Here is a 72089-nt window from a genome sequence, read left to right on the forward strand (position 1 = left end):
ATTTAGTTTTAAAAATACTAAATAAATTTATAAAAATATGCAAAAATCATCTTAATTATATTTTGGTGTAAATATGAGAATGGAAATAAATTATTTGCTAAGATGATAATTTTGGGAATAATTATTGGATTTTGCACTGCTAAAATAGGCAATAAATTGATTTTAAAAATCCTTAAAATTAGGAAAAAATACCAAAACTCTTAGGCATGCTTATATATGCATACACATTCTATTTTGAAAGTATTTTGAGCATAAAAATACATAGGGAAAAATTGGGTATCAACAGCTGCCCCTCTTTACCTAGGAAGGATGAAAGAATCGTTGGGTAAAGATATGATGTCCAATTTTGATCGAATGAAGCGATTTGAAGAATTTTGACCGAGCTCTGGTTCCTGAGCTGCCTACATATCCCTAGTCTTACAGGAATCAGGACATATGTAGTTCAGGATCCATTGACGGAATATGCCTCTGGAGATTTCGAAAGACGGATGCGATGTTCAGGTTGGGAAGGATGGTCAGAGTCTGATAGGCTGCGGGATCTGGAGCGAGATCGATCCTGATGAGATGGCCGTTGCTAGCCGGTTTACCTGCAAATGAGCATATATTGTGCATAAATTTAAACGTGATGCAAGTTCCTATTGGACCATGAAAGCTGTCTTTGGACGGTTAGGATGACGTCCTCGGACCATGATGCCCTGGGCCATGAAGCATATAATAAAGGATTCACAGGCTATGAAATGATGTTCTCGGGCTATGAGAGTGATGCCTCCGAACTATGATGCCTTTGAATAATGATATGCAAGAGATAAAATGGGGTCATCAGGCCATGTTATGGCATTCTCGGGCTATGCAAATGGTTCCTCCGAACAATGACGCCTTTGGACAATTCGGCGATCTTTCAGCCCATGAAATGCAGAAGGTGGCGATATTTTAGCCGATGCAAGACGTAAATAAAAGGTGGCAATATTTCAGCCATGCAAGAGTGATAAAGTGGCAATATTTCAGCCATGCATGATGGGACAGAGCTTAGTCTCGGAAGACAGAATTGTAGCCTTATGCAATGCAAAGAAATGTAGGATGGAGACAGAGCTTAGTCTTGGAAGGCAGAAAGGTAGCCTTATGCAATGCAGGAATGCAGATGGAGACAGAGCTTAGTCTCGGAAGGCAGAAAGGTAGCCTTATGCAATGCAGGAATGCAGATGGAGATATAGCTTAGTCTCGGAAGGCAGAAAGGTAAATGCAGATGGAGACAGAGCTTAGTCTTGGAAGGTAGAAAGGTAGCCTTATGCAATGCAGGAATGTAGATGGAGACAAAGCTTAGTCTCGGAAGGCAGAAAGGTAGCATTATGCAATGCAAGAATGCAGATGGAGACAGAGCTTAGTCTCGGAAGGCAAAAAGGTAGCCTTATGCAATGCAGGAAATGCAGATAGACATAGAGCTTAGTCTCGGAAGGCAGAAAGGTAGCCTTATGCAAGCAGTAAAAGGGCAAAATAATGATAGAATTTTCTTAGCTGATAGCGGATCGAGATATTGCGACTGTTGGGGATACTATGTTTGCTGGGAGCACTGCGTGCGGATAGCAGATGTGAGTAAGTGCAACAGTTCTGAGAGTTGTATTTCTGAGCAATGTGAGTCTCGTGAGTGTATAGTATATTTGATGATTTTGCAACTCAAGTGCCTGCATTCAAAGAAAAATCATGAGTTTTGTAAATAGGGGAGTTTAGTTCGTATTCCCGCTTGCTCTACTTGACCTGCTCGGCTCCGTTCCGATGATATTAGGCGTATCAGTGGGGTAGCGTTTCTACACGAAGCAACTTTGGTAACAGACATGCATGATTTAGTAAAGAAATGTGACAATAAATACATAATTAAGCATAGTTTTCTTTAGATGAACTGACGACTGCGATGTGGTCCAAGATACTGCAACTTCTCTCGCTCCGAAATTTTGAGGGTCCTCCTCAAAATTCTGCCCCAGTTTACTGGGCTACTGCTTCCGCTAGCTGCTTGCGTCGAATGGCTGAAATCACTTCGGAATTTTGAGGGTCCTCCTCAAAATTCTGCCCCAGTTTCCAATAGCGGGGGGAAATGAAAATTTTATTGAATTATGACCGAAACCATAGGGCTGCCTACGTATCCCCTCTTAAACGGGAATCAAGTCAGGCGTAGCTCAAATTGCATCATACAGGAAATCATAAGAGTTACATATAGTATTGCTTCACTGCATCTGAATTGATCGGCTTTGGCCAAACTTCACCGTCCATTTCTGCAAGTATGAGGGCTCCTCCGGTGAGGACCCGGTGAACCATGTATGGACCCTGCCAGTTGGGAGAGAACTTCCCTTTGGCTTCCTCTTGATGTGGGAAAATCTTCTTTAACACTAGATGCCCCGGTGTAAACTGTCTCGGCTTGACTCTTTTGTTGAAGGCTCTGGACATTCTATTCTGATAGAGCTGACCATGGCAAACTGCATTCATTCTCTTTCTGTCTATAAGAACTAGCTGCTCGTAGCGACTCTCTACCTATTCTACATCGTCAAGTTCTGCTTCTTGTATGATTCTTAAGGAGGGAATTTCTACCTCGGCGGGAATGACTGCTTCTGTACCATAAACTGACATATAGGGAGTTGCCCCGGTTGATGTGCGGATTGTGGTGCGGTATCCCAACAAGGCAAATGATAACTTCTCATGCCACTGTTTATGCTTTTCTATTATCTTCCTTAGTATCTTCTTGATATTCTTATTGGCGGCTTCTACAACTCCGTTCATCTGAGGTCTGTAAGCTATAGAATTCTTGTGTTTGATCTTGAAGGTTTCACACATGGCTTTCATCAGGTTGCTGTTGATATTGGAACCATTATCAGTGATGATTGACTCCGAAATTCCGAACCGACGAATAATACGATCGCGGACAAAATCTGCTACCACTTTCTTAGTCACTGCTTTGTACGATGTTGCTTCAACCCGTTTGGTGAAATAATCAATTGCCACTAGAATGAACCTGTGCCCATTTGATGTGGCAGGCTCGATAGGTCCGATAACATCCATCCCCCAAGCGGCGAACGGCCATGGCGAGCTTATTGCAGTAAGCTCGTTTGGAGGCACCTTTATCATGTCTGCATGTATCTGATAGCGATGGCATTTTTGGACATACTAGATGCAGTCCGTTTCCATAGTCATCCAAAAATAACCAGCTCAGAGTATTTTCTTGGCTAAGACAAAGCCGTTCATATGCGGAGCGCAGGTCCCTGCATGAATTTCCTCCAATAGCCTGGATGCTTCCTTTGCGTTGACACACCTTAGTAACCCCAAATCAGGAGTCCTCCTATACAGGATTCCTTTGCTATGAAAGAAGTTGTTAGATAATCTCCGAAATGTGCATTTCTGAGTAGGATTTGCGAGTTCTGGATATTCTCCTTTCTTCAAATATTCCTTGATATCATGAAACCAAGGTTTTCCGTCCGCTTCTTCTTCTACATGAATGCAGTAAGCTGCCTGATCATAGATCTTTACCGGAATAGGATCAATGAAGTTCTTGTCTGGGTGCTGTATCATGGAAGATAGGGTAGCCAATGCATCGACAAACTCATTCTGAACTCTAGGAACATGTTGGAACTCTGTCTTTGTGAACCTCTTCCTCAATTCCTGTACATGATGCAGATAAGGGAGTATCTTGGAGTTCTTGGTTGCCCATTCTTCTCGAACCTGATGTATAAGTAGGTCTGAATCTCCGATCACTAGCAATTCCTGAATGTTCATGTCAATGGCCATCTTGATCCCTAAGATGCAGGCTTCGTACTCAGCCATATTGTTGGTGCATGAGAACCTGAGCTTGGCAGACATCGGATAATGCTGGCCAGTTTCTGATACTAGGACCGCTCCTATGCCAATTCATTTGAAGTTTGCTGGTCCATCGAAAAACATTCTCCAACCATCATAGGATTCTGCAATATCTTCCCCTATGAAAGATACCTCTTCATCAGGAAAATACGTCTTTAGAGGCTCGTATTCTCCATCCATGGGATTTTCAGCAAGATGATCTGCCAGTGCTTGTCCTTTGATTGCCTTCTGAGTCACGTAAACAATGTCGAATTCACTCAGTAGGATTTGCCACTTGGCTAGCTTGCCAGTGGGCATGGGCTTCTAAAAGATGTACTTCAAAGGATCCATTCTTGATATGAGGTAAGCGGTATAGACACATAAATAGTGTCTCAACTTCTGAGCTACCCAAGTCAGAGCACAATAGGTGCGTTCCAATAGAGAATATTGGGCCTCGTACGGGGTGAACTTCTTGCTGAGATAATAGATGGTCTACTCCTTTATTCCCATTTCATCATGCTTCCCCAGAACATAACCGAAAGCTCCATCTAATACTGCGAGGTAGAGTAATAGAGGTCTACCCGGCTCGGGCGGGACCAAAATTGGCAGCGTCGACAGGTATTCCTTGATTCTGTCGAAGGCTTTCTGACAATTATCAGTCCATTTGGTAGCGGAATCCTTCTTCAACATCTTAAAGACTGGCTCACAAATGACAGTGGATTGAGCTATGAACCGGCTGATGTAGTTAAGTCTTCCCAAGAAACTCATAACTTTCTTATTCTTCGGTGGTGGCAATTCTTGGATGGCTTTGACCTTTGACGGATCCAGTTCTATTCCTCGGCGACTCATAATGAACCCAAGTAGTTTTCCGGAAGGAACCCTAAATGCACATTTGGCGGGATTCAGCTTCAAGTTGTACCTTCTTAGTCTGTTGAAGAACTTCCTCAGATCTTCCATGTGGTCATTGGCTCTCTTGGATTTGATGATGACGTCGTCTACATATACTTCGATCTCTTTGTGTATCATGTCATGGAAAATAGCAGTCATGGCCCTCTTGTAGGTGGCCCCAGCATTCTTTAACTCGAACGACATCATCTTGTAACAATACATCCCCCACGGCGTAATGAAAGCCTTTTTCTCCGCGTCTTCCTCATCCATCCATATCTGATGATACCTAGCAAAACAATCAACGAATGACTGCAGTTCATGCTTGGCACAGTTGTCAATTAGAATGTGTATGTTCGACAAGGGGAAGTCGTCTTTCGGACTGGCCCGATTGAGATCTCGGTAGTCGACATAGACTCTAACCTTCCCGTCCTTCTTCGGCACTGACACAATATTGGCTAACCATGTTGGATACTCTACTACCCTGAGAACCTTGGCTTTGACTTGCTTGGTGACTTCGTCCTTGATTTTCAAACTCATGTCAGGTTTGAACTTCCTGAGCTTCTGTTTTACTGGTGGGCATGTCGAATCAGTTGGCAGTTTGTGAGCTACAATAGATGTACTGAGACCAGTCATGTCATCATAATACCAGGCCAATATGTCCTCATATTCCCTTAGAAATTTTGTGTACTCTTTCTTTTCTGATGGTGACAGATGAACACTGATGCGCATTTCTTTGACATTTTCTGCATCTCCCAGGTTGATGATCCCAGTTTCATCCAGGTTAGACTTAGGTCTGTTCTTAAAATCCTCAGCCTCTTTAACAACCTCTTCTGGTATACCATCTTCTTCTGAGTCTATATCCGCTCGTTGCGTTGCCTCGTTGCATGTCATAATCATCGGTTCATCAAGATAAGTAATAGTAATGCTGTGTAAATAAAGTAAATGATAAAAAGTAATAAGATCAAGATTTATAAGAAACTGAAATGCTTTGATAAATTTCATAATTTTTTTGAACATTGGAGCTCTTTTTTCAATATTAAAAATGCGGAAAGAAAGTCAACTAGCGAAAAATAAAGATAATGCATGGTGCTTTGTTTAGCCTTGCTACCCCGAAGTTTTTCGGGCCCTGGTGGTTCTGATGGACCAATTGTTGAGGCGTGCTCCTCAGCTCACAGCTTGTATAGAAGGGCCTTCCTCCCCCTCCTCCTAGAAAATGACACAATAGTCCATATTATCATCTTCCAAAAACAAATTCCTCATCGCTGCTAGTGCTTCCTCTTCTCCCGACCCATAGATGACATTGGCTGGCTGGAAAGTATGCTCCAAGCGAGGTATCGGATGCTCCAGTGGGTAGTAGGGACTGCGCCATGGTGGCGACCAGTGGTTGAATACCTCCCAAGTGTATTCATATCCCAAACCGAAAGTGGTACTGTGTTTCTTCAACTTGATAGGCTTAGCGATTCCTTGGAGATTCTTGCCAAGTCCCTTGCCAGGTTCGTATCCACACCAATTTAGTATACTTTCAATTTTGTTATCCCACCATTTATCCTTGTCCACGGCATTGACTCGCTCAATGTGGTGGTAGGTTTCTCCGCCTATCTTCCTTCTTCCTCTGATTGCTGGGATGGTCTGGCGACCGTATATGGGATTGCTACCATTGCCGTGAATAATTACCTCTTATTGATTCCACTCAAATTTCACTGCTTGATATAGGGTCATGGATCCAGGGTCATCCCAATAGCAAGTTGTAAGATGCTGGGACATCTATCACTTGAAAATCAACGTCGAACCAAGTCGGTCCCATTTGCAGACACAAACTGATTTCCCCAATAGTGGACCTTTGGGATCCATCGAAAGCTTTGACATTGATGGCTCCATCCTTGATCTCATGCAGGATTTTTCCCAATGTTCTGAGAGTCACCAATGAACAAATATTGAGGCTGGACCCTCCGTCAATCAGGATTCTGGTGATGAAATAATATTCGCACTACACAGTGATGTGCAATGTCTTGTTGTGACTTAGCCCTTCAGGTGGCAGCTCATCTTCGTGGAAAGTGATTTTGTGACTCTCCAATACTTGACCTACCATGTTTGCCATTTCTCCTCCAGTTATGTTGCTGGGTACATATGCCTCGCTCAGCACCTTCAATAAGGCGTTACTATGTGCGTCAGAACTTTGTAGCAGAGCTAAGATAGAGATCTGGGCCAACGTTTTGTTCAACTGATCAATGACTGAATACTCTTTGGCTTGTATCTTCCTCCAGAGATCATCAAGCCCAGTTTCAGTGATGGTTGGTCGTCCAGAGGCCTGCTTACTGGACTCGGCTAGATGTTCTGGGGTATAAACCCTGCCGGTTCTTGTCATACCCTGTGTTGCAATTGCTTCTCCAGATTTAGTTTTCCCTTTCCTTCTCGCCTCGGTGGTGTAATCCCATGGTATGGCCTTTGTATGGAACGGTGTTACAGCTGTCATGGCCACCAGAATGGTACATGTGTCTTTGGAGACCCAAACTCGACCTCAATAGGTCCTTGCGTCTTTGCAGAAGAAGGTGCTTCGAACTCAAGTGGTATGGACATATTTACTTCAGCGTTTTCAGAAGGCTGGATCTGGACCATAATCGGATTAAGTGTGACCGTTGGCTCCTTTGGCTTGTCACCTTCAGCGATCAATCCGATCGACCTTTTGGGGTCCCAATCGTCCTCCATCTCAATCATGTAAACACCTCCACCCTTGTGGTCAGGCAAAGGGTTGTTGCGGACATTCGAAACTGGCTCCTTTGCTATGATGATCTTGTTGTCAATCAAAGCTTGGATTTTATCCCTCAGAGAGCGGCACTCATCAATGGTATGCCCCTTCATGCCGGAATGGTATGTAGAGGTTTTGTTTGGGTTGACCCATTGGGAGGGGTTTTCGAGGTTTACGCAGGGATAAGGGTGATGTAACCAGCAACTTTGAGCCTTTCATACAGCTAGTCGATAGGTTCGGCAATGGCGGTATACTGTTTAGGGGGGTCTACGGTCAAAGTTTGGTCGGGGTCTAGGAAAGTTGTGGCAGGTGGGAGGTGATTGATAGTGAGAGGGTTGAGTATTGTAGGTTTTGTAGACATGTGCGGGTTGGGAATATCTGGGTGAAGTAGGCTGATATGTGGGAGGTGGAGGTGATTGGTAAGTAGGTGGTGGAGTTTGGTAAGAGGGCGAGGGTGCTTGGTAATTTGGGGAGGTTGATATGTGAGTGGAGGTATTGGGTAGGTTTGGTATTTGATTAGGGATTTTGTTCTTTGTGCAACCATCACGGTGCTCACGTCCCTTTTCTTAGACGTGCCACCAGACTGTAGAGCCTTGTTGGTGGCCTGCAAAGCTTCAAAGTTAGTGACCATACCACTTTGGATACCTTCCTCGATCCTTTCCCCTAGCTTGATGATGTAAGAAAATTTCTGGCTTTCAATCAGCATTAACCTTTCATAGTACTGTGGGTCTTGAGCTCGGATGAAAAACCTGTTTATTTGTTTTTCTTCTAAAGCCGATTTGACCTTAGCAGCTTTTGATCTCCAACGAGTAGCATACTTGCTGAATGTCTCCATGGGTTTCTTCTTTAAGTTCTGGATGTAGAACATATCTGGTGCATTTTCCGTGTAGAACCTGAAATTGTCCATGAAATCGGATGCCATACTTACCCAATTTGACCACTTCTTAGGGTCTTGGTTGATGTACCAAGACAAAGCATCTACCTTCAGACTCCTCATGAAGAGTTTCATGCGAATCTTTTCGTCCCTCCCTACTCCGACCAACTTGTCGCAGTATGTCCTCAAATGAACTCTCAGATCCCCGGTACCGTCAAACATTTCAAACATAGGAGGTTTGTACCCCTCGGGCAGTTCGACATCGGGTTGAATGCAAAGGTCTTTGTAATTTAGTCCTTCAATCCCCTTACTTCCCTCGACGCCCTGAATTTTGCTAGTCAGCTTCTTGAGTTCTTCTGCCAGATTCCTGATAATCGAGTCCTTATTATTGGACTCGGGTGTGCTTAAAATAAGTTGAGTATAGTGTGTCATGGTTTCCACATAGATGGGGGCATTGTGGGGATGATCATTTAGTGGTTCAGGGATGAGCAGTAGGGTGTTGTCTGAAGTGTGGCATGTGTTGCAATGGTGATAGGGAGCATTTGTTTTTGTGGTTTCGGGATTTTTTGTGGGGGTGCGGGGTTTTGAGTGTTTAGAAAACTGACATCTGGGATAGTGAGGGAAAACGACAAATTTGCCAAGTTCCGAACTTGGTCTAGTTACTACTCCTGAAATTTCAATAACTTTCGTTCGAGCTGAGAGGCACTTTCCTTGGAAACCTAAATACCCTGAGGATTCTCTACTATTTCAACTGAGTTCTCCTTTCTGATGTTGCTCAAATCTTCCATTTTCCCTTGTTCTTGTTCCTGATAGGACTCGGAGGAGGAGGAGGTGGAGGGCCCTTAGATCTTGTGGAGTATGATGACGATGTTAGAGTGCACGAACTAACCTTTGGGGAGGGGAATAAACAAAAGGTAAAAACAAAAAGGTAGCAAGTTAGTGCGGATTATGAGAAGAAAATGTTGCAATTTTTAAACACATAGTGCAAGAATATAAATCGTGTCCTAATTTGGGAGCCTAGTTGTGCCCGAGGTAGGCCTAGAGACATGTTGATTTGGAGAACTTATAATGCTAAATGCCTTATTTTATTGATAAAAATAAGACGAATCCCAAAACGACACTAATAGCAGAAAATAAAATATCACTAATGGCTGTTAGCCTTATTACATTCTTAAAGCAAAAGAAAAGACTCCTAGCTACTTGGTCCCAGAAGGACCTTCTTCAGGTTGAATGTTTTTGTTAATCAGATCCTCCAGCTCGCGCAGATTTTCTAGTAAAAATGCCTTCGCCAGGCGTTCTCCTTTGCCTTCCTCAGCATTCTGACAGTCGGTGACTCTTTTCCTCACTTTCCCTTCCAACTCCAACAGACTATATTCCAGATATTCCAGCTTCTCACTAGCCCTGGTGACTCTCTCTTTCCATTCGTTGATTTGGTTACTTGATGAGAGGTTCCTCCACCAGATCAACAAGAGTGAGGTTATGTTGATCATACCAAAGTCGGGAACTTTGTCATTCATTTCTGCAAAACAAAAGGGTGAGGCCATACTTCTGACAAACTCGGCTATTAATATCAACAATTAGCATGAACAGCATTTAGTTCTCCAAATAAATGCACAGACATGGTAGTATCCGTTTGGGTTTCAAGGAAACCCGGTGGACTTTGGACAAGGCTATCTTAAAGAGTCATTATGCGGACAACATAACTGACTCGACTAGGTTTGACAGTGATGCATGCACAATAGAATAGAGTAAGGTTTCTATAGGGTATTAGACTGGTACCCTTGAGCGGTCAACTCAAGAGGGAAAGGCACGGAACCGTCGACTACACCGTTGATCGACTGGTTTTACCGCAAATACGCCTTTGCCAAATTTAGGGGGGTAATGATATCGGAAGGGCGCAACCACTCATTATAAGCATTGCTATGGTATTTTGTTTGGCACGAGTGGAATGTGATGTTGAATATGCAGTTACAAGTTGTCATGTATTTGCACGTTCATAAAGTAATGATTACAATAATTGCTCATAATTACAACAGTATTGAAGGAAAGCAGTAAAGGAAAGCAAGAAAAGAAACAAGGAGCCAAGTCAGTTTCGTAACAGAAGAGAGATAAAGACATTAAATAAAGGCAATAAAGAAGCAGTAAAGTCACAAATAACATGAAATGGTAAAAGCCTAAAAGAAATTTCCCCAGTAGAGTCGCCACGCTGTCGCGCCCCCTTTTTCTAAAAAAAAGCGAAATCGGGCTTGTGACATTTGGGAGGACAACTCGTTCCCTTTTAGGAATTGGGTTTTTGAATTTGAAGAGTCGCTACCTATTGATTAAGTGCATTAGGACACTAAGAGGGGTTTGAGTTTGAAGAACCAGAGTTTGGGTAAGGGTTAGAAATTATCTCGAGGGGAAGGTGTTAGGCACACCTCAAGATCCACTAGTGTGGTTCCCGGCCATGTTACAATTGTGACTTCACATAATCAAATAAGCAATTAAGGGCTCAAGTAAGAAAAGGTTCACATACAATATTGCAAGTAAGTCAAAACTTGAGAAAGGGTAAAAAGGGGCAGGAATTTGTGAAAGATTTAAACAATTCTACAAGGAATAGATGAGAACAAATAGAAGGGAAGGGGGGGGGGGTCCTAGGTTTATGATTACTATGGATCACATTAATGCAATACCCGGTTATCACTCCTCAAAAGAGGGGCTATACGTGGTATTAACGCACCGGTCATCATATCCATAACCACACTTCCTATCCCGTTAAGGTATTAAAGTGCAACATGATGTCGTTACTTATTGCATGCTATTACCGGTCCTAATCCTATCAGTACCGGAGGCATTTGAGACTACTAATCCTAAAGGGGATGGAGTTGGGATTTTTCAGAGTTTCAAAAGGATAAAAATCTAGGCGACAAGCAAAACAAACAGCAGTTAAAGGGTGAACAAATAGCAATTACAGCTCAAGTAGGCCTCCTCATTTAAAACAACAAGTTATTTAGCATGACTTACAAGTACTGGTTCGGTCTTTAATAAATTAAGGCGTAGGGCAGGCTGATTTATCACATATTTTTTCAGACAGTTACGTAAATGTATGAGTCCTATAAGCATGGTGTCTAGGATCCAATTGATTATTTTAACCTATAGACTGTTTGCCTAATGTGTTTATGGAGAAGTGCAGAAGCCTATAGTCATGATTTCTATATGCAGAAGTATAGGAACTTATAGACACATTTTCTGATGCTGAAATGAAACAATCTTATAGGTAGGATTTCTAAATGCATAATGAAACAATCTTATAGGTAGAATTTCTAAATGCAGATATATATAAACGAAAAATGTTGTGATTGCAGAAATAGAACCTAAATCATGATATCTACCCCATATGCATAACATGAGAAACCCTCCTCCATTTTTACTATACACCCCATAGTTATCACAAATTATTACCACTTGAATGAATCTAGAAAAAGTATATTACATGAGAAATTCCAACTACATCTGAACAACCTAATTCAGACTCAAAGTTCAATAATATGAGATAAACCAACTTCCAGGATTAGATTCTAGTGAGGAATGGCCAGCCCTCCAATGTCCAAGTTCAGAGGGAACTCTAGGTTCCCAAGGCAAGGCTCATAGGAGGGGGAAGAACTTAGAGTCTAAGAGTAAGTGTAAGTGAAATAGAAGGGGAATTAGATAGGAGCCATGACAAACTAGCGGTCATGCTCAGCAATTGGGATGTTGGCACACCCCTGACCAGCCTGTCAGCTTAAACTGGGAGTTAGGACTTATTGAAGGTCAGGTTCAGACCTGGGCAGTAATTTAGATACTGCTAGGCCAAAACCATTAACTCAGATACATAGAGGGGAATAAAGGGATAGGGATTCATAATAGAAGCAAGATACAAGGAAAGAAACACACATTATTTAACTACTGAACATGAACAACAAAGTGGGAAAGAGTACTAAACCTATAAAATAAACACATAGGTGGTGATGCAAGAAATTAAATTAGACATACCAGTTTCAGGAAAGACAGGTAAGTAAAACAACAGTCTTGAAAATCCAAATTGCAAAGCAGTACAAAAGTCTCAGCAGAGAGTAGAAGGTATTGAAAAAGTATTGTGATTGAAAGTGTATATGAGAGAGTAAGGTTTTTATCAAAGCTTAAAGCTTAAAGCTCCCTTTTTGAATGCAGAAGGGGCGAGCCCTTTTTATAGTGTAGCAAGTAAGCAAGAAAAGGTAAGGAAATATCATTCTGATCAGTCTCCCTTTAATTAAGGGATTCTGATCTCAAACGGGTAAAACAATTATGGAAAGGGATTTTAAAAAATATTTTCCCAGTAATATAATAAAGGGTAAGTACATAGAAGCTATTTAAGACAACAAGCTAATAGTACACAGCTTGTAAAGAAAAAGGAAAGGGAATCAACCAGTAAAATTAAAACATCAGACTTTTACTCGAATGAATCGAGTTAGGAAAAGGGGTAAAGAAAGGTTCAATTAGGAAAAACCAGTAACAATCAAGTGAACACAATTAAAGGAATCCGAAATCAATTAGTAGTTGGCAAAGTCTTATTGAAAGAAGAGTTCTCATATACTCAAACATGTGAATCAAGAAGAGACTGTCAAGTTGTTTAAAAGATAATTTTAATCGAAGAGAAGTTCAGAATCATAAGCAAGGAGATGCAGGTTCAACCTGCAGACTCATAGTGAGTTTGAGAGTCCAGGGCCCCATTGTGGAACCCTGACTCGAACACAAAAATCAAAATCGTCAAAAGGAAACTCGAAATCCTAGGGTTTCAAATGTTGAATCAGACATGGAGGTGGGAAAGCAAATCATTTGTTTTTCAGAGTCTCAACAAAACAGACATGATAGCATGCTTGAACAACAAAGGAAGAAAAATCATGAAAAACATATTCGAGAAACTCAGAACATAAATGAGTTCAGAAGAAAGAGACAGTGCAAACTTGAACACAAGTAGATGAAGCATGTAAGAACATGAACAGAGTCAAAAATCAAATAACTTTAACGGTAGGCACATATAGCAGAAGAGTAGTGAACACATAACAGAAATTAACAGGAGAAAAGAAGAAGGTAAAAGACAATATATGCATAAAATAAAAGAACTCATACGAGCAAGGTATAAACCAACACACATAAAGCAAAGAAGAAAAGAATCAGAAAGATTTTTCAAAAATCCTTGCGGAAACCCTAAAAATCGGTGAGAAATGATTTTGACAAAAACTTTTGGGGAAAACACTCTAGATGTCAAGAAAAGCAGAGACATAGTACAGATCTAAACAAATAACGGTGAAAGAACCTTGAATAGCTTAGGGTTTCAGAGAAACCCTAGAAATGAGAAAGGCTTGGAGACAGGTCTGGTCCTTAGTCGGGAAGGTCAAGAACCGGGCTCTTGAGTCTCGAATGTGCCGGACATGGCCAGAGAAACCATGGAATCAAAGATCGGAGAAGATCAGAGAGGGAATCATCGAGGTCAGGCCTCACAACTTCGAACAACCAAGGTCTAATGGTGGAGGGGAGTGAGTATAGACCATCCATGGCCTGAGAAGCCATGGATTCCAGTGAAAGTACGGTGAAAAGGGGGTCAGAAACGGCTAGGGTTTCGAAGAACCTTCGAAAGAGTTTGAGGGTGGAGAGAATTCAAAGGTGGTTGGCTAAACAGAAATGGGTACTAGGGGTAAGGTTTGGGGGATTAAAAATGGAAAGGGGAGATCGTGACCGTTGATCAGATTGATCAACGGTCTGGATTAAAAGAGCCTTGGGTCGGGTAGTTAAACGGGTCAAAGGGTATGGAATTGGGCTGGCCCGGCTGGGATTCAAATTGGGTCAATTGGGGGGTTAATGTGGCTATAATCGAAATACAAAATGGGCTGCAATTGAAACGAAATGAGGCCAGTTTTTAAATAGCCAGTTTTGTCCCTTTTTATTTCATAAAATTGTAAAAAAGATTTTAAAACCAAATTAAAAGTACTGACCCGACTAATAATGCATAAATATTAATTTAAAAATATTGAAACCAATTTTACAATTATAGAAATGCTATTAATCTTACAATAGGCTATAATTGCAATTATATGCAATTTAGTTTTAAAAATACTAGATAAATTTATAAAAGTATGCAAAAATCATCTTAATTATATTTTGGTGTAAATATGAGAATGGAAATAAATTATTCGATAAGATGATAATATTGGGAATAATTATTGGATTTTGCACTGCTAAAATAGGCAATAAATTGAATTTAAAAATCCTTAAAATTAGGAAAAAAATACCAAAACTCTTGGGCATGCTTATATATGCATACACATGCTATTTTCAAAGTATTTTGAGCATAAAACTACATAGGAAAAAATTGGGTATCAACAGCTACATGTGACTTTGCACCGTTTTAAAGATTGGAACTTGCAGCACATACCCCGCGAGCAGAACAGTGAAGCCGATGCTCTTGCAAATCTGGGGTTATTAGTCAAGGAGGACGAAATCAACTCGGGGACTGTCGTTCAACTATCGAGATCCGTGATCGAAGAAGGTCACGCTGAGATAAATTCCACAAGATTAACTTGGAATTGGAGGAATAAATAATCGAGTACTTGAAAAATGAAAAGCTCCCATCGGACCCTAAAGAATCGATGGCATTACGAACAAAAGCTACTCGATTCACATTGGCTGAAGATGGAATATTGTACAGAAGGACATTCGATGGACCACTAGAAGTATGTTTGGGACCAGGGGACACCGATTATGTTCTACGGGAAATCCATGAAGGTACTTGTGGGAACCACTCCGGTACCGAATCACTAGTTTAGAAAATCATCAGAGCAGGATAATATTAGGATAGTATGGAAACCACTAAGGAGTTTGTTCAAAAATGTGATAAATGCCAAAGGTATGCACCAACGATCCATCAGTCCAGAGAACAACTTCATTTGGTCCTATCCCCATGGATGTTCATGAAATAAGGGATATATATCGTTATCCTTCTGCCATCGGCTCCAGGTAAAGCTAAATTCATTTTATTTATGACTGACTACTTCTCTAAATGGGTGGAAGCACATGCCTGTGAGAAAGTCATAGAAAAATAAGTTATAGACTTCATCTGGGATCACATCATATGCAGATTCGGGATACCTACTAAAATCCTGTGCGACAATGGAAAATAATTTATCGGCAGCAAAGTAACAAAGTTCCTCGAGGATCACAAAATAAAACGAATATTATCGATGCCGTATCATCCTAGTGGGAACGGACAGGACGAATCAATGAACAAGACCATCATTCAAAACCTAAAGAAAAGTCGGAACGATGCTAAGGGGAAATGGAGAGAAATTTTTCCCGAAGTCCTTTGGGCATATCGGACAACAACAAAATCCAGTACGGGGGCAACACCATTCTCCTTAGTATATGGTGCCGAAGCTCTAATCCTGGTCGAAGTTGGGGAACCAAGCATCAGGTTTTGATACACAATGTAAGAATCAAATCACGAAGCTATGAGCACAAGCCTCGAATTGTTAGACGAAAAACAAGAAGCCACTCTCGTCCGAATGGCCGCCCATAAACAGCGAATCGAAAGATATTATAATCAAAGAGCCAATCTTCGACACTTCAAAATAGGGGACTTAGTTTTGAGGAAAGTCACCCTCAATACTCGAGACCCGAACGAAGGGAAGCTAGGCCCAAATTGGAAGGGACCATATAATGTCCTCAATGTCATCGGAAAGGGGTCTTACAAACTTGTCATAATGGAGGGTGAACAATTGCCAAACAATTGGAATATATCACTCCTCAAATGATATTATTGCTAAGGTATGACTTTCTCCCTTTCCATTTGTGTTTGATACTAACTTATTACAGGTGTTCGATCGAAGACGTCGAGAAGCTCTTTAACACAAGGACCTTAGGTTTTTAAGCATGCATTGCACTCTTTTTCCCTTAGATCGGTTTTTATCCCAAATGCGTTTTTTTCCAGCGAGGTTTTTAACGAGGAAATAATTACACGTGCTACCTGGGGATAATTCAACAATATCCGAGGTTTCTCTGCATTCAATCTCGAATATTGGGGGGCATCACCCTTGGATGATTTATTTTTAATGGAAAATACTTCGTGTCAAAAGGGCCTCGATAGGGGAACTTTGTAATGGTCCAAACGGTCAAACAATGTAGATTAATTGAGCCCCAACGGCAAAACATGTACGCATGTATAAATTATTCAAAGAAGCATTTTTCCTTATCAAATATCTTGTGCCTCAAAGAAAAATTTCTACTATACAAGCTCCATGCTTATGATTTTCTTGAAAAACGGCTCAAGGGACAAGTACAACTATACCTCAAACGGTAAATGGCTCAAAGGCCAAGTATAAATACATCTCGAACGGTCAAACCCCCTACTTGGGGACTGCCATCAAAAATCAACATGTTCGAATTATCTAAAGAACTCAAAGAGGCACCCCTCGATTTATAGGCAAAGACTATCATTCTCGGGGACTAACACTTAAAACAATTTGAAGTATTGTTGGGAAAATAATACCAAGAGTCACACCCAAAGGGTACGACTAAACTAACGCGGTTCGGAGACGTCTGAACCCCGCAATAATAAAAGGCCTTCAAATTCTCTAAAAACCGGTTAAAAAAGGCTACCCTCAGCAAAATAATCAAAGGGCTTCGATAAAATCAGCCCTCAAAAAATCTTAAAAGGTATCGAATTATTCAAATACAAACTTTTGCTAAGGCACAAAAAAACAAAGGGGTTTCTATCAACACTAAACCCTCAAAAAAAAACCCAATGTGTACAAATAATAAATGCTAAGGCACAAGAAAATTTTACTAAGTATTTGAGACAAAAGAGGGAAAAAATAGCCATCCTTTAGAGGCCATATCGGCCCAATTCAAAGAGCCTAAGGTCCAACACACTTCGAGTTCGAGAACACGTTATCACTCGATTCGAACCTAAGGGTCCTACTCTCTCGAATTTAAATAAGAACCTACTCGACTACAGATCGAGGTTTGTTATCATTTAGAACAAACCTAAGGGTCCTTTTGTTCCAAATTCAGGTTTCACTCGAACTCGACTATAAAAGCAGTATTATTATGGCTTCGATCAAGTCATTTAAAACCAAAGTCTCGAACATATTATTTAAAGCATGATAGGTTACAAGTACTTTGGTTATAAGTTCTTTACTTTATGTTTTGATGATCTAACAAACTTACTATCCAGAACCAGATAAGGAACCTGTTACACATTTACAAGACCTCAAGATCACAAGGTTCCAGGTTGGGATTCAGCGTAGAATATGATTCAACTCTTCAGAGTGGAAGGAACAGCTGAGGGAACAGGTCCCTACTGGTTCCCGAGGAGACTGTACGAAGTCAACTTTCTAGCTGGAAAGTTGTTGCGTGCACACGCTACAGTGCATGAACAGTGTTGCAGTCAACTTTCCAGGGAAGACTTTTTACCTACCTTGCTTACACCATTGTAAGTGATGTCACACATGTATATATGCATTCAAGGGAGGTAAAACAAAACACTTGAACATTTTGAGAAGCTTACTTACGTGACCACTCAGCTTGCAAGTTTCAAGTGCTTCAAGAACAAAGAATAAAGCAACTACGGACCAGTTCCCACATCGAGTTATTGTATGTCCTTAGTTGAGTTGTGACTTTGTAATAGTTCTTCAAATTGTAATTCCTATCTAGATTACTTAGAAGCATTCTATAGGAACCCCTTTGCAAACCTTAAACCAGTGTGTTTGAGTCTTGGCTAGAGTTAGTCATGTTGTAAAGTCTTTATAATAGAGTTATTACAAAGTGACTTGTAATAGAGTATTACAAGTTAGTGAGGGATTAAGAGTTTAATTCCTAGGTTGCATAGGTTGTAATCTGAAAGTTGCTAAGTAGTGAAGTTGAAATCCTACAAGGGTAGGTCGTGGTTTTTAATCCCATCGAGCTTGGAATTTTCAACGTAAAATTCCTCTTGTCATTTATTTGCTGCTGCTGCTGCTGTGTGTGTACTATTGAACCTGATAGAGAACCTAGTTCTCTATAGAGTTTGATGGACCCTTACATTATATCAATTGGTATCAGAGTAGGATCTTTCTATCAGGTTAACACCTAGAAAGAATCCTCATGGCTGCTCCTCTAAACTTCGAAGAAGGCCAGTCTACTTACAGACCTCCAAGGTTCAACGGTCAATACTATGTGTGGTGGAAGACTAGGATGCAAGACTTCATCATGGCTTAAGATTCTAAGTTATGGGATGTCATACATGACAGACCCTTTGTCCCTACAAAGAACCTTGGCGACCCAGATATAGCCATTCCTAAGATGAGGAAAGAATTCAATGACACTGATAGAAAGGCCATAGAAAAGAATTTTCGTGCAAAGAAAATTCTTGTGTGTGGCATTAGCCCTAATGAATATAACAGGATATCAACTTGTTAATCAGCAAAAGAGATCTGAGAGACTCTTTAGACAACTCACAAGGGAACAACACAGGTGAAGCAATCCAAGATTGATATGCTCATAACAGAATATGAGCTCTTCAGAATGAAAGATGATGAATCCATCCAAGATATGAATACTCGATTCACCTCCATCATCAATGAGTTTCACTCTTTTGGTGAAAGTATTCCAAGAAACAAGCTTGTTAGAATAATCCTTAGTGTACTGCCCAGTTCTTGGGAAAGCAAAGTTAACGCCATTACAGAGGCTAAGGACTTGCATACACTGACCATGGATGAATTGGAAACTTGAAAACCTATGAAATAAAGAAGAAGAAGGACAATGAAAGAAAAGAGCCCAAGATGGAGAAGAACCCGGTCCTCAAAACGGACATCAACGACTTAAGTGGCGAAGACGGGGACATGGCCTACTTGACAAAAAGGTTCCAGAAGATGGTTCATAGGAATGGAGGCATTCCAAAAAGGGGAAGCTCTAACAAGCCATGAAATTATGACCCCTGTCATAAATGTTGCAAGCCAGGACACTTCATCAAGGATTGCCCCCTCCTAAAGCAAGATCAGTATAATAACAAATTTGACAAAGCAGCCAAGAGGAACCAGGTTCCTGACAAATACTTCAAGAGGAAGAATGATGCTGATAATGTTGTAAAGCAAGCTCTTTCTGCATAGGGAGCAAGATGACGTTGGTAGTTCAATGATGGCAATGGAAAATGAAACAACTGAGTTTGATTCAATCTTTGCGTTAATGGCTCAATCTGATGGAGAAGAAGATGACGACAGTGATGAGGTAAACTTTCTAGATGTGCAGAGAAATCTGAAATCTTACTCTCCTAAAAAACTCATGTCATTAGAAAATGTGCTAATTGATGCATACCATAGTGTTATCAATGATAAAGATGCATTAACTATGGAATTAGGGGAAGTTGAACAAACCAAAGATGACCTAGTAGTTGTTGTAGTAGATTTGAAAGAAACAATAGAGAACCTGAAAAAAAGAAAAGAATTCCTTAGAAGAGAAAATTGCTAGTATAAAACATGAAAGAGATGATCTAACGTTTGTTGTGGTGGACTTAAAAGAAACCATTGAGTGTGCAAGTAAAGAAAAGGAAACTTTGACTGAGAGAGTTGCTATCATTGAGTAAGAAGAGATGACCTAATAGTGGTGGTAGTAGACTTGAAAGAAATAATTGAGGAATTTAAAATGGTAAATAAACCTAGAAACTCTGAAAAGGGAACGGAAGTTGTAAGTGAAGCACACATTAAGCTTGAAAATGAGTTTAATTTGGTAAAGACTAGTCTGTGTGCTGAACTTGAGAATAACAAATAGCTTCAGGAAGAACTAGGGAAAATGAAGAGTGATTTTGAAAAATTGCTTAAGTGGACCTAGTCCTCTGATGCTATCACTACCATATAGACCAACTCTGGGGGAAACATGCAGGGGATTGGATTTTAAAGGGAAAAGATTCCCTACAACCCTCATAGCAAGTATGTTACTGTATTTGACAATTGGCTATGTACCCACTGTGGTAACAATGGGCACCTCAAGGAAAACTGCATGGCCAGGGTTCAATCTCATCAAAAAATAGAGTTGTTGCTGAGAGAGTAACTACTGCAATAGGAACTGGTCCATCAAATAGGAAACTATCAAATAGGAAACGTATTTTGCCTGCTTGGACTAAGAGAGCACTCATTCATCCCTTTTCTCCTAACAAGGGACCCAAACTGGTTTGAGCTCCTAAATCTAACCTTGATTTTCATATGCAGGGAGTAGTGAAGGGAAGCAACCAATAATGACATATAAACAGCGGTTGCTCAAATGACAGGACTGGAAATCCAATCAATTTTCCTTCACTAAAAGCCATGCAAAGAGAGAGTGTACCCTATTGAAAATGGCTAAAAGGGGGTATGCTCTAGGAGTTGGGAGATTTGTGTCCAAGGAAATAAGGTGGAATTCTTGTCCAGGATATGCACAATCTCAAATCCTGTGATTGGTGAGGTGATGTTGTATCCAAAAGACACAAGAGTACTTATGTTGCTATGATTGAGCTTTTGAAGAGTGGAGATATAAGTTGGTTGAAAGCTGTTAAAGACAATGCTGAACTATGGGACAAAAGACTGGAGCATTGCAAGTTGTCTATCACTAAACAAACTGGATTTGAAGGAGCTGGTTTGTCGTCTGATCAAGTTGAGTAATAAGTAACATAAAATGTGCAATCCCTGTGCAAAAGGAAAGCATGTCAGATCTTCATTCAACCCCAAAAAGGGGCAGACAACACTTCAGAACCAAGGATGAGATCTTTCAAGTAATTGCGTCTTTTGTCAAGAAGATCCAGGCATAGATAAGAAACAAACGTGGCTTGCATCAGATAAGATCATGGTATATGTTTGGATAATGCCATATTGGATGAACGCTGTATTTAAAGAAGAATTACTCAACCGCTTAGGTCCAAAAACACCATAGCAAATGGAGTTGTTGAAAAAAAGAAAAGGACTCTTGAAGATTGGGCATGATCAATATTATTTGATAGAGGGATTGCAAATATCTTGACCAAAGTTGCTGACTCAATTAAGGATATATGGGTACAATTGTTATGCTCTCAACAATGGGAAGGTTCAGCTTTGAAAACCTGATGGAAGAAGAAATGGAGAAATCTTCCTGATGTACTCATCTCAAAGGAGAAAAGTAATACTGATCAAGGTAGAGAACATTCATTGATTCCAGCAGGGAACTAGGTACCGCATCTACAATAATAGAAGCTGAAAAACGAGTTGTTAGAAAGAGGGTTCTAGCATAAAAGCATCAAAGGTCATCGACACTCTCATTGCAACAGCTATATGCCCAAACGTGGATGAACTTGGTTCTTCTCTAAATCAGACCATGCATAGAGACATCCCTGAATCACTCATGTATTTCAGTGTAAGTAGACCAAACATCGTGCTCAGAGTTGGGTTTTGTGCAAGGTTTCATTAAAATCCAAAGGATTCCCATCAGAAGGCTAGTAAAAGAATTTTGAGATATCTTAGAGAAACATAAGACCTGGTTCTCTACTGTCCTCCAAGTAATGGAAAGGAAAAGCTCGCCTGAAATGGGACATTCTTTGAGTTCCTGTCTTGTCTCATGAGGATCAAGGAAGCAAAGTTTAATGGCACTCTCAACAGCTGAAGCAAAATATGTATCATCAGTATCCTACTGTGGTCAAGTGCTGTGGACCAAGCAACAAATTGTAAGAACTTGAGTCCAACTCAAGAGGGCCAAATACAGTGACTGCTGAAGATCAAGCTACAGACATCTTCACCAATAGCCCTGGGAAGAAAGCATTCTGAGACAAATCACCTTGCACTGGGGGATGATAAAACCCAACTGAGAACCTGGTTCCTCATTATTAGTTATGAAAGTCATAGTAAGGTAAAAGCTAGCTAAAGTGTTTTCTGGATAACTCTAACTCACTTCTATACCGTTATAGGTAGACACGCATGATGACTACAAAAGCAAATGCTGCAGTGCATGATGAATAAGGGTTAAAACTCACTTGCCGAACCTATCAAGGAACCTAGTTTTCTGATGCAGGTTAGTAGCATCTTTGTTGTTTTATACACAATTAAAAATGGACAAAAGCAATGCCACATCATCATCAGCATGACAGTCTCTTTAAAGTCTTGTCTCTTCAGCCAATACATCACAACCCAAATGTCACATCTTTTTCTAAGCGATACATCTCCCAAGAAAAAGGGTGCCACCATTTTAGAACCGGTTTCTCATCATAATTAAATCAACATCACAACCCTTTCTCTTCCAAACTCAAAATTCCTTTTTTGTCTTATCTCTTCTCAAATCCACAGTCCTTCAAGAATAATATTGTCACGGCCCAAACCGATGGGGTGTGATGAGTGCCCGAGTTCTACCTATCGAACACCCCTAAGCATACGTCTAAGATATAAACATAAAATAAGTGTAGGTCATGCATAATGCCTGGCAATAAAATACTGATTCATGTGAATAACATCCGTGGAAAAACATGCCCAAAAGACATATATACATATATATACGAAATACGACAGGGAGAGTCGACAAGGACACATACTATCTAACTACACATGATTGTCTACAGACCTCTAATAAAGTGTACACTGTATAAAGGACGAGGCTGGGCCCTGTCATACCCATATGTATACAAAAGTATCGTACCAAAACTCAATAGTAGCTCCAGATCAAATGGAGCACACCAACTCTCGCTGAGCAAGGATCCTAAGACGGGGGACTGTTAGCCTATCTACCTGCACCTGCGGGCATGAAACGCAGGCCCTCAGGCAATAGGGGCGTCAATACGAATAATGTACCGAGTATGTAAGGCATAAAAATCAGTATATAAAAGACATGAAAGAAACATGGAGTAAAGGACTCAACCTGTAAGTCAAGCTCGAATAGCTCTGTGAATCATGACACATTTATAATGTCATGCATATGTGTATAAATGTCATGTCATGCATAGGTATATGTGTAGATAACATCATCAAGATTTTGAGGGCATCCCATCATATCATCTCAGCCTCTATGGGCGAAATCATAAACGTATACCGGCTGATCAGGTGGTGGTGCATATATAACGCCATAACCTTTCCCCATACCCCATATACATATACTATACGCATATATAATACCATCTGGTCATGGGTCAATATACATGTATAAATGAATGCAATGCATAATGAAGTAAGTTAATAAGATCTCTCGGAATGTCATAAGACCCATGAACAGACAATATGATAGTAGGACATATGGGGAATCCAAAACATAGGCAACCCTAGTACTTCTAAGAATAGAATCATTTGTGAAAGTTGCATGCTTGCTCGTTTCGTTGTATCATATAGATCATACCAAAAGTAAAGGAGGGATAGCCTTAACATACCTTAAGTCGTCAATGCAACTCCATAACAAGATTATGATAACTAGCGCACCAACCCTATAACAAAGAAATACATGTACGACTTAGATGGCGCTAGTGTATTACGTATCTCAAACGATAACTCGATTTTAAAATAAAAAGGGCAGCATTTCCCCTGATTTTACTGCTCCCTCAAGGATACTATAGGTGAGATACAAACACAATACAATCATCAACTCTAAACCAACCTAATTACAATTCAGAACCTTCAATACAACAAAAATCCCAAATATACCATAACACACCCAATCAACAACTTATCAATTAGCCTGAAAATGCAACGACGAGCGACCAACCTACTACCCTACCACATGTGGAGTTTCTCCATGCCTTTTTATCCTTCCAAACTCCATAATATATGCAGAAAAATAGGCTAGCACAAATGAACTACAAAACAGTCCACTAAAAGTGGGAAAAAATCGAACTCACATTTCCAATCACCGTCCCGTGAGTCCTAACTATTAGGAAACCAATTTATCAACCTTACTTGAGATTTAAACACTTAATTAAAGAATTTACACGTTTATTAACTATGAAGTATCGTGCAAAAATCGAACTACAAAGACAAAAGAGAGACTGTATAATGATACTTACGCTGTAGTGATTGTTTTGAAGTTATCGCTTCTCGATTTCGTATCCTGGATGTTAGTATTCTTTGAAACCATTTGGAGAGCTTAAGTATAGGGTTTTATGGTGTTCTATGGTTAGTCTCTATGTAAAAGTGAAGAGAGAGAGACGAGCTAAAACCTATATATAAACTTTTGAAAAGTCAAAGAGGTGCTAGCTTGGCAACCTCACATTGGCCCATTTTCCGACGCTTATATCTTTTTATCCGGATGTTATATGAACGAATAGTTAAGTGCGTTGGAAACTAAATTCCAGTACCTTCAATTTGGTATATAATATGCCCCGAAAAGACTTCATACAGACACAAAATTTATTTCTCAAAAGCTCCCTACAAGGCAAATCCTTAGTCGGTTTTTTTGTAACATAAATCTGATTTTTTCCAAATTTTATATTTTCTATCCAAACATTATATATAGTCATATTATGACTTTAAAATCACTTAAATCATTATTAACAAGTCTCATATTTATTATACGTCAGCTTGGGATGCACAGAGTGTAACAAATCTCATCATGTCCGAAAATCAAGCAACCTTTAGTGTGCCTGACAACACTGTGATTGAGTCCTTACCAGTCAGTATTTCAGCAGCGAACTCCTCTCCCAAAACAATCACTAGTCCAAGCCCTAAAGCATAGTCTCCTCTACACTCCACTCCCTTTCCTACCCACTGCGAGTCTACTCCTTATCTGAGCAAGTTTGAAAATGTTTGTCCTCCTCTAGTCTCACCGGTCAAACAGAGTCAATAGGGTGAACTGGGTAAACAAGGGAACCTCGTTTAGGAACCTTCAACTCTATCCATGGTTGAGCACTTGAGTGAAGATCTGGTGATTAGTCATGAAGAGACTGAGACCACCATAGCAAGTTGTGACTCCGTAGGTATCACTCCTTCGTTGGTTGAAATCACCATGGAACCAAGAGAAAATGAGGGAATAGAGAATACGTTTTCCATTGCATCAAAAGGGGTCATTGTAGAGGAACGTGCAGGAGGGTCTGATCGTTAGAGGGAAGAGACCCATCCATCAAAAGAAAAAGGTGTGCCATTTGAACAACCGGCACAAAATGATGCTACTGGGGTCCCAAATGATCAACCTGATCCCTCCATGGAGGATCCAGGTTAGGAGTCATATCCCTAGGTCAGTATTGATCCTGCTCCCTCTCCTTACTTCTATGTTGAGTCTTTGAATATGGTGGTGCCTGAGACGAATCCTGACAATGAAGAAGACGCAAATGATTTGGTTTATGCTATTTTTATCAGGTCTAGGACTAAGCCAATGGTAACTTCAGAGCCACCTCTTAAGAGACCTACTACACGTTTGCAGCAAAAGGAAGCTCTAGAGTATGCTCTCAAGAAGAGTAAAGGGAGTCGGAGAAGGAGAATATTGGTCAAAGATGGAAAAATTGTACAAGTAAAGGATGTCCTGTAGTTGATGTGGACGAGGAAACCAAAGAGAAACCTAGTTCCCTGACCCGCAAGTCTTCAAGGAAGAAACACTCTCTCTCTCAATCCGAAAGGCACACCTCTAAGGGTGCTGAGAGTTCTTCCAAGAGTGCTATTGCTGGTTCTAGTGAAAAGTTGGTAGGGAATTCTAGTGACAAGATAGTGAAGGAGCGTGGTGACAAGTGTGATGAGGAAGAAGTGGAAACATCTGGTGAACATATACAGAACAAGTCAGTGGGGAAGGAAAAGTCTGTTGGCAAGTTAGTGAAAAGAAAAAGGGATGATGATGATGAGGAACATGGTTCTATCAAGAAAGGAAAAGTGAGTGGGTCTCTGAGGTCTGAGAAAATGAAGTTGGGAATCAGAAAGTACTGTGGGGCCGCACATTTGTCTATGACATTCTAGAGAGTGCTAGGATGAGACAGTTAGTGAACATTTGTGATTCTCAACAATGGACCAATCTGTTTACAAGTGAAGCTCCTATAGTTTATGAGGAGGAGGTACGGAGTTTCTACACAAGCCTCTTCACAGTAGATGGTGATCAAATTGGTGTATTGGTAAATGGGATGGACATAGTGATGGACTCTACCTTATTGGGGTCAATTTTGGGTGTTTCTACCGAAGGACTATCATCTGTTCGGGGTGCCTGCACACCAAACTTCAGAAATGCCACTATCAAGGACAAGTCAGTACATCATGGGGAACATGTGCATAAGAAGGCACTCCTTCCAGTATATCAGTTGCTCTTTGAGATCGTTAACAAAACATTGCTTCCCCGTGCTGAAAGAAGATCTGTTGCATCCAAAGCTGACCAATTCCTTATGGAAGCCTTGGATAATTTTTCCTACATCAATTTTCCTTCCATAATGATTGAACATATGCAGAAGGTAAAAAACCTTAGTGATGGGAATCCTGAACTGCCTTATGGGTTCTTTATCACAAAGGTCTTTAAGTTTTTCAAAGTACCTCTGGGCCATGCCAAAGTGGGAACCAAAAAGCAATCATTTTGAAAAACTACTCTGGAGGAGTGTGAGTGTATTGACAAAGTCAGAGGAGTTGGAAGCACTTCCACAATCTCTCAACTGATAAATTCTCAGAATAGTTCCACAGAGGAGATCCGGATGTTGAAGGTCAGGAATGCGATTCTTGAGAGTCAGCTCAGTCAATTGCAAGAGGCACCTGGTTCTAGTAGTTCTCATAACGTAAAGGTTGCACGACTAACGAAGGAGAATGCTGAACTCCGAAAACAGGTGGAGGACCTGATAGAAAGACTGATCAATAAGCAAATGTGCGCGAATGCTCACATGGATCTTGTCCTCCAAACTCTAGCTTCCTCTTCCATGCCCCTTCCTCCAGTGTCCCTTAAAGGATGTCCCCTTAGTGTCCAGTTTCCACTGTCTATCTTCTTAAGTTATTTTTGGTGATGTTTTGTTGTTTTTCGCAATTGTTTTTTGTTTGTTTTAGACTGTGGATTAAAACAATGATTCTGCTCCCGCTTGTAAAAGTCCAAATCTAGTTAATGAAAGTGTTTTCCTTTTTCCTATCTATTCTGCTGCTCTTTTGTTTCTGTTTTCTATCATGTTGTGACACATAAGTGGCATGAGTTAGCTATGCTAGACTTCTTTATGCTACTAACCTGATCTGTGCTTTTTATGATGCCAAAAGGGGGAAGTTTTAATTGAACAATAAAGAGTATGAATTCGTTCATACTCATTCAAGGGGAACTCACAAAAGTTCAGGTACTGATTAAGGGGGAATGCAAAGTTTCAGGGGGAACTTAAGTTCTTTCTGGTTCACAATCTGGTCCTTAGGGTCTCTTTCTAGGATTTTCAATTATAAGTTTGTAATCTTCAAAAAGGGGGATATTGATAGGTTACAAGTACTTTGGTTATAAGTACTTTACTTTATGTTTTGATGATCTAACAAACTTACTATCCAGAACCAGATAAGGAACCTATTACACATTTACAAGACCTAAAGATCACAAGGTTCCAGGTTGGGATTCAGCGTGGAATATGATTCAACTCTTCAAAGTGGAAGGAACAGCTGAGGGAACAAGTCCTTACTAGTTCCCGAGGAGACTGTATGAAGTCAACTTTCTAGCTGGAAAGTTGCTGCCTGCACACGCTACAGTGCATGAACAGTGTTGCAGTCAACTTTTCGGGGAAGACTTTTTACCTACCTTGCTTACATCATTGTAAGTGATGTCACACATGTATATATGCATTCAAGGGAGGTAAAACAAAACACTTGAACATTTTGAGAAGCTTACGTACGTGACCACTTAGCTTGCAAGTTTCAAGTGCTTCAAGAACAAAGAACAAAGCAACTACGGACCAGTTCCCACATCGAGTTATTGTATGTCCTTAGTTGAGTTGTGACTTTGTAATAGTTCTTCAAATTGTAATTCCTATCTAGCTTACTTAGAATAATTCTATAGGAACCCCTTTGTAAACCTTAAACCAGTGTGTTTGAGTCTTGGCTAGAGTTAGTCATACTGTAAAGTCTTTGTAATAGAGTTATTACAAAGTGACTTGTAATAGAGTATTACAAGTTAGTGAGGGATTAAGAGTTTAATTTCTAGGTTGCATAGGTGGTAATCTGAAAGTTGCTCATTAGTAAAGTTGAAATCTTACAAGGGTAGGTCGTGGTTTTTAATCCCATTGAGCTGAAAATTTTCAACGTAAAATTCCTCTTATTATTTATTTGCTGTTGTATGTGTGTGTATTGTTAAACCTGATAGAGAACCTAGTTCTCTATAGAGTTTGGTAGACCCTTACATTCTATCATAGTATAAAACTATGCTAAAAATTTTACAAGGCCCAAAACATGATTGAAGACAAGATTTGAGAAGGCATTCAAAAGAGAAATTTCTTTATATATATTTATGGACAAAAATATGTACAAGGGACTAACAAGGGCCTTACACAAAAATTCAAAATATAAGGTAAAAATTCTAAGTGCCTAATCTTCTACGGGAGATTCATCTTCATTTTCTTCGCTCTAGGATCCGCTCACACTCCCGGAGTCATCATCATCAGAAAGAAAAGCTTCAGCCTTGGCTTCCAGCACTTTTGCGTTCTCAATATTGACCGTGAGATAAAAGCCACGCGCATGAACCTCCTCGAGAGTCTCTCTCTGGGAATGACATTTAGCATGCTTGGTAGCGCGTGATAATCGAACTTGAGCGGCATCAAAAATTTCCTTCGCTTGAGCGTTAGTGGCTTTAGCGTCGGCTTGGTAGACCGCCATGACCGCCTCCATGTCAGCCTTTGCTTTTTTCGCTACAAATGCGGCCTTTGCAAGCTCAGCAACCAGCCGGGTCTCGAGCTCTTCAATTTTCTTGGCTCGATCCAAGCTCTCTTCCCTTATGATTTGGAGTTGACACTCAACCGAAGTTAGTTGGGCCTGAGCGGTATCTTTTTCCGAGGCAAGACAATCCATGTTCTTCTTCCACCCCAAAGTCTCTACCTCTTTCATCTCTGCCTCCTCGCAAAGCTGCTCGATCTTCTCAGCCTTCTGCTGAACCTACAGGATCTAAGTGTTAGTCACCAATATCAAATTGATATGCCAATCTCCTAAAAATATACATTACCTGCTTGATGAGATCGGTCTGCTTCTTATGGGCTGTTGCTAATTCAGCTCGGAGGTCCCTGATCTCCTCTTTTTTCTGCACATAGAGGCATTTGATGGTGTCTCTCTACTCCGTGAGCCTCTTGTCATCGGCCTCACACCGGTTTAGCTCAGCTCGAGATTTCTTGAATGCTTCCCGATGAATCGTCACAACCTATGGAGAAAGGAAGGAAATTAAACAGAAGGAAATAAAAACAAACGTAATAATGGGGGATGAAATTTACCTGGTTCAGGAGTCGCTGAGCCTCATCAAATATGATTGTTGCATCTAGGTCAGAAATGTCATCGACCACCGTGAGGCAGCCACAGAATATGTCTTCCCTTTCATGGGTCATTCCCACGCCGGGGGTCTCTATAGATTGTGCCTCCCGAAATTGCCCTTCAGAAAATATGGGATAGGATAGAGAATCGTCAATATTGATTGCCCTAAGCAAGTCACTTAGGGGACTCTCGCCTTTTTGAAAGGTCTCAGAACCAGACCGTGAGGGCACACTCGCCGGTTGTTCGTCACGGCAGGAAACATCTTCGGCCCCTGATGACTCAGGGACTTTGCTTGGACCATATTCTGAGATCTCCTCGGTCCGAGGATGAGCCTCCCGGCCATCACCGACTCAACTTCTTTTGAAGCTTCGATGCTTCCCCTCTTTCAAGACACCAGCTCACAACCAACATCTTCTCCCCCTCTTCTTCATCTCGTAGGTTTTGGGCTACAGCAGCAGATAGAGCGGCGAAGTCATTCTTCGGCTTACGAGCCTTGCTCTTCTTAGGCTTTGGGGTATTGGAAGACGAGGCCCTTCTCCTCTTCTTGTCCTTAGCTGATTTCGGGGCTACCTCTTCCTCGGACGGGGCCGACCTTATTTCAGCAACATCCTCGAGGCCTACATAAAAGGGAGTCAAGTATAAATAAAAGGAAACATTTTAGAAAAATGCATCAAAAGCATAAGCTTACCATGATTTTTGGCCTCCCATCAGCCCTTGGCCAAATCACACCAACAGCACTCGGAGTATGAAGAGGTCGAGGCCAGTGAGGCCAGCTTCCGAACCCAGTCTTCAAGGTTCAGGATTGCACCAGGCACCCAAACAACCGCTGTATCATGGGAAAGGGTGTTAATGCGAAAAGGCAAAAGAAACAAAATGGTAGACGAAAGATATAGGCAAATTTGTGCTTATGCTTCATGTTCCACTCTTCAGGGAATGACATCTTCTCGGTTAGAATTATGTCGGAAGTCCTCACTCGGACAAACTGGCCCATCCATCCTTGGTCCTTGTGCTCATATATGCTTGAGAATAGCACCTTGGTGGCCCAGCGTTGAAGCCTTATCAACCCTCCCCAATAGAGATAGGGAATGCACATTCTAAAAAGGTGGTCGAGGGTAAAAGGCATCCCCTCGACTTGGCTCACAAAAAATTGGAGAAAAATAACAATGTACTAGAAGGAAGGATGAAACTGGCCCACAGTTATTTGGTCTTGGCAGTAAAAATCAAGGATAACGGGGTCAACAGGACCCAACATAAAAGGGTAAGTGCGAACACTCAAGAACCTTTTCACGTGAGTAATGATGTCCTCTTTGGTGGTCCGGATCACCACCTATTTGCCTTCCCAATGGCAATCCTTTTTTACTTGCTCCAGGCCACCCTTAATTATCGAGCATATATATCTCGACATCGGTTTGCATCGGCCAGGTACAATTGAGGGTTTCTCGATATTGAAATCAGAGGTGAGATCGCATGACCCCGGAATGCACTCGTCAATGCATGGCTCCACCGGTGTTTTATCACCAGCCGGCCACGAAGAAGAGGCCTTTTCCTTTTGTGGGAGGGTGTTGGAGGTGTTTGCCATTAATTTAGGTAGAAGGAAGCTGTCACGCCCCAACCTCAGGAGGCGCGATCGGCACTCAATCGAGTGAACCCAACCGAGCTAGCCCTTTGGACACTTTCTACCCAACTCACTATGATCAAGAAACCATGCTTTCATTTATTTAGATAGTAATAGAGATAGTACATATAACATTGCTAGTTCATTTTATATTAGAACCCTTAAACCATAGTTAAGTTTCCAAAATTTCATACAGTTACAGTATAGAAGAACAGGAGTTTAGAATTACAACATAGTCCAATGACCCATCCAACGCATGTACATAACCCACACGAACATTTACGGTGCCTCTAAAGATACAAAAGACAGTTATGATAATGATGGAAACAAGGCCCCCGCTATACCTCAAAAAGTGGTAATTTATAACAAAAGATATATTGCATAACCCCTGGAAGAAAAGGGGCTCAGCAAGGTTGCTGAGAGGAGGATGCTCCACTACCTGCACTCGGCACTGTCTACTACAGAACCACCTACATCCATTCAAAGATGTAGCGCCCCCGGCAAAAGGGACATTAGTACCACGGAATAGTACTAGTATGTGTCGCGCCCCCCTTTTTTCCCCCTTTTTGATGGGGAAGTCCGGGTTTCGACATTCATGGGAAAATAACTCGTTTCCTTTTAGGAATTGGGTATTTGAAGAGTCGCCACCTAACGGATTATGGTGTGTTAGGGCACTTTAGATTGATTAACTCATGTAACTAGTTTTCATTATGAGATATTTAGGGTAAGGGCTCGAAATAACCTTGAGGGGAATGTGTTAGGCACCCCTCGCGGTCCATAACGGTGGGTCCCGGCTGAACTTAAACTATGTGAATTGGTCATGTTAACAAATAAATAGTTTTAACACATATTTGCAAATAAAGGCATGTTTTAGACATTCTGAGTACATGTATGATTCAAGTAATGAAAGTAAGGGAATAGGGTTTGAACAATTTGCACATATGTAAATAAAGTAAATTCATTTAAACAGTAGGAGTTGGGAAAAGGGGTCCTAGGATGGTTAGCCTACAGGATCATACCCACACAATGCTCGGTAATCACTCCTCAATGAGGGGCTACATGTGATATTAGCGCGTAGTCATCATATTCTTACTACCCAATTGCCTCCCTTTGGTCATAGCCTAAAGCGTTCTAGCAACCTTGAAAGATATCCTATGCGTGCACTACCCGTCCCTTCCTTGTGGCCCTGGAGGTATTTAGGACCTCTAATTTAGGTAGTTCTAGACCATCCTAAAGTACTTAAAGGAGAAAATCTAGGCGTCAATCAAAATAGTTAGGACTGCATTAAAGAGAACAATTAAAGGCTCACATTTACCTCCACAAACATAACAAGTAAATGCATGTCTCAAACAACAGTTTCAAGTATTTAAGAGAAAACCTTAGAACATGATATCTAGGTGAGCAGAGATTATACAACATTGAATTAGGACCAAAGCGTCAAAGACCTATTCAGCTTGCCTACTATTCTTAGACCTGTTTGGATATGAACAATCACAGATAACAGAACATAGTTTTACAAATGCAGGATTTTTAAGCGCCTTATAGGCTTGCCTAGGCGTATAATAGTGATGTCCTATAAGCATGGTATCTATTATTGATTAGGAAGGCAGTAAATTAGTAAATAATTTTAAATGGGTGTTAGTGTGTATGAGTCCACCAAACAGTAGAGTACCTGGTCCTCTACGAGATTCTGCTGAGAATGCTAATAAACTGTAAGTAAATAAGACAAGGGATTTTTACGTGGAAAAATCCCACACAAGGGGACCAAAAACCACGATCTACACCTGTAGTCTTTCAATTTCACTAACTTGTAAAAACCTATTACAATCCACTTTGTAATGACTACATTATAAAGAATTCAACTCAAATAACTTGTGGTACTCTTACCGCAAGCCACTTTGTGACTCCCTAGTTATAAAGACTTTCACTAACTTGTGATGCTCTCACCATAAGCCACTTTGTTACTCTACAGTTACAAAGGCTTTTGCTTATGACTAGACCTTGTCACAACATAAACTCAAAGAGTTTACGAATTTTACAATAATATTCCTAATCAACGCTTCTAGCCAAGCAATTTAGGAGATACAATAAGTACAATAACAAAGTTACAACTCAACTAAGGACAACAAAATACTGATTTTAGGAACTGGTCCGTAGTAGCATTCAACTTTGTTCTTCAAGCTAGTGAGAATTGATTTCTCTATTTTTGCAAAAGGCTTGAATGAGAAACTGAAACATTCAAGTGATGTTTCAATATAAACTCATTTTAGTACACCTTGATCACATCACTTGAAATGATCTGAGCACTTTAGTTGGTCAAGGAATGAGTGGGCACTGGAAACAGTACAGTGCGGTAGAAACAGTGGAAGTTGTGTCCTATTGACTTTGTACTACTATAAGGGAACCACAAGGGTATCAGGTCCTTGCTTGATTTCCTACATCCTGAAGCTATAGCAGTTCACATTTAGGTGGAATCTATTAAACTTGCAGTATAGTCCAAGTGGGTCAGGTTCCTTATCTGGTTCTTAACAGTAAGTTTGTTATATCATCAAAACATAAGGCAAGAACATTTAAAACCTATCAATTTCCTCCTTTTTGATGATGACAAATTTAACATCGATATCGTGGATTTAGAGCAGTGAGAACCAGATTAAGTAATAGGAGAACACGAGTTTCACAATTAGTTCCCCCTGACTTTATTCCCCCCTTTGGCATCATTAGAAAGGCACAATCTGATAAACAACATAAAGAAGTCTAGTCAAGCTAACTCATGCCACATATGTGCACATAACATGATAGAGAAGAGAAACACAGAAATTAAGCATTGAGATAATAAAAGAGGATAAATTTGACATTGATGAATTTTTTTTATGACTTTGCTTAAAAACAAAAGGCAACATTGGACTGTTAAGATGGGAGCAACACTGTTTCATCCCAACCACATCAAAAAAGAAAACAAAACATCTACCAAACAAGAAAAATTAAAAAGAAACATTTCCAGAAACTGGTCACAGAAGGGGTACTTAGGGGGAACTAGGAGTAAAGGGCTTGGTAGCTGCAACAAGTGTTTAGAGAACAAGATCTATTCGAGCATTGGCCGACTTTTGCTTATTGAGTAGTTTTGCTTTCAGGTTCTCTACTTACGCCCTGAGATCAGCATTCTCCTTTTCAAACGAGCAAATTCATCATTTGACGCCGGAACCCCTTGGGCTTGCTGACCTTCCAGGATAGCTTTCCTGGCCTTCAACCGACGAATTTCCTCAGCTACACTATTATGAGCATTAATAAGCTGTGAAACAGTTGATGTACTTTCTACTCCCCCATTCTTTTCTATGCACTCGCATTCTTCCAAAGTGGTCTATGAGAAAGTCTGCTTCTTAGTCCCTACCTTGCCTAGCCCTAGTGGCACTTCAAAGAATTTAAATGCTTGCGTAAGCAAGACCCCATAGGGAAGGCCATGATTACCATCTTTGAAGGTGGCGACCTTTTGCATGTATTCAATCATAATAGCAGGCAGACTCACAGGAGTAAAGCTATCCAGTTGCTCCATCAAGAACATGTTAGACTTAGAAGTCACTAACCTCCTCTCAGCTCGAGGCAGTAGAACTTTGTTAACCAATTCAAACAACAGCTGATAGACAAGGAGTAGCGCTTTCTTATGGATCTGGTCCCCCTTCTGGTTTGCATTGTCTTTTACCACGGCATTTCTGAAGTTAAACTGACACACATCCTTTACACTGGACACACCAGCTGTAGGAACTTTAAGAATCTCTCCAAGCAACTTTACATCGAACATGATGTCCACTCCATTCACCATAGCACAAATATGGTCTGTCTCAACGGGAAAGAGGATAGAAAAGAAGCTTTGTACCTCATCCTCATATACCTTAGGTGCATCTATTTGGAATAGATGCGACCATCATTGAAATTCGACCATTTCAAGAATTTGTCACATACCAGCCATCTCAGAGATTGCTGGGTCAAAAGTACGACCCTGCAGAACGTTTTGGTGCCTTAGGCATTCTGAGCCAAGGCTGACTTCACTTCTCATCCTCTTGATAGAACCAGGTTCCTGAACAATTTCAGACTTGCGCTTGCTGGACTTCTCACCACTTAATTTCTCTTTTTCGTTGGATTTGACTAACACATCCCCATCAGACATCGAGAACTCACTCACCACCTTCTCCAACTTGGAGCTAGAGGTTGACCCCTTCTCTATTGAAGCAGTCTGCTTCTTTTTCTGAGACCGTGTAACCAGTGAACCAGGTTCATCTGGGGTTTCCTCTTCCACGTCTACCATAGGCTCCTTTATCACTTACGGGCACACCATCTTTCACCAGCTTCCTTCTTTTTCTGATAAAATCATGCATTCTTGTTTTCCACCATACATAGTATTGTCCATTGAACCTGGGTAGTCGATATTTAGATTGACCTTCTTTAAAATTTGGTGGAGAAACCATAAGGATCCTTCCTAGGTGTTAGCCTATAGGAGGAACCTGCTTTGATACCAATTGTTAGTTTGTATGAGTTCACCAAACAGTAGAGTACCTGGTCCTCTATAACATTCTGCTGAGAATGCTAATAAACTGTAAGTAAATGAGACAAGGGATTTTTATGTGGAAAAATCCCACACAAGGGGACCAAAAACCACGACCTACACTTGTAGGCTTTCAACTTCACTAACTTATAAATACCTATTATTAGCCACTTTGTAATGACTCCATTAAAAAGAATTCAACTCAACTAACTTGTGGTACTCTTACCACAAGTCACTTTGTGACTCCCTAGTTACAAAGACTTTCACTAACTTGTGATGCTCTCACCACAAGCCACTTTGTCACTCTACAGTCACAAAGGCTTTTGCTTATGACTAGACCTAGTCACAAAATAAACTCAAAGAGTTTACGAATTTTATAAGAAGATTCCTAATCAACGCTTCTAGCTAAAAAATTTAGGAGATAAAATAAGTATAATAACAAAGTTACAGCTCAACTAAGGACAACCGAATACTGACTTTAAGAACTGGTCCGTAGTAGCGTTCAACTTTGTTCTTCAAGCTCGTGACAATTGATTTCTCTGTTTTTGCAAAAGGCTTGAATGAGAAACTAAAACATTCAAGTGACGTTTCAATATAAACTCATTGTTGGTACACCTTGATCACATCACTTGAAATGATGTGAGCACTTTAGTTGGTCAAGTAATGAGTGGGCACTGGAAATAGTGCACTGCGGCAGAAACAGTGCAGGCAGTCACTTCGTTTCCAGCTATGTCCCATTGACTTTGTACTGCTATGAGGGAACCACATGGGTATCAGGTCCTTGTTTGGTTTCCTAGCTCCTGAAGCTGTAGCAGTTCACATTTAGCTGGAATCTGTTAAACTTGCAGTATAGTCCAAGTGGGTCAGGGTCCTTATGTGGTTCTTAACAGTAAGTTAGTTAGATCATCAAAACATAAGGCAAGGACATTTAAAACCTATCAATGGGTAATTTGGATCCTATAGGCATGCTTTCTAGTGATATTGATTAACACGAAAGAGTAGGTTATTTAATTAAACTGATTCAAAACTTACAGTATAAACTGATTTTAGGTCTAACTAAACTGGTTTTAGATCCTATAGGCATGATTTCTATTTGAACATAAGGTGAAGCAAAGAAGATTTATTTGATCAAAGTGAAATCCCTATAGGCATGATTTCTATTAAATATGATTCTAATCCTATAGGCATGGCTTCTAATTGTGTGAAAGTAAAGCATGCAAAATTTATTTTAAACCAAAGTGGATCTTATAGGCATATTATCTAACAAACACATTTGAATTGAAATAGACCCTATAGACATGTTATCTACCCGATTTTACCCACAATATGCAACTACCCATCCTTTTTCACTAATCACCCAAATTTTTGTATACAATAATTATTATAGATGAAGAACTGAATATAAATTACATAAATAAAATAGAAGTTAAGCTATAGGGAGCCTGAAGCAGGCCCAAAACTGTCATGGTGTACTAAGCCCTTACTGGTCTCAAATGCCCAAAGTTCCATAGCTTAGTTCATGTCTAGGTGTGTTAGAGTTCCCTAAGGACCTCAAGGATCTCGGGCAGTGCTCATACCCAGACTTTTCCCAAACAAAGACTGATTATGTGCAGTGTGGAAGTGCCAGCCCTGATATGCCAGAGTTCAGAGAGATCTCAAGAGTCTCAAAGCAGTACACATATCAGAGGGGCATGATTATTAATCTAAGAGTAATGTGAGAGTGCATAATGATTTGAAAGAGTTTGGTATGATATAGCAACAGGGCCTTAGGAATGAAAAAAGGATTTTCTGAAACTAGTACATAGTTAGGGTGGAAAACAGTTTGAGAAAACATAAAGAACATTTTTTTTGGGATCAGAGAGCAAGTAACAGAACACACAATTTTAGAACAGACTTCACACAAGGATAAAGGGGTAGGGGACACCTAGAATGTACCTTATTGATGGCAAACAAATACACAAATTCCTCAAGAAGTTATGGAATTGACAAGTTAGTTACAAAGTTATGTTGAGAACACAGGTATTAGACACAAATAGGATCTCATTACTGAATTAGATCAAATTAGACTTAGATGAACAAACTAGACAAACACTTCATGAAACATTCAAGGTTATAGAAATACTAATCATATATAGGACAAGCAGAATTTAGACATGCTGGGTGAGACAGTAAACACACAATGTAGCTTGGACATACTAGTGAACAAATTATCTAAAACAGGATTGGCATGCTAAACAGTATACTAGCCATAGCCTTTAACCGAATAAACTTAAACATGCTGAGTGACACAATAATCTAGGCATGCTGATTGCTCATTGAATAGAATAGCAAATAGAACTGAAAATCACAACTAATGAACTGCAGCAACAAAGAAAAATTCATAGATCTGGAATGGAAATTGAATCAGCATATACCAGTTAAGGAGAGAATACAGAGTATAGAGCAAATATGGTGCAAGTAGCCACCCTTGTAAGCCAGCTGGATTAGTAAGAATTACAAGTAACAGAAGAGAATAAAGAGCTTTTGAGAGTGTGAGAGTGTAGATGAACTATTGTTCGTGTCCAAAAGTGAGGAGCAAAGAAGAGTATATATAGCGGTTAAGAGCAGGGAAAATAAGGTAAAGGGAATCAACCCATCTGCAATTAAGGAAGCCACAAAATCAATTATACACTAATTAGTATAATTTTCCCTTAATTAAGGTTATTAACCAACGGTAAAGGAAAAATATATTTAAGGAAAGAAAATCAAATGAGCAATTAGAGGTAAATAGACAGAAGTTTAATTAAGGAAATGATCAGTAAACGATCAGTGAATATCACGATTAATTGAATAAGCTAAAAAAGCTAATCAAGATTGTAAATAAAGGGAATAGTCAGGAATCAACACATAGGTCTTAACAAAACAAACTGATAAATCAAGAATCCAAACCAAACACTAATTTAAGGAGAAAAGTATAGGTTTACCATGAATAGGCAAAAAATGAACATAGACATATAGAATCAGTAGAAAAGTCAAACCAAGAACATCAATAGAGGCACATTAAGAGGAAGAATCACAGAAACCAAAGCATTGGACAAAGTCAGTACACAAGTAACCTAGATAAACTCATAGTCCAAATAATAATGTCGAAAAATTAGGGATTTTAGCATAAACGAGTTAGGGTTAAAGCAAACCTTACGAAATTGGTTAGAACACATAAGAAACAGAAGGTTAAACACTCAAAATTATCAAATGTTTTGGGGAAAGAAAATTTCGGGAAACCCTAGTCATTGAAGTCAAAAACTTGAAGTATTGTAGGGTTTAAAATCGGTCAGTAGTAGAGGAATAAGAGAAACTTAAAGAAAAATCACAGAAACTTGAAAACATTTTCAAGTATGCAAAGATTTAAATAGTAGATAGCAAAGAACCCAAAATATAGTGCTAAAATCGGTTAACAGTAAAGAAACAAGAGATCTTTAAGAAAAGTCATTGACAAACTCAGAATCCTTCCAGATTTACAAAGATCGGGACAGATTCATGGTCAAAGATTAGGGTTTTGAGGAGAGAGGGGAGGGGTAAAGAGAACCTGGTTTTTGAACCATGGAACTTCAATAGAAATTACTCACGAACCATGGACAAACCCTTGAAGAGCTTTGAACAAGATATAGACCAGATCTCTTCGAGGTTCGTCCAAAAAAACAACATAATCGAACAACCAAGGGGATAGGGGAGAAGTAGAGGCTTCGTACAACTATAAGACGCCATAGATCGGTCAGGGATTTAGAGGATTATGGTTGATTTTGGATGACAACGATTAGGGTTAGGGGTTGGTTTCAGAGAGAACTAGAGATGAGGGGATTCAAGGGCGACCGTATGGAGGAAATGACTAGGGTTTAGGGGTCGTTTGGAACTAAAAAAGGACAGGGTTGATTATGGCTGTTGATCTTATGATCAACGACCGAAATTGAAAGGGTTTGGGGCCAGATCAGGTATTAGGTTTGGTCTAGGTATGTTTTGGGTTAAAATTGGCTGAGTATTGGGTCAAATTTAGAATCAAAATTAAATAGAAAATGGGGCTAGATTTTAAATAGCCAATTTTAACAACTAAATAATTTATAAAAAATAATAAATGAGTACCAAAATGTCTTTGTGCACTAAAAATGATTTAAAATAGTTATTTAATATTTTTAAAAATATAAAAAATCATTTTATGCATAAATAATGTAATTGTACATTAGTATGGGTTATTTTTGCAATAATATGCAATTTAGCTTAAAAAATGTAAATGTAATTACAAAAAATGCACTAAAAATATTTAAACACTATGTTGGCATAAATAATGAATTTTGGTGACTAAATCATCACAAAAGTAGTATGAAGGATAATTATTGGATATTTATATAATAAAAGAGGAGAAATAAATTGATTTGGAACCTTTAAAATAATAGAAAAATTATAAAAAATACTTATGCATGATTATAACTGCATATGTACTATTCTGAAAGTATATATATATGTATTAAAAATATGTGAGGAAAAATTGGGTATCAACAGCTGCCTCTCTTTCCTTGGGAAGGATGAAAGAGTTTTCGGATAAAGAAATGATGGCCAATTTTGACCGAATAGGATGTTTTGAAAGACAGAGGTCGGACTCTGGTCTTTGAGCTTCTTACATATCCCTGGTTTTTGTAGAAATCAGGCCACGTGTAGTTTTGGATTCATTGGCGGAATATACCGATGAAATCATTATAAGAACGAACGCGAGATTTTGGAATGGATGCAAGAGTGGTTATGGTGAACGGTTAAGTTTGAGATAGTTTGAAGGAATTGGAGCAAGGTCGCTCTTGCTAGGATAGCGGTTGCTTGGTAGTCACCTACAGATAAAGAGATGCGACGAACACATATTTGTGCAAAATTTTAAACATGATGCAGATTCCCCTTGGACCATGAAAGTTGCCTTCGGACGGTTAAGGATGACGTCCTCAAACCATGATATCTTGGGCCATGAATTGTTTATTGAGGGATTCACAGGCCATGAAATGATGTTCTCGGGCCATGAAAATGGTGCCTCTGAACCATGACGCCTTTGAATAATGATATGCAAATTTGAGAGATCCTCAGGCCATGGCATGATGTCTTCCGACTATGAGGATGATGCCTTTTAGACAATGATGCCTTTGGATAGGTTGGCGATATTTCATCCCATTAGATGCAATAATATGATGCCACCAAGACAAGGCTTAGTCTTTAGGAACGCAGGGCAGGGCTTAGCCCGATTAAAAAGCAAATAGATAATATCGGAATAGAGCAATATTCATGCAAGGAGGGACAATGCTTAGTCCTATACAAATGTGAAGGCAAGGATTAGCCTCATGCAAATGTGGAGGCAGGCATTAGCCTCATGAAAATGTGGAGGCAAAGATTAGCATCACGCACCTATGGAGGTAGGGATTAACCTCATGCAAATATGGAGGCAAGGATTAACGTCATGCAGATATGGAGGCAGGGATTAGCCTCATGAAGGTAGGGAGGTAGGGATTAGCCTCATGCAAGTATGGAGGCAGAGATTAGCCTCATGCAAGTATGGAGGCAAGGATTAGCCTCATGCAAGTATGGAGGCAAGGATTAGCCTCATGCAAATATGGAAGCATGGATTAGCCCCATGCAAGTATGGAGGCAGGGATTAGCCGCATGCAAGTATGGAGGCAGGGATTAGTCTCATGCAATTAGGGAGGCAAGAATTTGCCTCATGCAAGTGTGGATGCATGTATTAGCCTCATGCAAATAGGAAGGCAGTGATTAGCCTGATGCAAATATGGAGGAAAGGATTAGCCTCATGCAGATATGGAGACAAGGATTAGCCTCATGCAGATATGAAGGCAAGGATTAGCCTCATGCAGATATGGAGGCAAGGATTAGCCTCATGCAAATATGGAGGCAAGGATTAGCCTCATGCAGGTATGGAGGCAGGGATTAACCTCATGCAAATATGCGGGACAAGGCTTAGTCCCATGCAAAGAGCTAGTAGCAAATAAGAGTAGTATATTTCTTAGCTGGAGATATATTCGGTGTCTGATGGCCTGATTGATTGTGAATTTGCTTTGTGTATACATGCTTGCGAATGCTATCGCTACGCCAAATGTGCCTACGTTCAAAGAAAAATTGTAAGTTTTGTGAGGGGGAGGTTGGTTCCTGCTTTTGTCCGCTGGACTTGCTTTGCTCTGTTCTGTAGGCCTTATTTGAGTTTTCCTAGGTAACGCTTGACTGTTATGAAAATAGAGTTTTCAAAAATATGCAATTATTGATAAAAATAAAGTCATTTTAGAAACATATTGATATATTTAGTGTGTTTTAGATGAACTAGTGACTGTAATATATTTCAGAGACATTGCAGCTTCCTCATGTTAGAATTTTGAGGGTCCTCCTCAAAATTCTGCCCCAGTTTGGTGGATGATCCTTCGGCTATTTGCGATATTTGTTGAACCTTTTTCGGAATTTTGAGAATCCTTCTCAAAATTCTGCCCCAGTTTCTTAACCGATTTCTGACCGTCTGACATATATTGGCATTGGCTGGACTTGCTCCGGAATTTTGAGGGTCCTCCTCAAAATTCTTCCCTAGTTTCTGATTTTGGAGGGAAATGGAAATTTTATTATGATATGACCGAACCTATAAGGCTGCCTTCGTATACCCTCTTAAACGGGAATCAGGTCAAGCGTAGTTCAATTACATTAGATGAGTAAATGTAAATAGTCTAAGCATAGTATCTTTTGACTACGTCTGAATTGATTGGTTTTGGCCAAATTTCTCCGTCCATTTCTACAAGTATGAGTGCTCCTCCTGTTAACCCTTTGAACCATGTAAGGACCTTGCCAGTTGGGAAAGAATTTCCCTTTGGCTTCATCTTGGTGTGGGAAGATCTTCTTCAGCACTAACCGTCCTGGTGCAAATTGCCTTGGTTTGACCCTTTTGTTGAAAGCTCTAGACATTCTGTTCTGGTAAAGCTGATCGTGACATACTGCATTCATCCTTTTTCCATTGATAAGGGCTAATTGTTCATAGCGGTTCCTTATCCATTCTGCATCGCTGAGTTCAGCTTCCTGTATGTTTCTTAAAGAAGGAATCTCCACCTGGGTTGGGATGACAGCCTCGGTACCATAAACCAGCATGTAGGGAGTTGCTCTGGTTGATGTGCGAACTGTAGTGCGATATCCAACAAAGCAAAAGGTATTTTCTCGTGAAATTGTTTGTGGTTTTCTACCATCTTCCTTAGTATCTTCTTGATGTTTTAGTTAGCGGCTTCTATGGCTCTATTCATTTGAGGTCTATAGCTGTGGAATTCTTGTGTTTGATTTTGAAAGTTTAACACACAGCTTTCATCAGATCGCTGTTTAGATTGGTGGCGTTATCAGTAACAATGGACTCGGGAACCCCGAATCGGCAAACAAAACAATTTTTGACAAAGTCTGCAACGACTTTCTTGGTTACAGCTTTATAAGATGTAACCTCTACCCATTTTCTGAAGTAATCAATGGCTACTAGAATAAACTTATGCCTGTTTGAAGCAGTGGGCTCAATTGGACCAATGACATCCATTCCCCAGGTGGCAAATGGCCAGGGTGAGCTCGTTGTATTGAGCTCATTTGGCGGCACTTTTATCATATCAGCATGCACTTGACATTGGTAGCATTTGCAGACATACTGGACGTAATCTGTCTCCATGGTCATCCAAAAGTAACCGGCCCTAAGTATCTTCTTGGCTAAGATAAAACCATTCATATGTGGGCCGCAGGTCCCAGCATGTACGTCCTCAAGTAGTTTAGAAGCCTCTTTTGCGTCGACACATCTTAGCAGTCCCAAATCAGGAGTTCTCTTGTACAAATATCCTCCACTACGGAAGAAGTGATTGGATAATCTCCAAAAAGTTGAGTCCTAAGAATGCAGGCCTCATACTCCTCTATGTTGTTGGTGCAGAGAAATTTGAGTTTCGTAGATACCGAATAATGTTGACCTATTTCTGACACCAAAACTGCAACAACTCCCACTCCTTTGAAGTTTTCAGCTCCGTCAAAGAACATCCTCCAACTGTCGTATGCTTTGGTAATGTATCCTCCTACGAACAACACTTCTTCATCAGGAAAATACATTTTCAAGGGCTCGTATTCTCCTCCCACCGGGTTTTTAGCAAGTTGATTTGCCAATGCTTGTCCTTTGACCTCCTTTTGAGTTACGTAGATGATATCGAACTCACTTAATAGTATTTGCCACTTGGCCAACTTTCTGGTCGGCATGGGTTTCTGAAATATGTACTTCAAAGGATCCATCTTAGATATGAGGTATGTGGTATAGGAACAGAGGAATGCCTTAACTTCTGGGCCATTTAGGTTAATGCATAGCAAGTGCATTCCAGCAGAGAGTACTGTGCTTCGTAAGGTGTGAACTTCTTACTCAAGTAGTATATGGCTTGTTCTTTTCTCCCTATCTCATCATGTTGTCCTAGAACACATCCGAAGGCTCCATCTAATATAGATAGATAGAGTAGCAAAGGCCGTCCTGGTTCTAGAAGGACAAGAACTGGTGGTGTGGACATGTACTCCTTGATCTTGTCAAAAGCTTTCTAACAATCCTCGGTCCAGCTTGTCTCGGCATCTTTCCAAGCATATTGAAGATGGGTTCACATATGATGGTGGACTGTGCTATGAAGCGACTGATATAGTTGAGATGTCCTAGGAAGCTCATCACGTCCTTTTTGCTCCTAGTTGGTGGTAACTCCTGAATAGACTTGACTTTAGACGGATCTAACTCAATCCCTCGACGACTGACGATAAATCCTAATAACTTTCCTGCGGGAACCCTGAATGCACACTTTGCGGGGTTCAGCTTCAGATTAAGCCTCCTTAACCTGTCAAAGAACTTTCTCAAGTCTTCTATGTGATCTGCGGCCCTCTTGGATTTGATAATGACATTGTCCACATACACCTCTTTTTCCTTGTGTATCATATCATGAAAGATAGTTGCCATGGCTCTCAAGTAAGTAACCCCAGCATTCTTCAGATCGAATAACATCATCTTGTAGTAGTATACCCCCATGGTATAATAAAGGCTGTTTTCTATACGTCTTCTTCATCCATCCAGATCTGGTATTAACCCGTGAAGCAATCTACAAAGGATTGGAGTTCATGCTTAGCGCAGTTGTCGATTAGGATGTGTATATTCAGCAGTGGAAAGTCATCTTTAGGACTTGCTCTGTTTAAATCCCGATAGTCAACACATACTCTGACTTTCCCATCTTTCTTTGGTACTGGCACACTGTTAGTTAACCAGGATGGGTACTCAACAAACCTGAGGACTTTGGCTTTGATTTGTTTGGTAACTTCCTCCTTGGTCTTCAGGATCATATCTAGTTTAAACTTTCTTAGTTTCTGCTTCACCGGCGGACACATGGGATTAGCAGGCAACTTGTGAGCGACTATGGACATGCTCAAACCAGTCATGTCATCATATGACCATGCAAAAATGTCCTCATATTCCTTTAGAAAGCGGATGTACTCTTCCTTCTCTGTTGGAGACAAGTGAATGCTGATACGAGTGTCCTTGACGGTCTCGCCATTGTCACGCCCCCTTTTTTCCCTCCTTGCGGAAAGAGGTATGGGTTTTGACATTCTATGAGGTGTGATAACTCATTTCCTTTTGGGAATTGGGTATTTGAAGAGTCGCCACCTAACGAGTTATGGTACGTTAGGGCACCTAGAGTGATTAACTCTTGGATTGGTTCGCATTACCAGAGATTTAGGGTAAGGGATCGAAATAACCTCGAGGGGATGGTGTTAGGCACTCCTCTTGGTCCACAACTGTGGGTCCTAGCTAAACTTATATACACAAATTAGTCCATATAAATAAATAGTTCAATCAAATAGGTTGCAAGTAAAGCACGTTGGGTAACTCAAGTAATAAGATAAGGATTTTTTGAACAAGTTGTAGAACAAAGGTTTAAATAGAAAGAGGAATTTTGGTAAAGGAGGAGTCCTAGGTTGGTTAGCATATAGGATCACCCCACCCAATGTACGGTAAACACTCCTCGATGAGGGACTACACGTGACATTAGCGTGTAATCATCATATCCCATATCTACCCTTCCCATCCCCTTAGTGGTCATGCAAAGCGAGTGTTTGGTCAGCGATCTCTACCTATAGCTGGTTCTAGATAGACCCCTAAGGTTTTAAAGATGAAAATTCTAAGGTGACTGGCAAAAAAATTAGGACTTTTAGCACAAAAGATAAAAGGGAGCAATTGGAGGCTCAAAGTTTCCTCCTCAAACAAGGCACATAAACAACACGACTCAAGCACAATTAAGGGCTTTTTATTAAACAGTATCCTAAGGCAGGATGTCTAGGTGAACATGTAGATGACAAGCAATTTATTTTTATAAACTCAGGAGCAATGATCCTAATAGCTGTCTATTGGTTTTTAAAGCCTGTTAGGATCAGAACAAAATTAAGTCACAGAAAACAGTTTCAAAATTGCATGTTTTGAAAAAATGCCCTACAAGCTTGCCTACACGGAACACTGATAACTACATCTTATAGTGAAACAATGCAAGTTTTAAAACGGATCTTTTAATCCCCATAGGCATGCTATCTAATGACAAATTGAGGCAGTTTTGAAAGAACTCATTTCAGGAAGTATAAACCACTTAGTTAAACACGTTTAGAAGTGAACTAAAACATGGACTAAGTTGATTTATTTAGACTAGGCTAGATTGATAGGCAGAATTTGATGTATGGTTCCCTATAGGCATGATATCTAACTTTAATACTAATTTTAAGGACTGGCAGGCATGATGACACACAGAAACATACATAAACACTTGTCATAACAGAATATGGGTTAAATTACATCTTATAGGCATGGCATCTACTTGTTAGGCTGATTTTAAGACTTGCAGACATGATTTCTACTATGAAATTATTTGAAACCTATAGGCATGATTTCTAACATGGTGAGATAAACATGACAAGATGCAAAGTCCTATAAGCATGATTTCTACTTGGTAAGGCAATCAGATTAAAATGTAAAGTCCTATAAGCATGATTTCTACCCGTATTCCCCCATAAACATGTAGCTACCCATCCCTTTCACTAATTACCCCAATATTTGTTTACAAGTTATTACAAACCAAAAGAATTACATAAGTAAATAAGAAAATAAGAAGCTATTCTATAGGGAGCCTTCAATTGGGCCCAGATTTCCAAAGCCTCTAATAGCCTCAAATGCCTCAATTCCATAGACAATGTCATAGTCTAGGTGCATCAAAGTTCCCTAGAGATCTCAAGGATCCCGAGCAGTGCTTACACATAGACTTGGTAACCAAAATTGGATAAGTGCAGTATGGAAGGGCTAGCCTAAGTATGCCAGAGTTCAGAGTGTTCTTAAGAGGATCCCAAGGCAGTAGACATACTGGAGGGGGCAAAACTTATTGACGCAGGAATAGAGTGAAAGTGCTTGACACAAGTTGAAAGGTTTTAATGGAAAAACTGTATTAAAAGGAAGTTCGTTTGAAAATAATTTAGTAAAACAACAGAGACAATTTGAAATGAGATTGGAGTAGTGAACAAAAGTACAAACACAACACCTTTAAGACAGGTTCATACACAACCAGGAGTCACAGAACCAAAGCAAGTTGAGTAGTCATAAACATGGGTCAAGGGATTTGGGGATACATAGAACACTTGATTGTATAACAAGCAAAGGTCTAGGAAAATGGTACAAACATGCTCAGGAATAGCTAACCAGACATAGTCACATAACCAGACATAAAGAACAAACTTACATACAGGGCTGATAGGGATTTAGGGATACATGGAGCATATGATGGTAAGCACATAAGAGGTAGAGATAATTGGTATAGATATGCTCAGAAACAACACAGAGGGGTAATACACCGATCCTAAAGAAGGGAAGTACATAACATGCTAATAATGTAAACATATCAACTACAAGTTTCACAGCAAAACCATAAATAGAAGCAAACTAGAAACAGGATGAACTGAAGCAATAAAAGAATCCTATTGTTGTTGGAACTTTGAATGGAAACTAGAACATACCAGTAAAGAAGACAATAAGCAAAATGAAAGAGCAGGAGAACACAATGGTTGGCCTTGGCTTGCAGCCGACTAACTTAGAGTAGTAGCAAGTAGCACAAAGGAGAGCAGAAAGTTCTAAGTGTGTGAGAGAGAGTTTTTGAACCAAGGGTGTTCGTGTGTTGTGTTAATGAAAGAGTGTGTATATATAGTTTGAAAGCAGGTAGCAAATAAGGTAAAAATCAAAGTTCATCAGTCATTATGGGACTCAACATCAATCAGTCATGAAATCAAGGTAAGTACTCCCTTTAATTGAGGAGTTAACTTCAAACGGTAATAAACATGTGAAAAATAAGGAAGGAAATCGTATAAGGCTGAGCATAACTAATAAGGAAATATTTTCAGCATAGTACAAGTACACAACATGTAATAGAGGCTAGGTTTAGCATGTTTCAATCAAGGAAAAGACTTAAGAAATTAATTAATTGCATAATTGCCCATAGAATAAGGTCAAAAATCAGTAGAAATATCATGCAAAATCAGTGAAAGATCAATCACAAAGATTCAAGGATTCAAAAGTAGAACATAATACTGATTTAGCACAACTTTATAAGAACAAGCACTTAGTAAGCAGAAACCAGAATTTTAAGAGGTCGAGTAGGACAAAAATTGTATATAAATTAAGGATTCATGTAGAGCATAGTCCGAATAAGTAGAATAGGCATGATACAGGTAGGAAAAGTGAAGAATCAGAAATATTGGTGAACAAATACGGTACAATCACACAATTGGCAGGGATAGCCATAATTAGGAACCTTAACAAGCAATCATAGGGTAAAATCATAGAATCACAGAAACATATAGATTAATTGGACAAGTTATCAAAACAAAACTCAGAAACCCAAGATTAGAACTAAGAAATTAGGTTTTTCAACATAGGCAAGTTGAAGAAGTAGTAAAATCAGAGAATCAGTTGAAATATGCAAGAGATAGAAGTTTAAACATAAAAAATCGGTTTAAACAAAGTTTTAGAAGAAGTTCCGAAAACCCTAATTTGAGAAGAAGGTGAAAACACTTTAAAATCGATGATTCTTGTAAAGAGTTACAAGGATAGTGTAAAACATCAAGGAAACAAACTCAAATCATTTAAAAATCATACAGATCTAGAAGATGTATGCAAAACTTAGGGTTTCAGAAGAAACCCAAGTAGAGATAAAAGAACTTGTTTAGAAACCTAAAGATCATGACAAATACGGTGTGATTTTGCTCAAAATCACACCGGAGTAGCCAAGAACAGCCAAATAGAAAACCCTAGATACAAGTTGGTGTGGCCTATTGCCCTTGAAGGCCTCAGAGAAGGTAAGCATGACAATGGAGGATCCATTCGAGGCTTAGGAGTTGAAGGGAGATCACCGGAGAAGACCGGAAGAGGAAGTCGGTGGTTGGAAGAGCTAGGGTTAGGTTGGGGGGTTGAGAGAGGAGAGGAGATGAGAGAATACATAGGCAACTGTCTCTGAGTTATGAGCTAGGGTTAGGGGTCGTTTGGGATAAAAAAAAGGAAGGAACAGATAAGGGTCGTTGATCTAAAAAATCAACGGCTAGGATTTGGTAGGTCTTAGATCGGGTAGGCGGGTTTAGGGTCTGGGTCGGGTAGTGTGGTTAGAAATTGGGCTGGGGTTGGGTGTAATTTAGGCTACAAATGAAATATAAATCTGGCTATATTTTAAATAGCCAATTTTCCGTATATCATTTATAATAAATAATAAATAATTTTTGGAAAATACTTTTGTGTTATAAAATGACTTAAAATATATATTTAACATTTTGAAAAATGTAGAAGGTCGATTTATGCATATAAATATAATTATACATTAAATGGGTTAATATTGCAATTATATGCAATTTAGTTTTAAAAATACCAAATGCAATTATAAAAATACACAAAAAATATTTTAACCATATTTTGGCATAAATATAGAAATTAAATGACTAAATCATCACAGCAATAATTTGAGAGATACTTGGGGATTTTATGAATAAAAAGGAAGGAAATAAATCAATTTAATTCCTTAAAATTATGCAAAAATTTATTAAAACCTTGTGCACGCTTATATATGTATGTATATTCTATTTTGACAGCATTTATGCATATATAAAAAATATAGGAAAAAATTGGGTATCAACAGCTGCCCCTCTTTACCCGGGAAGGATGAAAGAGTTTTCGGGTAAAGAAATGATGGCCAATTTTGACCGGATGGGATGTTTTGAAAGACAGAGGACGGACATCGGTTTTCGAGTTGCCTACATATCCCCGGTTTTACAGGAATTAGGCCATGTGTAGTTCTGGATTCATCTGCGGAGTATGGCGATGAAACTACTGCAAGAACGGACACGTGATGCGGAAGTGGCTACAGTGAGTGGTTAAAGCTCGGGATGGTTGGAGGGAACTGGAGTGAGATTGCTCCTACTAGGATAGTGGTTCCTTACTAGTTACCTGCAGATAAAATATGCTACAAACATATTTGCGAAAATTTAAACATGATGCAGATTCCCTTTGGACCATGAAGGTTGTCTTTGGACGGTTAAAGATGACGTCCTTAGACCATGATGTCCTGGGCCATGAATTGTTTAGTGAGGGATTCGCAGGCCATGAAATGTTGTTCTCGGGCCATGACAATTGTTCCTCTGAACCATGACGCCTTTGAATAATGATATGCAAGTTTGAGGGATCCTCAGACCATGACACAGTGTCTTCCGGCTATGAGGATGATGCCTTTAGACTATGACGCCTTTGGACAGATTGGCGATATGAGCCTACAATATGCAATAATATGATGCTATAATCAACAAGACAAGGCTTAGTCTTGTAAGGTTAAGGGTAGAGCTTAGCCTAAAAGAGGAGCAAATAGATATTGCCGGAGAGACAACACTTAGTCTCGGTAAATAAAGGCGATGTTGGCCTTATGCAAAATAGGAGGCAGGATTTAGCCTCATGTAATATTCGGTACAAGGCTTAGTCCCATGCAAATGGAAGGCAATGCTTAGCCTTATGCAAATATGGAGGCAGGGCTTAGCCTCATGCAAGATTGGAGACAAAGCTTAGTGTCATGCAAAGAGAAGGCAGTGCTTAGCCTAATTGAAAAACGAATAGATAGTGCTACAAATAGAGTAATATTTATGAAAAGTGGGACAATGCTTAGTCCCATGCAAGTGTAGAGGCAGGGATTAGCCTCATGCAAATGTGGAGGCAAAGATTAGCCTCATGCAAGATGGAGTCAAGGATTAGACTCATGCAATTAGGGAGGTAGGGATTAGCCTCATGCAAAATGTGGAGTCAGGGAATAGACTCATGCAAATAGGGAGGCAGGGATTGGCCTCATGCAAAATGTGGAGTCAGGGATTAGACTCATTCAAATAGGGAGGCAGGGATTAGCCTCATGCAAAACGTGGAGTCAGGGATAAGACTCATGCAAATAGGGAGTCAGGGATTAGCCTCATGGAAATGTGGAGTCAGGAATTAGACTCATGCAAATAGGGATGCAGGGATTAGCCTCATGCAAAATGTGGAGTCAGGTATTAGAATCAAGCAAATAGGGAGGCAGGGATTAGCCTAATGCAAATATGGAGGCAAGGATTAGCCTCATGCAAATATGAAGGCAGGGATTAGCCTTATGCAAAATGTGGAGTCAGGGATTTGACTCATGCAAATAGGGAGGCGAGGATTAGTCTCATGCAAAATGTGGAGTCAAGGATTAGACTCATGCAAATAAGGAGGCAGGGATTAGTCTCATGCAGATATGGAGGCAGGGACTAGCCTCGTGCAGGTGTGGAGGCAGGAATTAGCCTCATGTAGGATGGAGTCAAGGATTAGACTTATGCAAATAGGGAGGCAGGGATTAGCCTCATGCAAAGAGCACGTAGCAAATAAGAGTAGTATATGTCTTAGGTGGATATATATTCGGTGTCTGATGGCTTGATTGATAGTGATCTTGCTACGTGGATGTTACCATTACGTCGGATGTGCCTGCGTTCAGAGAAAAATTGTAAGTTTTGTGGGGGGAAGGTTGGTTCATGTTTCTATCGGCTGGCTTTGCTTCTCTTCATTTTGAAAGCCTTTCGAGTTCGCTTGGGTGACACCTGACTGCTATGAAAATAGAGTTTTTGAAAGTATGCAATTTGACAAAAATAGAATAATTTCAGAAATATATTGATACATTTGATGAACTAGTGACCGTAACACATTTCAAAAGCATTGCAGCTCTCTTATGTTGGAATTTTGAGGGTCTTCCTCAAAATTCTGTCCTAGTTTTGTGGATGATCTTTTGACTATTTACGGTTAATAAGCCTTGCTGAATCTTTTTTAGGACTTCTCAAAATTCTGCCCCGGTTTCTTAACTGATTACTGACTTTCTGGCATGTGATGGCATTTGCTAGAGTTGCTCCAGAATTTTGAGGACCCTCCTCAAAATTCTGCCCAAGTTTCTGCTCTTGGGGGAAATAATAATTTTATTATGATATGACCGAACCCATAAGGCTGCCTACGTATACCCTCTTAAACAGGAATCAGGTCAAGTGTAGTTCAATTACATTAGATGAGGAAATGTGAAATATCTAAGCATAGTATCTCTTGACTACGTCTGAATTGATAGTATCCTTATCCACTCTGCGTCAATAAGTTCAGCTTTCTGTATGATTCTTAAAGAACGAATCTCCACTTCGGCTGGGATGACAGCCTCAGTACCATAAACCAATATGTAAGGAGTTGCCCCGATTGATGTGCGAACTATGGTGTGGTACCCCAATAGAGTAAAGGGTAAATTTTCGTGCCATTTTTTGTGGTTCTCTACCATTTTCCTTAGTATCTTTTGATGTTTTTGTTGGCGGCCTCTACGGCTCCATTCATCTGAGGTCTGTAAGTTGTGTAATTCTTGTGCTTGATTTTGAAAGCTTCACATATAGATTTCGTTAGATCACTGTTGAGATTGGCAGCGTTGTTAGTAATAATCGACTCGGGAACTCTGAATCGATAGACAATACGATCCTTGACAAAATCTGCGACGACTTTCTTGGTTATAGCTTTGTAAGATGTAGTTTCTACCCATTTTGTGAAGTAATCAATGGTACCAGAACAAACTTGTGTCCGTTTGAAGCAGTGGGCTCAATTAAACCAATAACATACATTCCCCAAGGGGCGAATGGCCAAGGTGTGCTTGTTGTATTGAGATCATTTGGCGGCACTTTTATCATATCGGCATGCACCTGACATTGAAAGCATTTGCTGACATACTGAATGCAATCCGTCTCCATGGTCATCCAAAAGTAACCTGTTTTGAGTATCTTCTTAGCCAAGATGAAGCCATTCATGTGTGGGCCACAGGTCCCATCATGCACATCCTCAAGTAGCTTAGAAGCTTCTTTTGTATCAACATATCTTAGTAGGCCCAAATCGGGAGTTCTTCTGTACAAGCTCCCCCCACTGTGGAAGAAGTGATTTGACAATCTTCGGAGCGTGTATTTCTAAGTGTTATTTGCATGCTCCGGGTACTATCCTTTTGATAAGTATTCTTTGATGTCATGGAAACAAGGTTTTCCGTCTGCTTCTTTTTTAACATGAGCACAATAAGCCAACTGATTATGGATCCTCACCGGAATGGGATCAATGTAGTTCTTATCTGGATATTGTATTGTGGATGACAAAGTGGCCAATGCATCGGCAAACTCATTCTGAATTCTGGGCACATGTCAGAATTCTATCTTTGTAACCTTCTTTCTCAATTCTTGCATGTGGTGCAGATATGGCAATATCTTTGAATTCTTGGTGGCCCACTCTCCTTGTACCTGGTGCGAGCAAATTTGAATCGTCGATCACCAACAACTCCTGAACGTTCATGTCGACTGCCATGTTGAGCCCTAGTATGCACGCTTCATATTCCGCCATGTTGTTGGTGTAGGGAAATCTGAGTTTAGCAGATACCAGATAATGCTGACCTATTTCTGATACCAAAACTGCTCCAATGCCCACTCCTTTGAAATTTTCGGCTCCGTCAAAGAACATCCTCCAACCATCATATGCTTCAGTAATGTCTTCTCCTATAAATGATACTTCTTCATCAAGAAAATACATTTTAAAGGGTTCGTATTCTCCTCCCACCGGATTTTCAACAAGGTGATCTGTCAATGCTTGTCCCTTGACCGCCTTATGAGTTACATAGATGATATTGAGCTCACTTAGCAGTATCTGCCATTTGGCCAATTTTCCAGTCAGCATGGGTTTCTGAAATATGTACTTTAAAGGATCCATCCTGGATATGAGGTATTTAGTGTAGGCACAGAAGTAATGCCTCAACTTCTAGGCTGTACAACAAGTGTGTTCGAGCAGAGAATACCGTGCTTCATAAAGTGTGAACTTCTTACTTAGGTAATATATGACTTGCCTTTCTTCCTGTCTATATATGTTGCCCCAAAACACATGCGAAGGCTCCATCTAATACAGATAGATAAAGCAGCAAAGGTAGTCCTGGCTCTGGCGGGACTAGAACTGGTGGTGTGGACATGTATTCCAAGATCTTGTCAAAAGCTTTCTGACAATCCTCGGTCCAGCTTGTCTCGGCATCCTTTCTTAGCATCTTGAAGATGGGTTCACATATGACCATAGACTGTGCTATGAATCGACTGATATAGTTGAGACGCCCTAGGAAGCTCATTACGTCCTTTTTGCTCTTAGGTGGTAGTAACTCCTGAATAGCTTTGACTTTAATCGGATCTAGTTCGATCCCTCGATGACTGACGATGAATCCCAATAACTTTCCTGTGGGAACCCCGAATGCACACTTTGCGGGGTTCAATTTCAAATTTTACCTCCTGAGCCCGTCAAAGAACTTTCTCAAGTCTGCTATGTGATCTGCGACCCTCTTGGATTTGATAATGACATCGTCCACATACACCTCTATTTCTTTGTGTATCATATCATGGAAGATGATTGTCATGGCTCTCATGTAAGTGGCTCAAGCATTCTTTAAACCGAATGACATCATCTTGTAACAATATACACCCCATGGTGTAATAAAAGCTATCATTTCTGCATCTTCTTCATCCATCCAAATCTGGTGATAAACCGCGAAGTAATATACAAAGGAGTGGAATTCATGCTTGGCGCAATTATCAATCAAGATATGTATATTTGGTAGTGGAAAATCATCCTTGGGACTTTCTCTGTTTAAATCCCGATAATCAACACATACCCTGACTTTCCCGTCCTTCTTCAGAACTGGCACAATGTTGGCTAACTAGGTTGGATACTTAACTACCTTGAGAACTTTGTCTTTGATCTACTTGGTAACTTCATCCTTGATTTTTAGGCTCATGTCTGGCTTGAACTTTCTGAGTTTCTACTCGATTAGCGGACATATGGGATTAGTAGGCAACTTGTGAGCCACTGTGGAAGTGCTCAAACCGGTCATGTCATCATATGACCATGCGAAGATTTCGTCATATTCTTTTAGGAAACGAATGCACTCTTCCTTCTCTATTGGTGACAAGTGAATGCTTATGCAGGTCTCTTTAACGGTTTCGGCGTCTCCCAAATTTACTGCTTCTGTTTCATCCAGGTTGGACTTGGGCTTATTCTCAAAATTTTCAACTTCCCCGGCAATTTCTTCGGGTTTCTCATCTTCTTCCTTTGAGTCACTATTCTCATGTTGCATTGCCTCATTACATGTCGCAGTCACTGGTTCATCAGGAAAATAATAATAGCGCTGTGGAAAGAAAAAGTGTAAAGATAGTAGTGAATAATAATGAGCAAATGCATTTGATTAAAACTTGAGAAATTATTCAGACAAAATAGGGCTCGATGAATCGAGCGTTTATTTTGAAACAAATAAAGATTAAAATGAAACTATAGGAAATTTTAAATGCCTAAAATGGCTATAGAGGTTAATCATGCAAAGCTACCCAGGGACTCGATGGGCTCGGGGTGGTGTGGAGGTCCAATTCCGAAGAAGATCTCCCTTCTCCACAGTCTGAATAGTGAGGCCTTCTTCCTCCTCCTCCTCAATTATGGCACCGCAATCCATGTTCTCGTCTTCCAAGAGCAGACTCTTCAACCCAGCTAGTGTTCCTCTTCTGCAGTTCCCCATATTGTGTTAGCTTGGTGAAAAACTTGTTCCAAGCGTGGCACTAGTTGCTCAAGAGGGTAATATGGTCCATGCTATAGAGGAGACCACTCCCTGTACTCTTTCCATGTGTATTGGTATCAGAGCACAAAAGTGGTACCATAATATTTTAGCTGTATTGGCTTGGTGATACCTTGGAGGTTTTTTCCCAACCCTTTGCTGGGTTCATATCCAGACCATGCTAGTATGCTTTCTATTTTGTTACTCCACCACTTTTCCTTCTCGATGGCATTGACTTGTTCCATGTGATTATATGTTTCCCCTCCTAGCCTTCTTCTATGTCCAATGGCCGGGATGGTTTGACTAGTGTAGATGGGGTTACTCCCATCTTCGTGGATGATCACCTCCTAACGGTTCCATTCGAATTCCATGGCTTGATATAGTGTGGAAGGCACAGCTCTGGCAGTATAGATCCATGGTTGGCCTAACAACAGATTATATGAGGCTGGTATTTAGCACTTGGAATTTAACGTCGAACCAAGTTGGCCCTATCTGCAAGCAAAGGTTGATTTCTCCGATCGTGGCCCTATAGGACCCATTAAAAGCCTTCATATTCATGCTTCCTACCCGTATCTCATGGAAACCTTTGTCCAACTTCTTCAGAGTGTCCAATGGACAAATATTTAGGCTCAAACCTCTATCAACCAGGACCCTAGTAATTAACTTGTCTTCAAATTGCACTGTGATATGCAATGCCCGATTATGATTCAAACCTTCGGGAGGTATTTCATCTTCGTGGAAGATAATCTTATGGCTCTCCAATACTTGACCGTCCATGTTGGACATTTCTCCACCAGTGATGTTATTGGGTACATAAGCCCCGTTCAGTACATTCATCAGAGCGTTCTTGTGTGCCTCTGAATTCTGCAATAGTGACAGGATAGATATCTGAGCAGGGACTTTGTTCAGATGGTCAACAACAGAGTATTCCTTTGCCTGCACTTTCCTCCACAGGTCATCTGGCCCAGTCTCAATGATAGGCTGCCTAGTAGTGGCCTCTTTACTTGATCCTCCCAAATGTTCGGGTGTATAGACTCTTCCAGTTCTAGTCATTCCTTGTGCAGCATCAGATTCCTCTACATTGGCTTTCCCTTTCCGCCGAGCCTCAGCAACATAATCCCAGGGTATTGCATTTGAGTTGAAAGAGGGTGTGGTTGATACCGTCACAGTAAAAGGTGTGACCACTTCTACTTCAAAGGGAGTGGTGGCTGCCGGCGGAGCCACTTCTATCTCGAATGGAACTGATGCAGTTACATCAACATCAATTGGTGCCTGAGTCTGAACCACAATAGGAGTAAGTGTGACTGCAACCTTAAAGTCATCGCCTTCTGGAATGAGCCCGATCGACCCTTCAGGGTCACATTATTCATTTGTTTCTATTACGTGTACACCATCACCTTTGTGATTAGGGAGGGGATTGTTACAGACATTAGGTGTGGCTTCCTTTGCTTGTATGACCTTGTTGTCATGAGCATCTGGATCTTATCCTTTAGTGTTCGACACTCAGCAGTGGCATGCCCTTTCATATCGGAATGGTACGCACAAGTTTTGTTCGGATTGACCCATTGGGATGGATTTTCTAATGTTACAGCGGGAACATGAGTGACTAGCCTGCGACTTTCAACCTTTCATACAGTTGGTCGATGGGCTCAGCAATGGCGGTGTATTGTCTGGGTGGATTGTGGTCGAAGTTGGGTCTTGGTCTTGGATAATTTTGGCGAGATGGTGGTGATTGGAAGTGGGATAGTTGGGAGTTATAGGTGTGAAAGACATCGCCTGGTTAGGAATATCTGGGAGAGAAAGGTTGATATGTAGGTGGTGATGCTTGGTATAGGGTAGAGATGTTTGATATGTGGGTGGAGGTGTTTGATATGTGGGTAGAGGTATTTGATATATCGGTGGAGGTGTTTGATAGGTTAGTGGAGATTTTGGGTCCTAGGCCACCATTACTGCCCCAAACATCCCTCTTTTTCGATATGCCACCTGATTGTAGTGCCTTATTTCTGGCTTGTAGTGCCTCAAAGTTCGTTACCATCCTGCTCTTGATTCCTTCTTCAATCCTTTCTCTGAGTTTGATGATGTCGTAGAACTTGTGATTTTCGATAACTATCAACCTCTCTTAATATTGTTGATCCTGTGCCTTGACGAAGAATTTATTCATCTGTTCTTCGTCCAAAGCGGGCCTGACCTTGGCTGTTTCCGACTTCCAACGAGTAGCGTACTTACGGAAAGTCTCATTAGGTTTCTTCTTAAGATTCTGAATGTAGAAGACATCCAGTGCATTCTCCGGTTGAACCTGAACCGTTCCATGAAATCCGATGCCATGCTTACCCATTGGACCATTTCTTGGGATTTTAGCTGATATACTAAGACAAAGTGTCCCCAGTAAGGCTTCTCATAAAGAGCTTCCTCTGGATCTTTTCATCTTTCCTGACCCTGACAAGGTTGTCATAATAGGTCCTTAGATGAACCCTAGGATCACCTGTACTATCGAAAATTTCAAACTTGGGAGGTTTGTACCCCTCTGGCAGTTCGACATCCGGCTGTATGCACAAATCCTCATAATTCAAACCCTCTATTCCTCTATCGCCTTCAACACCTTAAACTTGGCTTGTCAACTTCTTAAGTTATTCAGCCATGTTCTTAATGAGCAGCTCCTTCTCGGAGGATTTTGGTACACAGGAGATTGGTTGGGTAGAATGAGGTATAGTTTCCACATATATGGGGTAGCTTTGATGGGTGCTAAGAACTTGGGTGTAGTGATGGTCGTTGGTGGAGTTTTGTAAATCGAGAATGGGTTATGTGTTTTGGGGAGTGTGGTAAGTGGTGATTGGTGGGTACTGAATTGGTTGATGATGATGTTGTGGTGGAGTTGGTATCGGCAATGAATTGATATTTTAGGGGTGGAGTTGCGTATTGATTTGGCGCGGTAGGATTTTGTGGCAGTTGGTTTTGTGCATTCTGAGGAGGTATTGGATTCTTTGCGTTTTGTTGGTGGATATCAGGGACATTGAGGATAAGTGACAGGTTTGCCAAGTTGCGGACCTGCTCAAGTTCTTCTTGCACTTCCAGTATCTTTTGTTCTAGTCTCAAGACCAGGTCATTCGGGGCTGGAGTACTACGGCCATCTGAAGTCTCTGCATTCTCAACATTTTCCTTTTGGATTCCACTTAAGTCGTCCATCTTTGATTTTCTTTTGCCTTTTGTGTTGCTTGCAGTTCCCCATATTGTGTTTGCAGTATTTAAACACATGTTGCGAAATGTAAACTCGTGTCCTATTTTGGGAACCTCGTTGTGCCAGAGGTAGGCCTAGTGACAAATAGATTCAGAGAACTTTGAACGCCGATAAATGCTTCATTTCATAATATAAAAATAGATGAATCCCAAAATACACTAAGATAATAATAAAATAAGTCACTACTGGCACTTGGCCTTATTACATTTTTAGGAAAAGCAAGTAAATCTAGCCTATTTGGTCCCAGAAGGACCTTCCCCAGATTCGATCTTTCGGACTCCATCATATAGATCCCCTAGCTCGCGTAGTCCTAGCAACAAGTAGGCTCTGGCCAAATGTCCTCATTCAGCTCCTTCTGCATTTTCGCAATTTCCAATCCTCTTTATGACTTTGCCTTCCAGCTCCACTATTCCTCGCTCTAGGTATTCTAGTTTTATGTTGGAAGTGACTGCCATTTCTTTCCACTCTTCGATCAACCTCACATTCCTCTCATGTATTTCCCGGTGCTCATTCTCGGAGTCGTAGACCTCTTGCATAGCCTGTTGTATTTGACTTAAGCTTCAGCTTCCTCATCCATAATTCTATTCCCTCGACCGGTCCTTAGGATCACCATTCCTTTCAGATTGTCCTTCAACCATGCCAGGTAGAGAGGCTCGCAACCTGCATGATACTTGTCTGGCTCAATGGTACTTTTCTCTATAATGATTTTGCAATGTCACATGTGTTGAGCTTGGCACTTGTAAGGGACGTCATCATCTTGGAAGTCTGCCCTGAAATGACTCATTTTGGCAACCCTTGGTACAACCTGTTTTCTGCCTGCTTGCCTCATAACTCGCGTAGGGACATAGGGGTATATCTCTCTCAACCCGATCAGTACCAAGTGTGGAGCATCCTTGGACCTGATAATAAATTTGTCTGTTGGGAACCATTCGACCATCCACTGAACTTGTTCCTCAGTCAGGTTGTCGAAGAACTCTACCCATTCTCTGGTGCTTTTTGGCTGAGCAAATCTATCTTGAATATAAGTCATCTTCTTAGGATGATGGAAGGCAATGTGGTCGTTCCAAGCCCTTCGCAGAAATTCTTGACGATAGCGACCTTTTTGGAGATGCTCTAGCAACTATAACTACAACAACAAATTACAACCCTCAAAATGCTTGACCCCTCTTTGACAGCGCTCCAAAGCCCTGTAGATATCAGCTATGATCATGAGGACTATGGTATATCTCTGTCTATTAATCCCTTCCATCAGAGTCTTGGCAACCATGGCCAACCTAGTGTGGATCCTTCCCTTTTTCATTGGGAACACTATCAAGCCTAGAAAGAACACGATGAATACAAACACTCTGCGGTGGATGTAACCTAGAGAAGTTAGGGAGATCTCATCATGGTAAGTGCGGAAAGACTTGCTATAGCCATACCTCTCGTACATGTATTCGAAAGGTATGTAGGAATCCTTCAAGCACACTAGGTCGACATTTTTTTCCAGCCCCTTCATCTTTAAAAATCCCCTGTCCGTATGGTTTTCTGGTACCAATAGCCTGAAACTGTCCTAGGTTAATCCTGCAAGCCCTCCGATTTCCTCTAGAACCGGTGTCATATCTATGTCACCAAAACGAAATACAACTCTTTCATTATCCTAGAATAAAGTGGAAGCCTCGATCAATTTGTTGTTTGGCTCAATATCTAGCAAGGAAGGAAATTTACCTAGGTACTTTTTCACATACTTCTTGTCACTTGAGGAAAGGTCCTCCCACCAATCTAGCAGCAATGGTGGGATGTTGCTAACCATACCGAATCTGGGGACCTCGTGCCTCATTTTCTACAAAACAACAGGGTTAGACCTTACCCCCACCGGACTCGACTATTTATACATTTATGATCAACATATCGACATTTAGTTCTCTAAATTAATTCATAGAACGTGGTTGCGTCCGTTGGAATTATGGAAAACCCGATGGACTTTGGATAAGGCTTATCTTAACATAACTGATCCGACTAGGTTTGACCATGATGCATGCACAATTATAACCAGAGTAAGGTTTTTATGAGGTTTTAGACTGGTACCCTCAAGTGGACAACTCGAGGGGGAAGGCACAAAACCATTGACTGCACCGCTGATCGACTGGTTTTTACCGTAAATGAGCCTTTCCGAATTTAAGGGTAGTAAATAGGAAGAGCGCAACCACTCATTAAAGCGTTGCTATAGGATTTGATACGCATGAGTGGAATATGATCCGGATCATGATTTATGCAGCAATTAATAACATATAGTCAAGTATTTTCACGTAGGAAAAATAAATACAGCATTTAAATAATTGAAAGACAATTACATGAAAAAGGAAAGAAAGAGACAAGTCAGTTTTAGGATAATAAAGAAATCATAAATGTTTGAGAAATAGATAGTTAAATTCAAATAAGGGAGAAGGGTGCGGGATAAAGCATGCTTGGACTAATTTATAAAAAGACAAGTTCGTTATGGTAAGAGCCTAAAGGTATCCCCAGCAGAGTCGCCATGTTGTCGCACCCCCTTTTTCCCTCCTCGCGGAGAGAGGTCCGGGTTTCGACATTCCATGGGGTGTGATAACTCATTTCCTTTTGGGAATTGGGTATTTGAAGAGTCACCACCTAACGAGTTATGGTGCGTTAGGGCACCTAGAGTGATTAACTCTTGGATTGGTTCGCATTACCAGAGATTTAGGATAAGGGCTCGAAATAACCTCGAGGGGAAGGTGTTAGGCACCCCTCTTGGTCCACAACTGTGGGTCCCGGCCAAACTTATATTCACAAATTAGTCCATATAAATAAACAGTTCAATCAAATAGGTTGCAAGTAAAGCACATTGGGTAACTCAAGTAATAAGATAAAGATTTTTTGAACAAGTTGTAAAACAAAGGTTTAAATAGAAAGAGGAATTTTGGTAAAGGAGGAGTCCTAGGTTGGTTAGCCTATATGATCACCCCACCCAATGTACGGTAAGCACTCATCGATGAGGGGCTACACATGACATTAGCGCGTAGTCATCATATCCCATATCTACCCTTCCCATCCCCTTAGTGGTCATGCAAAGCGAGAGTTTGGTCAGCAATTTCTATTGTGTGTTGTTACCCGTCCTTTCTTAATGGTCCTGGAGGGATTTAGGACCTCTACCTATAGGTGGTTTTAGACAGACCCCTACGGTTTTGAAGGTGAAAATTCTAAGGTGACCGGTAAAACAATTAGGAATTTTAGCACATAAGATAAAAGGGAGCAATTGGAGGATCAAAGTTTCCTCCTCAAACAAGGCACATAAATACCACGACTCAAGCACAACTAAGGGCTTTTTATTAAACAGTATCCTAAGGTAGGATGTCTAAGTGAACATGAAGAAGACAAGCAATTTATTTTTATAAACTCAGGAGTAATGACCCTAGCAGATGTCTATTGGTTTTTAAAGCCCGTTAGGATCAGAAAAACATTAAGTCACATAAAACAATTTCAGAATTGCAAGTTTTGAAAAAAAGCCCTACAGGCTTGCCTACACGGAACACTGATAACTACGTCTTATAGTGAAACAAGGCAAGTTTTAAAACAGACCTTTTAATCCTCATAGGCTATCTAATGACAAATTGAAGTAGTTTTAAAAGAACTCATTTCAGGAAGTATAAACCGCTTAGTTAAACTGGTTTAGAAGTGAACTAAAACATGGACTAAGTTGATTTATTTAGACTAGGCTAGATTGACGGGTAGAATTTGATGTGTGTTCCCTATAGACACGATATCTAACTTTAATACCGATTTTAAGGACTGGCAGGCATTATGACACATGGAAACATACATAAACACTTGTCATAACATAATCTGAGTTAAATTACATCCTATAGGCATGGCATCTACTTGTTAGGCTTATTTTAAGACTTGCAGACATGATTTCTATTACAGAATTATTTGAAACCTATAAGCATGATTTCTAACACGGTGAGATAAATATGACAAGATGTAATGTCCTATAAGCATGATTTCTACTTGGTAGGGCAATCTAATTACCCCAATATTTTCTTACAAGTTATTACAGACCAAAAGAATTACATAAGTAAATAAGAAAATAAGAAGCTATTCTATAGGGAGCCTTCAATTGGGCCCAGATTTCCGAAGCCTCTAATAGACTCAAATGCTTTAATTCCATAGACAATGTCATAGTATAGGTGCATCAAAGTTCCCAAGGATCACAAGGATCCCGGGCAGTGCTTACACCTAGACTTGGTAACCAAAATTGGATAAGTGTAGTGTGGAAGGGCCAGCCTCAGTATGCCAGAGTTCAGAGGGATCTCAAGAGGATCCCAAGGCAGTAGACATACTGGAGGGGGCAAAACTTATTGACTTAGGAGTAGAGTGAAAGTGCTTGACACAAGTTGAAAGATTTTAATGGAAAAACTATATTAGAAGGAAGTTTACTTGAAAATAATTTAGTAAAACAACAGAGACAGTTTGAAAAGAGATTGGAGTAGTGAACAAAAGTAAAAACACAACACCTTTAAGACAGGTTCATACACAGCCAGGAGTCATAGAACCAAAGCAAGTTCAGTAGTCATAAACATGGGTCAAGGGATTCGGGGATACATAGAACACTTGATTGTATAACAAGAAAAGGTCTTGGAAATTGGTACAAACATGCTCAGAAATAGCTGACCAGACATAGTCACAGACAAGACATAAAGAACAAACTTACATACATGGGTGATAGGGATTTAGGGATACATGGAGCATATGATGGTAAGCACATAAGAGGTAGAGATAATTGGTATAGACATGCTCAGAAACAACACAGAGGGGTAATACACCGATCCTAAAGAAGGGAAGTACATAACATGCTAATAATGTAAACATATCAACTACAAGTTTCACAGCAAAACCATAAATAGAAGCAAACTAGAAACAGGATGAACTGAAGTAATAAAAGAATCCTATTGTTGTTGGAACTTTGAATGGAAACTAGAACATACCAGTAAAGAAGACAATAAGCAAAATGAAAGAGCAGGAGAACAAAATGGTTAGCGTTGGCTTGCAGCCGACTAACTTAGAGTAGTAGCAAGTAGCACAAAGGAGAGCAGAAAGTTCTAAGTGTGTGAGAGAGAGTTATTGAACCAAGGGTGTTCGTGTGTTGTGTTAATGAAAGAGTGTGTATATATATTTTGAAAGCAGGTAGAAAATAAGGTAAAAATCAAAGTTCATCAGTAATTATGGGACTCAACATCAATCAGTCATGAAATCAAGGTAGGTACTCCCTTTAATTGAGGAGATAACTTCAAACGGTAATAAATATATGACAAATAAGGAAGGAAATCGTATAAGGCTGAGCATAACTAATAAGGAAATATTTTCAGCATAGTACAAGTACACAACATGTAATAGAGGCTAGGTTCAACATGTTTCAATTAAGGAAAAGACTTAAGAAATCAATTAATAGCATAATTGCCTGTAGAATAAGGTCAGGAATTTTACAAGGTTAAAAATCAGTAGAAATATCATGCAAAATCAGTGAAAGATCAATCACAAAGATTCAAGTATTCAAAAGTAGAAAATAGCACTGATTTTGAACAACTTTATAAGAACACGCACATAGTAAGCAAAAACTAGATTTCTAAAAGGTTGAGTAGGACAAAAATCGTATATAAATTAGGGTTGATTTATATAGGAGAAGTGAAGAATCAGAAACATTGGTGAACAAATAGGGTAAAATTACACAATAGGCAGGGATAGACATAATTAGGAACCTTAACAAGCATTCATAGGGTAAATTCATAGAATCACAGAAACATATAGATTAACTAGACAAGTTATCAAAACAAAACTCAAAAACCCAAAATTAGAACTAAGAAATTAGGGTTTTCAACATAGGCAAGTTGAAGAAGTAGTAAAATCAGAGAATCGGTCAAAATATGCAAGAGATAGAAGTTTAAACATAAATAATCGGTTTAAACAATGTTTTAGAAGAAGTTCCGAAAACCCTAATTTGAGAAGAAGGTGAAAACACTTTGAAATCAATTATTTTTGTAAAGAGTTACAAGGTTAGTGTAAAACATCAAGGAAAAAAACTCAAATCATTTAAAAATCGTATAGATCTAGGAGATGTAAGAAAAAATTAGGGTTTCAGAAGAAACCCAAGTAGAGATGAAAGAACCTGTTTAGAAACCCAAAGATCGTGACAAATACGGTGTGATTTCGAGGAGTAGCCAAGAATAGACAAATAGCAAGATACAAGTCGGTGTGACCCAGGGCCCTTGAAGGCCTCAGAGAAGGTGAGCATGGCAATAGGGGAGCCATTGGAGGCTTAGGAGTTGAAGGGAGATCATAGGAGAAGACCGGGAGAAGGAAGTCGGCGGTTGAAGAGCTAGGGTTTGGTTGGGGGATTTTGAGAGAAGAGGAGAGGAGAGAATATAGAGGAGGCGGTCTCTGAGTTATGAGCTAGGGCTAGGGGTTGTTTGGGATAAAAAAGGAAGGAACAGATAAGGGTCGTTGATCTAAAAGATCAACGGCCAGGATTTGGCGGGTGTTGGGTTGGGTAGGCGGGTTTAGGGTCTGGGTCGGGTAGTTTCGTTAGAAATTGGGCTGGGGTTTGGGTTTAATTTAGGCTACAATTCAAATGTAATTCTGGGTATATTTTAAATAGCCAATTTTCCCTATATCATTTATAATAAATAATAAATAATTTTTAGAAAATAATTTTGTGTACTAAAATGATTTAAAATATATATTTAACATTTTTAAAAATGTAGAAGGTCGATTTTATGCATATAAATCTAATTATACATTAAATGGGCTAATATTGCAATTATATGAAATTTAGTTTTAAAAATACCAAATGCAATTATAAAAATGCATAAAAGATATTTTAACTATGTTTTGGCATAAATATAGAAATTAAATAACTAAATCATCACAACAATAATTTGAAAGATAACTATTGGGTTTTTTATTAATATAAAGGAAGGAAATAAATCAATTTAAATCCTTAAACTTATGAAAAAAATGATAAAAACCTTGGCATGCTTATATATGCATGTATATGCTACTTTGAAGGTATTTATACATATATAAAAAATATAGGAAAAAATTGGGTATCAACAGGCGTCCCCCAAATTTACTACTTCGGTCTCGTCCAGGTTGGACTTAGGCTTATTCTCAAAGTTTTCAACCTCCCTGACAACTTCCTCAGGTATCTCGTCTTCTTCATCTGAATCACTATTCTCATGTTACGTTGACTCATTACATGTCATAGTTACCGGTTCATCAGGAAAAGTAACAATAACGTTGTAGAAAGAAAAATATGAAAAGATAATAATAAATAATAAAGAGAAATGCATTTGATTAATACTTAAAACATCCAAACGAGTACGACGCAATGAATTGGGCATTTATTTTGAAACAAGTGAATCTTAAAAACAAATTACTAAAAATCTTAAATGCCTAGAATGTCTATAGGAATAAAATCTGCCAAGCTACCCAGGGACTCAGCGGGCCCATGATGGTGTGGCGGTCCAGCTATTGAGAACAGTTCCCTTCTCCACGGTCTGAATAGTGAGGCATTCTTCCTCCTCCTCCTCCTCAATTATTGCACTGTATTCCATGTTTTCATCCTCCAAGAATAGATTCCTCAGCCCCGCTAATGCTTTTTCTTCTGTAGTTCCCGATATTGTGTCAGCTTGGTGAAAAGTCTGATCCAGATGTGGCACTGTTTGCTTGAGAGGGTAATAAGGTCTGCGCCATGGAGGCGACCAATAATCATACTCCTGTCATGTATACTGATATCCGAGCTCGAAGGTAGTACCATGACGCTTCAGCTGTATCGCCTTAGTAATACCCTGAAGATTCTTCCCAAGACCTTTGTCGGGTTCATACCCAGACCATGCCAGTATGTTGTCTATTTTGCTACTCCACCATTTATCTTTCTCGACGGCATTGACACACTCGATGTAATGATAGGTTTTCCCTCCTAGACTTCTTCTGTTTCCATTAACCGGGATAGTTTGACTGGTGTAAATAGGGTTACTCCCATCTCCGTGAATGATCACCTCTTGATGGTTCCATTCGAATTTCACGGCTTGATGTAGTGTGGAAGCCACAACCCCAGTGGTATGTATCCATGGTCAGCCCAATAGAAGATTGTATGAGGTCGATATGTCGAGCACTTGAAATTCAACGTCGAACCAAGTTGGCCCCATCTATAGACAAAGGTTAATTTCCCCAATCGTGGCCCTTTGGGACCCATCGAAAGTTTTCACATTCATGCTCCCTGCCTGTATTTCATGGAAACATTTGCCCAATCTTTTTAGAGTATCCAACTGACAAATATTGAGGCTTGATCCTCCATCAACCAAGACCCTGGAAATGAACTTGTCTTCAAATTGCACTGTGATATGTAATGCTCTATTCTAATTCAACCTTTCAGGAAGCAACTCATCTTCATGGAAGATTATCTTACGACTTTCCAGCACCTGCCCTACCATATTGGCCATCTCCCCACAGGTGATACTGTTGGGCACGTAGGCTTCACTTAAAACCTTCATCAAAGCATTCTTATGTGCCTCTAAATTTTGCAACAGTGATAGTATGGATATCTGAGCTGGGATTTTGTTCAAATGATCAATGACAAAATATTCCCTTGCATGCACATTCCTCTATAGGTCATCTGGTCATGTTTCAATGACAGGATGCTTGGCAGCATCATCCTTACTTGGTCCTCCCAAGTGTTCAGGTGTATAGATTCTCTCGGTCCTGGTCATTCCTTGCACAACATCGGATTCCCCCCTTTTTGCCTTCCCTTTTCACGTAGCTTCAGCAACATAATCCCAGGTTATTGCTTTTGAGTCAAAAGGAGGTGTGGTTGATACTATCACCGTGAAAGGTGTGGCCACTTCCACTTCAAATGGAATAGGGGTGGCCGTAGGAGGAGCTACCTCTACCTCAAACGGAACTGATGCAGTTATCTCAACTTTAATTGGTGACTGAGTCTGAACTATAATGGGAGTGAGTGTGACTGCAAGTTTAAATTCATCGCCTTCCCGAATAAGCCCGATTGACCCCTTAGGATCCCACTCTTCATTCGTCTATATCACATGTACCCCACCACCTCTATGATCAGGTAGAGGGTTGTTGTGGATATTGGGTGTGGCTTCCTTCGCCTGTATAACCTTGTTGTCAATCAGCGTCTGGATCTTATCTTTCAATGTCCGGCATTCATCAATGGTGTGCCATATCATATCGAAATGGTATGCATAGGTTTTGTTTGGGTTAACCCATTGGGATGGGTTCTCTAATTCCATAGTAGGAATAGGGGTGACGTAACTAGCAGCTTTCAACCTTTCATACAGCTGGTTGATGGGTTCAGCAATAGCAATATACTCTCTGGGTGGCTTACGGTTAAAGTTTGGTCGTGGTCTTGGAAAATTTTGGCGAGGTAGAGGTGATTGAAAATGGGATGATTGGGAATTATAGGTATGATAGGCAGTGGCTGGTTGGGAATATCTTGGAGACGAAGGTTGATATATGGGTAGTGGTGCTTGGTATATGGGTGGAGATGTTTGATATGTGGGTGGAGGTGTTTGATATGTAAGTGAAGATTTCGGGCCTTGATCTACCATTACTGCCACAACGTCTCTTTTCTTTGATATGCCACCTCATTGCAATGCTTTATTTGTGGCATGTAACGCCTCAAAATTCATTACCATCCCGCTTTTGATGCCTTCCTCAATTCTTTCCTCAAGCTTGATGATATCAGAGAATTTATGATTTTCAATAACCATTAATCTTTCATAATACTGCAGCTCTTATGCTCTGACGAAGAACTTGTTCATGTGTTCCCCGTCCAAAGATGGCCTGACCTTGGCTGCTTCCTGTAAGCACGTGATTTTTGCCCAATATGAGAATTACTCCCAAAAAATTCAAAAATAAAATGATTTTTCTTTGGTGTGCAATTTTGTGATGTTTTGTGATATTTTGAATAATTATTTGTATTTGTCTATGCGTGTTTATTTGTTAAATTAATAAAACAAATACAAAAATATGTCGCATTTGCATGTAGGATTTAATTCTATAATTGTTAGTAATTAAATTTGTTTTACAAAAATTAAAAATTACAAAAATAGGCATCGTTTGCATTTTTAGCATTTAATGTCCAAATATACAATTTTATGCTTAATTATTACTTAATTGTGCGTTAATTGTTATTGGGAGTTAATTTGCGCTTTTATAACTTAATTTAATTCTTAATAATAGTTTAAGTATTTTTATAATTTAGTTTTAGAAAAATAAAAGAAGAAAAGAGAGCAAAAATATAAAGAAAGTCGGAATTGAGTCTTTTCTTCGATTTCAAGCCACAGGCCCAAAAAATGGCCCAATCCTCCCTACGACCCAGTCCATTTCGAACTGGGTCGACCCAGTCCATAACCCAAAAGACCCAAACCCCTTTGTCTTACATTTTACAAAACAAAACAAAACAAAAAGAAGACAAAAACCCTAAAAAATTTCTAAACAATCCGCCACCCCCCTCATATCATCTTCTTCTTCTCCAAGCTTCACTAAGCTCTAACCATGGCTGCCCAACGTCGACCACCAGCCTTCACCTCACGACCAGCTCCTCCGCCGCTGCTTCGTCTTCTTCTCCGCCGGAAAACCCTCGACCAACGGAGGAGAAAACCCATCGCGGCTTGCTTCATATTTTTCCTCGACGAACTGCTGCTCACGCAGCTGCTATGGTTTCAGTTTTCTTCGTCGCCTCCAGCTGCTGGTCTTCGTCGTCAACCCATCGCCATGTTTGTTGCTTTTTCTTGCTGCCTCTGCGTCGTCCATGGCTTCCCGAACTGCTGCTCCATTTTCTCCATAAGCTGCTGAACGCAGCAGCAGTAGACGACCAGCTGCTGCCCGTGTCCAGCTGCGACGAGCAGCCATGGCTGTCCGCGACGCTGCCGCTGCTCCTCCTTCCTCCGCCGCTGCTTCTACTTCTTCTTCGTCTTCGTCGTCCTTCGTTCGAGCTTTGGTCGAGGCTTGGACAGATTTGTTTACAATCAAAGTTCGTCGTTGATTCATCTCCGGTTAGTTGTTTTTGAGTTTTATTTTTGTCCATATTTTGTTTGATATTTTCCGGATCCAAAATCGTTAAATGATTTAATCCTTGTTTTGTTCGTTGTTCATCTTTGAAATAATTTTCTAGTGTGTTCATGTTGTTTGTTAAATTAATTTTCAGATTTCAAAATAGAAGTTTAATTAGTTGTTTTCATGTTTATTTCATGTTTGTATTATTGTTTAAGTAAGTATTTGTTAGTTTGATGTTTGTTAGATTCAAATTGAAATTTAATTAACTATTTCTTCAATTTGTTTCATGTGTTTATGTATTGTTAGAAGTTGTTAATATTGTTAAGTTTAAGCTTAAGTTCATAATTGTTTATTCGTCGATCTTGTTATTTGTCTAAAAGAATTTAGTTGTGTTTAGAGAAATATGTTGGTTTAATCGTTTAAATCCATCATGTTTGTTGTTTAAAATAGATTTAATTCATGTTCATACTTTGTTTGATTGTTCTTGAATCCGAAATTTGTATAGCTTGATTTCTTGTTTACCATTTGTGATTATTTCTTGAATTTGTCTCATAAAGTTTAATATAGGAATTGTTGTTGTAATGTTGTTAGAGTAGTTGATTTTAAGTTCAATATGATTGAAGTTAGAAATCTAAATATACTTGTTTGTTGTAGTTGTTGAATCCGAAAATAGGATTGTTTGTTGCTAAAAATTTGTTCAATCAAATTTTAGTTGTTCTTTGTTGTTCAATTTGTGTTCATGTGATTTGTTGTTAAAATGTTGTTAAAATCGTGTTCATGTGATATTGTTGTTATGATGTTCATCCGTGTTCATATTGTTGTTTGAACATTGTTAGAAATTGATCATATTGTCTATATTTTGGTTAAGTTTGATTAATTGATGTGTTATAGCTGATGGGTAGTTTGGTAAATTTGTAGTACGTTCAGGGGTAGTTTGGTAATTTCAGTAAGGTCGGAGGGGGTAGTTTAGGAATTGTACATTTTGTAATTGTTTATTTGAAGCATGTGGGACAAAATGAAATGGGGTGGGTTGTGATATAGTTGTTTAATATAAAGGGGGACAAGACAAAATATAGTGGGGGGAATCTTGTATTATTTTAAATGAAGCATGGGGGACAAAATATAATGGGGTGGTGTGATATGTTTATTTAATGTAATGGGGATGAGTGGGAAGATAATGGGTTGGGTAGAGAAAAATGTATGGATTTTAATTTATTGAAAGGTTTATGGGATGTGTTATATATATGAAGTCTTGAAAACAAGACAAAGAAGAACATACGGGACAGACAAGAAAAATACACACGAATCTGAGAAGAAAAAGAGAGAAGAAAAAAGGGCTGAACATTTAAGAGAAAGAAAAATTCTGAAAAATATTTAAGCTTTCAAAAAATAAAAATAAAAACTAAAAAATCTTTTGCTTTCTTTCTTTGTTTGAAATTAGTATTAATGGTTGTTGTTTCATTCAAAGCTTAAAGCTTTTGTTTTTGGGATTACTACTCCACCGGTCTGTTACTGGGTTGTTACTGTTGCTGGGCAGTTGTTGCTGTTGTACTGTTATTACTGCTGCTGATTCTCATCTTCATTTTCTTTTGCTTCCAATATCAGGTACATATCTGTAAATTCATGTCACGAAAAGCTTCAACATGACAAATTAATGAAGTTCGGGAATTATAATTCTGTTTTCTATTCGTTCAAGTTCATTAGTTAAA

The 72089-nt window shown here is 39.9% G+C and overlaps 1 protein-coding gene across 1 annotated transcript; it reads right to left on the reverse strand.

The window, feature by feature from the left end:
• Positions 1 to 28804: 28804 nt before the first annotated feature.
• LOC138886044 (uncharacterized) lies at positions 28805 to 29769 on the reverse strand. Its single transcript, XM_070167068.1, has 3 exons — positions 29659 to 29769; positions 29397 to 29471; positions 28805 to 29329 (listed from the first exon to the last, which is right to left on the reverse strand). Exons 1-3 carry the CDS (start codon positions 29767 to 29769, stop codon positions 28805 to 28807), a joined length of 711 nt encoding a protein of 236 aa, XP_070023169.1.
• Between the last annotated feature and the right edge of the window lie 42320 nt (positions 29770 to 72089).

Source organism: Nicotiana sylvestris, chromosome 2, assembly GCF_000393655.2.
Source record: "Nicotiana sylvestris chromosome 2, ASM39365v2, whole genome shotgun sequence".
Taxonomy (NCBI): Eukaryota; Viridiplantae; Streptophyta; class Magnoliopsida; order Solanales; family Solanaceae; genus Nicotiana; species Nicotiana sylvestris.

Coding starts and splice junctions, on each gene's coding strand:
- LOC138886044 (XM_070167068.1), bottom strand. CDS start 29,769: ATGACCCATGAAAGGGAAGACATATTCTGTGGCTGCCTCACGGTGGTC. Junction 29,472..29,658: donor CTCAGCGACTCCTGAACCAG/GTAAATTTCATC, acceptor CTCTATGTGCAG/AAAAAAGAGGAGATCAGGGA. Junction 29,330..29,396: donor AGACCGATCTCATCAAGCAG/GTAATGTATATT, acceptor TAGATCCTGTAG/GTTCAGCAGAAGGCTGAGAA.